The following is a 64,209-nucleotide window of genomic DNA, read 5'->3' as shown; positions in this document are numbered from 1 at the left end:
TGTTCAAGAGAATGTTCAGGAAGAAAGAATTCAACAATACTTACAGGAAGCAAATTTGCCCAGATACCCAAAGATATTGAAACAATGTTAGAAATTAATATAACAATGATGGAATTAACAGAAGCTTTAAAAAAGCAAAACATTGGGAAAGTACCAGGTCCAGATGGTTTGCCAGTGAAATTTTATAAGACATTCCAGGAAACATTGAATCTTCACTTATTAGAAATTATGAATGAAGTTATTGCAAAGAAGAGAATACCCGAAACATGGTCAGAAGCATATATCACACTTGTACCGAAGGAGGACACAGACCCACAGCAAGTTAAAAATTACAGACCTATATCACTATTAAATTCAGATTATAAATTTTTTTTGCTTCAATTCTGGCAGAAAGACTGAAAAGATACTTAAACAATTTTATTCATCCTCAACAAAATGGATTTCTGCCGAAGAGACAGATTAAAGATAATATGAGAATAATTTTAGATACACTGGAATACTATGAGGCACATCCTGAAAAACAAATAGCTCTGCTGTTTATAGATGCACAAAAAGCCTTTGATAATGTGAATTGGCGTTTAATGCTGTTACAATTGGACCAAATGGGCTTTGGTAAAAAATTTACTCAAGCCATCGAAACGATATAATATAAACAAACTGCAAAGGTTATGATAAATGGAGAGTTAACAGACTTTATAGATATAAGAAAAGGGACCAGACAAGACTGTCCACTGTCACCTCTGTTGTTTGTATTAACACTGGAAGTGCTGAAGAGGAACATCAGAGAAGAAAAAGAAATAAAAGGAATGAAAATTAAAAAAGAAGAGTATAAATTACAAGCTTTTGCAGATGACCTGGTATTTATATTAGAGGATTCATTGGAGTCTGCACCCAAACTGATAGAAAAGATAGAAGAGTATGGGAAAGTAGCAGGTTTGAATATAAATAAAGATAAAACAAAGATTTTAGCAAAGAACATGTTAATAAGACGAAAGAAAGAATTGGAGGAAGTTTTGGGGATTCAGGTCACAAACAAGATTAAGTATTTAGGGATACATATAACACCAAGATGTAGCACACTTAAGGAGGACAATTATCTTAAACTTAAACAACAGATTGCGACAGATTTGATAAAATGGGAAAATTTACAATTATCACTGATTAGGAGAATACCTACAATTAAGATGAATGTATTGCCTAGAATTTTATACTCATTCCAGACAATTCCAATCAGATTAGGGAAAGAATTTTTTGAAGATTTAAACTAAATAGTGCTAAAATACATTTGGCAGGGGAAGAAAGCGAGAATAAAACTTAAATTGTAACAAGATGCAAGAATAAGAGGAGATTTGCTTTGCCCAATTGGGAATTATACTACCAAGCGATGAGTCTGATGTGGGTAAAGGAGTGGATAACATTAAGGAATACTAGACTTTTGAATTTAGAAGGACATGACCTGCTGTTAGGGTGGCATGCCTTCCTCTGGTATAAGGAACTTAAAACACAGGAGTATTTTAGAAGACATTATATTCGAAAGCATTGTTTCTAAACTGGGAGAAGTTAAAAAAGCAATATTATTTAAAAATTCCACTATGGTTATCTACTATTGAAGCTTTTTCCTATCCAATAATATATAAAAGGAACAAACAGATATGGTGAGATACTGAATGAAAAGGATGAACTTAAATCTATGCAAGAGTTGGAAGAACAAGGTGTAAAAATGAATTGGTTTTCATATTTGCAAATACAATCTAGATTTGATAAAGATGCTAAAACAGAAGGTATCTATGATAAGTTGACTTATTTAGATAAAATTTTGACAGGTACTGATGAAAAAGTAATAAAAAAAACTTTATGGACATTTGCTAGAGTTTAAATTAGAGGAAGAACAAGTAAAAGAAACAATGATTGCGTGGGGGGAAAATTCAGATAAGGGATTGATTTAGATAAATGGCAAAAATTGTGGTCTCAAAATTATAAAATGACAATGTCAACTGCATATAAAGAAAATTTGTATAAGATGTTTTACAGGTGGCACTTACCCCGACAAGAATTGCGAGGATGATCAAGAATAAATTGGATAAATGTTGGAAATGTCATCAGATACCTGGTTCTTATTACCACATGTAGTGGACATGCTTGGATGCAAAAAGATATTGGACTATAATCCACACATGGTTGGAAAAAATGAAAACAACACAGACTTTAAACCTGAGATATTTTTATTGGGAATTATACCAGAAATGTATTGTAAAGAATTGAAATATTTGATTGTAAATATTTTAACAGAGGCTAGAATTGTATTTGCTAAGAATTGGAAAAATGAAAAAATACCTATGCAGGAGGAAATTATTTAAAAAAATCATGGACTGTGCCAAAATGAGTAAATTGACATTTGAAATTAGAGAACAAGAGGATAAGCAATTTTATATGATATGGGATTTATTTTATCAATGGTTAGATAAAAAGACATGGTAAAGAAATAGATTAGCAAGCCTTACAATAAAAGTTAATAGGCTGATAAAGAATACAATATAAAATATATAACCATTGGATCAATGTATAAGATTAAATCATAATGAAAATAAGAATATCTCATATAAAATGATGGAAAAATAGTCAAATGAATGTTTAATAACTGATATTATATAAGCACAAGCTAGACCGATAACGTGAGAATTTATATAACTTGTGAGTAATGGTAAAAAAAGGATAGCATGAAAGATTGTAACCAACTGACACACTGTATGTATATAATTGAAAGAGGGCTTTATGGTTTTATGTTTTGTTTGTTTCTTTGTTGTAAAAAATAAAAACTTTGTAAAAAAGAAAAAGAAAATTACAGACCAATCTCTTTATGCTGCATCACCTGTAAAGTCATGGGATCAATTATTAACCAATCCATCATCCTCCACTTAGAAACAAACAACCTACTCTCTAATAATTTCTAATTATTATTATTATTAATTATTATGTAATTTCTATTAATTTCTCTCTAACAATTTGGTTTCAAGAAAAAACTATCATGTAATCTGCAACTCTTACACTGCAAAAACATATGGACTACACAACTTGATCAGGGCCAAGCAATAGATGCAATCTACATAGACTTCTGTAAAGCCTTTGATTCAGTAGTACACGACAAACTACTCTATAAACCTACAACTACGCCACCTTCAGTCCAATCTAAGTATAGTATATAAAATCATACATTGCAGTGTCCTACCTATCAATGAATACTTCAGCTTCAGCCATAACAACAAGAGCACACAATAGATACAAATTCAAGGTTAATCGCACCAAACTTGATTGCAGGAAATACGACTTCAGCAACAGATTGGTCAATGTCTGGAATACTCTACCTGACTCTGTGGTTTCTTCCCCAAACCCCAAAAACTTTAACCTTAGACTGTCTACTATTGACCTCACCCCTTTCCTAAGAGGCCTGTAGGGGGCGTGCATAAGCGCACCAACATGCCTACCATCCCTGTCCTATTGTTTCTTTTATTTCTTTTATTTTTCTTATATGTATTCATGTATCCATAACTATGTTTTTACTTATACCTATTATCTTGTAAACAATTGACAAAAATAAATAAATAAATCTTACCTAGCAGCCTCGTGAAATAGATAGATCAGAGGTGATGAGAGATGATGAGAAGAGTGAGGGGTGGAGATTGTCTGTTCCTTTTAAACTTTTGAGCAATTTCAGATTTCAGTCCTAATTGCTTTCCTATAATGCCTTTCCTATTTTCTGTCCTGCTATTGGTTAGATCTGCAGTGTAGACAAGAAAGGAAAAATAACTCCACAGAATCATCCTTTATTGAGATAGTTTATAGTAACAGATCGTCACTTTTAGCAACTGTTTGCAGTTACAATTATGATGAAAAAAAAATAACTAAAAGAAAATATTGAAAATAAGACCATGTTAATAATAGCACTTTATAATAGTACTTACTTATATACCTCTTCACAGTACTTTACAGCCTTCTCTAAGCAGTTTACAGAGTCAGCATATTGCCCCCAACAATCTGGGTCCTCATTTTACCTACCTCGGAAGGATGGAAGGCTGAGTCAACCTTGAGCTGGTGAGATTTGAACTGCCAAATTGCAGTCAGACAGCAGACAGCAGAAGTAGCCTGCGGTACTGCATTCTAACCAGTGCGCCACCAAAGCTCTTAAACTAAGTTGTGATTTCAGGATGTCAGCCAGCCAATACTTTAGTTTACTTTTGGTCTAACATGCTTTTCCATCTAATGGTTTCTGGAAGTCTTCTCCGTGATGATTTTTCACAAGATTTTAGCTTCCTGGCTTTCTCACAAGCCTTCTGATAGGATTTTATCTTTTTGTATTATGGCCCAGTGTTACAGTCACTCGTTTTCTTTCTTTGAGATATGTTGTTTCTTTTAAATTCTTTTCTCATTCTAAACTGGCCACAATTGTGGATTTGGATGGCTTCAGAATTAAAACAATACATTAAGTTAAACAATCTCAATCTCTGCAGCACTTTTCCATCACAGAGCAATGTGTGCCAAATGTGTTTTCCTGGGACTTTTTAATTAACAGTAAAATAAAATCCCCCCCTCGGATCTTTGTACTTTAAATGTGTTCCTGAAATATGCTGAAATGGATTAATTTTGTAATTAATTAACAAGACTTAGTTTGTACTAGTGGTTATGCTGCTGGCATAGAAACCAGGAGACTGAATTCTAGTCTCATCTTAGGTATAGAAGCCTAGTCTCATCTTAGGTATAGAAGCTGGCTGGTGACTTGGCAAATTACTCTCTCTCAGCCCACCCCTCCCCATTATTATTGTAGGAAAAATAGGAGACAAATAATTATTATATATAATTATTTCACCCTGTCCTGTCCTGTCTCATTTTTTCTATGTTGTCTGTCTGTCTATCTCTCAGCTCCCTATCCCTCCCCTGAGGTATAAGAGGCAGTGAAGTGAAAACATAGGCAGATTTGCAAGATTCTGTTATGGATAATCCTTTTTGAATACTGGCAACTTGGTTATTAAGAGAAATACTCACTAACTTTATTAGAAACATTGCTTTATTATAATCAAACTATATTTTTATGATTACTTGTACTTTTCAAGCTTATTTATTATTTTAAAAGCACACCCCCTCACAAACACTGAAACCTATACCTGAAAGATTTAACTGCCTTTATACAAAATTACAAACCTTTTTGAATTTTCCATTTAATATACTGAATAGGAAGGTTATTAAATAAATTCAGCAATAAGGAGCCAGTCGGGGATTGGGGGGTGGGGGAGATTAATGGAAAACAGGGAGTTCATCCTATTCTACCACTTTTCTTAACCTTCCTCCTGAAGCAGGGATTCTGTAGGAAGAAAATCTAAGGATATCAAAGTAATGGGGAGGAAGATAGTGACAGAAGCAGGATACAAGCGGTGTAGAATCCTAAAAGAAAACAACAAACCACCTTTGCACTGCTGTGGAAACAAATAGGAGACCAATACATTTGTCCAAATCAAAGATGCATGAGAATATTACTCCAAGTTTGTCAATAAATGGACTATCACAGTATTAATTATTGTATTTAATGTATACCAGTATGTCCTTTTTGAGGTGCAGAAGGGAAAATACATTTCCTCTTCACCGGTAATAACAGCAATGGTCATACTGTGTTCTTGTGTGTTCGAATATTGAAGCTTTGATTTGCATTCTAACCTACCTATGGATTAAAATGAATAAATTGTGGCCTGGATGCAATTAACAGCTGCCTAAATATCCTTTGCTTGTTAGTTTCTGTTTCTGGTTTGTTTGTTTTTGCTAAAATAAGGGCTTAACTCCAGGGTAAATATACTCATTTAGTTTTTAAATTTCCATCATTACCCCAAAAGGACCAGTATTTCAGCCCTACCTACTGAAGTTATAAAGCTTGAAACTATCCGTGAACTCTCCCTTAATAGAAAGACCAAAATGCTGTCTATCCCATTTTAAAATAAGAATTAATTCAATATACAGCTTGTAAGATGAAATTCTAAACTAAATGTACAAAGTTCTTTCTGTTGTATATTCCAATTGGTATTGATGTCTCAGGAAATATTGTGATCTTTCTCTAGTTGACGAAATAGGGTATCTGGATCCTGTTTATCTAATTGGTAAAGAACAATAAGGTCCCACTAAAATGGCAAATAACTAAAATTGACTTAGGTAAGAACAACTTATTTAGCTAACACTCAAAGTTAAAAGAAAATTGAAAACTGAATTACTTAGTAATTTTCAGGAGACATGCACTTTTTGACATTTTAATGGAAACTAATGTTATATTCAGCTATTTTAATCACTGTCACTTCTATTGTAACCTTGCAACAAAGTTATTTCTACACCAAATCATTTTTAAACTAGGAATTCAAAGTGAAAATATTGTTTTGAGAAAGGTCAAAATAATATACAGTATATCGGGAAGATTGGAAATAGGTGATTACTTTTTTTAAAGCTGAGGAAAAATCTTCTTTTCATTTACAGCAGTTGAGAGGTTTTTAATAGATGTTTGGATGATAAAGGACTCAGACCAGGCAAATAAGTTTTCATTTCTTTTTTTCCATGATCTCTATATATCTTGGGCAAAAAACTCCCACATCAATTGAATGTCAAGACAGGTCCCAAGACATGAAACACATGGGAAAATATTGCTACCATTCTCCAAGATACCATCCACCAAACAGTGAGTACTTACAAATCAACAACCTCCTGAAATTTGTGACCAGATCATGCTTCTGGGTGTGGCATTAGATGCAAGATGGTGACACTAAATGCTCTAATTATTTATTGCACCCATAAACCTGGGTTATATAAATCAGAATCATACTGGTGTCTAAAAGTGAAAATATGCATTATGTTTGTCATGTACCCTGTTTCTCCAACAATACGGCCTCCCCCAATAGAAAGTCCCAGCATGTTTTATAGGCATAAAATTAAGCCCCTACCCCCAAATTAAGGCCTATATTAAAACATGCGAAATGGTGGGGAATGGTGGGGGGGCTTGCTGTTAGGAAGTACTTTTGTTACACATCCAGATATGGTGCTGCCTGCATTGACCCCAATACGAAGTGCCCCACCAACGCCGAGGTCAACATCCAAGCTGTCGCAGCCCGCCCGAAGATGCAAGGGGGGGAATTAAGTCACTCCCGAAAAGACGACCTAGCTATTTTTTCGGGGCTCAAAAAAAATAAGACCCGGCCTTATTATATGAGAAACACAGTAGTGAGATTTAGCTATCTTTTCTTAATTAATATCAATAATTACAAGAAGGCAGAGATTTTTATTCCAAAAACATGCACCTTCTTGATCCTCATTCACATTTTAAACAAAACCTATAACTGGTTTGCAGCTTTCTTAAAAAAAAATTTTTGGGGAACTCGTCCTAAATCTTCAGACCATGTTCAGTCAGCATGGGGAGTTTTTAATTGGAATGCAATAAAGAAATAGAGTTAAACCTTGGATAAACTATTGTCAAAGTAAAAATGGGGTTTTTTTCTGCCTGTTTTTAATTTACCATGTTCATCATGACAAGTACTTTAGTGTGACTCTTTCAGTGAGCTTTCATGGCTGAAGATGGACTTCAGAAGGTCTGGGTGCTCCAACACTCATGGCTTTTAAGAGGAAACCGGCCAGCCACTTGTCTAAAATAATATAGGGTCTCCAGCTTGAGCAGTGGGTTGGACTAGAAAACCTCCAAGTTCCCTTCCAACTCTGTTATTCTGAATCTAGATCTTCTGGGTCAAAGTCATCACTACAGTTACCCTAGTTCTTATCAAACCCTACCAGATATCCTCCATCTAAAAATTATGTGTAGCATTATTAATATAAACAGAGATCAACTTCTTTTTACTTCCAGTTACCACTTATAAAACCTGATTGTTTCATCTACACTGAATTCATATTTGATTTGTTTAAAAATGGAAGTATATTTTAAAAAATATCCAGAGCATAACTATTTTTAAACAAGGAGGGTCTTGTTGGGTTCTGGAGAACTGTGCATATTAAATAAAAGCAAGGTCCACCTATTCAGTTTAACTTCTCTTCTTAAAACTGTTGGATGCAGAATTTCTTTAGGGTTTTTTTTTTTTTAGTTAAGAAGCAGCTGGTCTGTGTATGCAGATTTTCTTCTCGCATTGAACCATCTTCTTCCCAGCAGTCTGGAGCTTGCTTGGCTTGTTATATCCCAATTAAATCTCAAGGGAAGACATAGCAAGAGAACTTTTATTAGAACACAAAGCAAGAGCAGCATGGGAGGCAGAAGAATGATACAAAGGTGCATCACAGTAAGAGTAACAATGCCATCTGCTACCTTAGTGCTTTAAAATGAAATAGAAAAAAACAAAATTTCTTTTGCAGGAAAGAAAAGAAGAAGGCAGATTTTAGTATTTAAAAGTAAGTTCAAAAGCAGAATTTGATATGATCTTCAAGACACTTGAATTAAACAATAAATTATATTAAATACATACAACTATATTCTATTTTTTAAAAAGCAAAACAACTATTAAACTTTAAACTTGCATCAATATGCAATTCAGAGTTCTTCCCTTTCTGATGTTCCGGCTATTCACAAAATACATTCTTAGTACAAAGCCATTTTAATTCATTCCCTGCATATAGTAAATTTAACATAGCTGAAATGTTCCAAAATATTGAACTATTCTACACGCTTAGTGCAGGCTATACATAATATATAAATGCCACTAGCTATTTCTGATCATTTGTTATGCATATCTTTACCATCTTCCATTATTCTTTAGAATAAAACCATTTTGGGGGAAAAATACAAAAAGAAAAAGAAAGAAACACCATAAAATGAAATTCAGAAAATGTGTTAATGTTTGCAGTCTCCATCATCTAAAATACTGAACTGTCTCTTTGGTTTGGTGGCCTCTTTCATTAGTTCATTTAGCTGTCCAATTTGCTCATCTCGAAGGGCATTAAGTTTCTCCTTTGTGAGATGTGCTCCAAAATCAGGCTGATCAGTGGTGTTTTGCACATGTTGATTAGCCTGCTGCTGAAGCATCATTGCGTAGTTCTAGGAAGAGGAGGGGAAAAAAAACAAATGAGTAAAGTTGATGACAATTTGGTGGAAGGCATACTTTTTCAAGCTAGAAACTGTAGGGATGATGGATGATCTTATCATATAGAGAAAGGGTTTTTTTTAAGTACTTCAGTATTTAAAAAAAATAGAAATGTAAAATCAATCCAAAGAAATATAGACTTCATCTTTTTTTATTTAAAATCATAAGCTAATCATACTCCCACACCTTAAAGAAGAATGGCGAGATAGTTTCTGAAGCATCCACAAACTTTTATTTAATCAACATGACATATTAGGTAGATCAAATGAATCTGACTGCCAACCAATACCAGGTAAAAAGATCTTGCTGTAGAAAAATTAGTGTTTAAGCATCTTCTTTTGTAACCTAACCCAGAAATTCAAGTCCAATTTTTTAAAGCTAATGCTAGAAATGTGAACTACTATGTCATCCTAGTTTGTAACAACAATAAGCATTTAAGAGCCCCACTGTGCTTAAGGGGTATTTTTACAAAAGCCCCTAGTCTTTAATTTTTCTGAACAAGTATACATCTGTTTCTGTCTTTGTGGACCAGGGCTTAAAGAAGCTCTGGTATTATTTTTATTCTACCCTTTTTATTTTAAGGTCAAAATCTATTACTTTAACCCTGTAATATATAACAGGAATCTCTAAAGCAATTATTTACACATTCAGAAGCTTGATTGGCAAATTTCAACCTCATTTGATTTGAAAATTAATTATATTTGGAGATCATCTTCACTCAAGAGCACTAGTAGCTTTACTGTCTCATTTCCTAGCCAATATTTTTTTCACTTCTGCATCAACTCAACCTGATAGAAACTTTCATACAATCACCAATTTCAAAGATTTTCAAAATATTAACTGAAAAGGTTAAGAAATACAGTTTTTAGAATTAAGAAAGCTAATAAAAACTAATAGTATTTTTACATTTCAGTTTGAACTCTTGATTGCTGTATTCTGCAGCAATGAATCACTGAACCACTTCAGGCTGCATTTGAAAGTAAAATACCTCTGTTAAACATCTTCTCTCTTCTCCATGCTTTTTGATACACTTTTTTCTACTAAATTTGAATTAAAAATACCTGCGTTCAAACCACTTATTTGCTATATCAAATCTAACTGGCTCAATAGCAGTAACTGAGAAGGAACTTGGAGTCCTAGTGGACAATCACTTAAATATGAGCTACCAACAAAGCTAATACAGCCTTAGGCAGCATTAATAGAGGGATAGGATCAAGATCATATGAAATGTTAATAGAAATTTCTAGAGCCTTGATAAAACCACACTTAGAATTCTGCATCCAATTTTGGTCACCACAATATTAAAAAAATGTTGAGACTCTAGAAAGAATGCAGGGAAGAACAACAATAGATGATTAGAGGATTTGGAAGCTAAAACAAATGAACAGTTGTGGGAATTGGGTATGTCTCGATTAATGAAAAAAAAAGGACTAGGGATGACAAGATAGAGTCTTCTAATACCTAAGGGATTGCCACAAAGAAGAGAGGTCAACATATTCCCAAAAGCACCTAAACACAGGACAAGAAGCAATGAATGGACATTAATCAAGGAGAGAATCGACCTAGAATTCAGGAGAAATTTTCTGACAGAACAATTCGTTTAATGGAATGGATTGCCTTCAGAAGTTGTGGGCAACCACTTGTCTGAAATGGTTTAAGATCTCCTGCTTGAGCAGGGTCTTGGATTAGAAGACCTTCAATGTCCCTTCCAACTCTGTTATTTTGTTAAATCATCACAAATAAGACTAGAAAAATCCTTTAAAATAAATAGTTTAAAAAACATTGGGGCGCCTGCAAGAACACCTCTGGGATTATTAAAATAGCAGTATATTTTTTTAAACTCCTGGAACCGTTTCAGAATCTATCAGCTGTTTCTGTGCATGAGTGAACATACAGACTGGATGTGGGGAAGTACCAAGAGAAATTAAAAATTGAAGGGGTCCTGCGTGCATCATGCATATAAAATCAACAGATGCGGTTCTGTTGCACTAACTTGAGAAAAAGAAGAAAGTCACTTACTTTCATTATTCAACAAAGTGTTTCACCTGTGCTTCCACATGTTCAAAATCATATTTCAAACAAATTGAATAGTACTTGTTATTGATCTTTGGCTTTTATCCAGGTAGAAGTAGACCATAGTGTTAAACTTGCATTTGGTAGATTGATCCCTTAAAGTGCTTTTTTTCTTTGGGTTATGAGAATGCAGCAATTCTAGGAGGTCATGAGGCAATACACTTAAAATATTGATCCAGCTAGGTATCACATCCTTAAAAATAGTGGAATCAAAAACTGGATAATTCACATAGAAGGAAATCTATTTCTTATCTTCTCTCTTTGTCTTCTCCAAAATAGTTTATTATAAAAACAATATTTGGTATGTTATTATCTGCATTTCTATAAGACCGTTAAAGGCATTCTATACAAAAAGCATTTCTGCCCTTGTAGATCTGGAGTAATTTAAAATATTACCCACACATTTTTATATTGTATTTTTTTTTCAGAAATTGTTCTTTACAGAGGTAGCACATTACTCCCTTTTTGTTGAAAATCCCAGACAATTCAGATCTGGTATTTTTGTACATTTATCAGATAAGGAAAAGATGTTATCATAATGTGGCAAATTTTATGTAATAGCTTCCAGTGTCAGAAAGGAGATAAAAACTACTGAAAATATGATTGTAGTCCATGCTAATGGGATATCACTTTTTATCAGAGTGTAAAGAGCGTAAGAAGACAGATGTAAGGAGTTTTGTTAATATAATTAATATTACAATCAAAGGCCAATCTGGTAATATGGTTGGCCTTTAGCTAGTGCAGATTTTGTTTTGTACAGATCAAGCGATCTTGAGAATCATCAATCATACATGCGAAAAATGCATATGGTAAAGTATAGTAAGTATTTTGTAAGCAAAGATTAATGTTGATGCGTAGTGAGAAGGAGCAAACTGCAATGTGACATCTCAGATTCAACTCCACTGTACTAAAAATGTATGAAAGCAATCTGAGAGCACTTATTTCCCCCATAGCAACTGTCTACTTAGACTTGAAGAAATGTAGGTCTAATAAGAACCAATGAAAATGATAAGTGAGTCTCATCAACCCAGCTGCTCAACAGAAACACTTTTAAGGCAGGGACCAGCTTTGTTAGCAAAGAAATCCCATCATATTACATGCCATCTCATGTTTTAAACCAACTCAGGAAGTGGCAAAACAAGCCCTATCAATGAAACATGATCTTCACTTTGAATATCATTATCCTAATTCATCTTGCTTTTTGAAAATGCTATGTTCAAGGTTCGAGCAGCCTAGAGATCCAAAGTTAAACTACTTTATTTCTTTTGTATAAAATTTATCCATTCCAATTCCTATTAATGTGTGTCTACAATACAGTTGTTCTAATTTTGATAGTAACAATAAACCTTGGTTCACAGCCAAACTTAAGCAGCTATGTTGTTCCAAAGAGGAAGCCTACAGAAAAGGTGACAGAATGCCATACAATCAGACCAGAAATGTATTTGCCAGAGAAATCAGAGGAGCAAAAAGAAGCTATTCTGAAAAGTTAAGGAATCAGTTCTCAACAAATGAACCAGCAAACATGCGGAAAACTCTTGCAAACATCACCGGCTACAGTAAACCTCCTTCCCAGGCAGAAGGAAATCAACAACTAGCAGATGACCTGAATGTGTTTTACTGCAGGTTTGAAAGGAAACTACAGCCATCTATCTCCACAACCCCCATTTCAAACACATCAATAACAGTCAAGCCTCCACAATTGACCCCAACCCATTGGGTTCCCAACCTTTGGTGATCACAGAAAAAGAAGTGCAAGATCTATTATACAGACAAAAGCCAGGAAAAGCACCAGGGCCAGACAAGATAACTCCTTGCTTAAAAGTCTGTGCTGAGCAATTGGCCCCCATCTTCACCCGAATCTTCAATAAATCACTACAGATGTGCTGTTCCTTCTTGTGTCAAACTCTCTACTGTCATCCCAGTGCCAAAGAAACCCTCCATCAGGAAAGTGAATGACACAGACCAGTTGCTCTAATATCTGTAGTTATGAAAATCTTTGAAAGGCTAGTGCTGTCCCACCAGAAAACCATCACAGATCTGCTGTTAGATCCCATGCTATTTGCATACCAAGCAAATGGATCAACATATGATGCTGTTAATATGGCTCAGCACTACATCCTACAACACCTTGAATCTCTACTTATGCAAGGGCCTCTTTGTAGACTTCAGTTCAGCATTCAGTACCATCATTCCAGACATTCTTCTAATTAAACTAAATCTGCTAGCGGTACCTGAACACACTTGTAAATGGATCGTAAGTTTTCTAACAGACAGGAAGCAGCAGGTGAAGTTAGGCAGAATCACATCTGATACCTGTACAATTAGCACAGCCCCCCACCCCTCCTAAGGCTGTGTGCTTTCTCCACTTCTTTTCTCCCTATGTACCAATGACTGCATCTCAAATGATCCATCTGTTAAAATACTGAAGTTTGGAAATGATATAACAGTGATTGGTCTCATTTGAGACAATGACAAATCTGCATACAGAGGGGAGGTTGTACAACTTACCTCGTGGTGCAATCAGAACAATCTTAAACTAGACACACTCAAAACCGTGGAAATAGTGGTAGACTTTAGGAGAAACCCTCCTATACTACCACCTCTTACAATACTAGACAACACAGTATCAGTAGTAGAAACCTTGATATTTCTAGGTTCTATCATATCACAAGATCTAAAATGGACACTAAACATCAAAAACGTCATCAAAAAAGCACCACAAAGAATGTTCTTTCTGCGCCAACTCAGAAAGCTCAAACTGCCCAAGGAGCTGCTGATCCAGTTCTACAGAGGAATTACTGAGTCTGTCATCTGCACCTCTGAAACTGTCTGGTTTGATTCTGCAACCCAACAAGACAGACACAGGCTTCAGAGGATAACTAGGACTGCAGAAAAAATAATTACTACCAACCTGCCTTCCATTGAGGACCTGTATACTGCACGAGTCAAAAAGAGGGCTGTGAAAATATTTAGACCCCTCACATCCTGGACATAAACTGTTTCAACTCCTACCCTTAAAATGATTCTATAGAGCACTGCACACCAGAACAACTAGATACAAGGACAGTTTTTTCCCGAACGCCATCACTCTGCTAAACAAATAATTCCCTCAACACTGTCCAACTATTTACAAATTCTGCATTACTACTACTATTAATCTTCTCATCACTCCTTATCACCCATCCCCTCCCACTTGTGACTGTGTGATTGTAACTTTGTTGCTTGTATCCTTACGATTTATATTGACTGTTTCCTAGTATGATTTGATTGCTTATTGTACCCTATGATGATTATTAAGTGTTGTACCTTATGATTCCTGACTCTTGACAAATATATCTTTTCTTTTATGTACCCTGAGAGCATACGCACCAAGATAAAATTCCTTGTGTGTCTAATCACACTTGGCCAATAAAGAATTCTATTCTATTCTATTCTATTCTATTCTACTCTATTCTATTCTATTCTATTCTATTCTATTCTATTCTATTTATACTGCTGTTTATTTTGTTAGACAAAAACATTGGATTTTATGTATGTTTTACAACTGGTAAAATCAATTTCCTTTTGGCCTGACATTAGCATGTGAATTTCATTGAAATATCTGAAGTATGGAAAGGATGCTTTTCAAAGGCTCATATGGCAGAGATTTTTCAAGCTTCACCAAATTAGCTTTGCATTACATGCATTAAAAAAGGACCACAAACTCTTTATTTTTATTTGTTTTTCTAATGTAGTTTAGAAGCAAGAACTTTTGCATATTAAGTTTAACAGATTTATATACACAAGCATTGCTTTGCGATTGTCAAAATGAAGAATAAAGCCCTTTGAAAGTGTTTGCAATTTTAAAATTGATGTTATTGTAGAACAGGGCTGAAAGAAACATTGCTAGATGGATTAGAAAATGTATGTCGGAAGGGTGAATCTAAAGGATACTTTTTATCATCTTTGATGGTTTTTTAATAAAGCAAAGAAATACTGGGCTCATTCATGTCATAATGCAGATTTTTAAAACAAGCATAAAATTGAAACCTGAAGTTTTTCTTTTAGAATTATTAGATAAGGAGTTGGGGAACAGATTTGGAGCTTTGTTATTGTATATACATGTCAACTGCAACAAGAATTCTATATGCACAGAAATGGAAAGATATATCAATTCCCACAACAGAAGAATAGATGAAAAAAATGATGGAGCTAGTAGAAATGGCAAAATTGATTGTTTTAATTAGAGAAAAGAACATATCCAGCCTTTTTTTAACTTGGAAATCGTTTCTGGATTTTGTGCTCAAGACAGAAAAAAAATGAACACTTAATATTGGGCTTTGCTGATTAATATAGTTTGTTGTTATAGAAATGGTTAATATTTGTTAAGTCAGTAAAATAAAAAGTCGAGGTAATAATTTTATTCTTTATTTTACTGCACTGAAAAATGTTGGAAATGGATGCTTTTATTCCCCTCCACCCCCAATATCTAGAGCTTTCTCTCTCTCTATCCCATCATCATCTTTATTTACATTTATATTTAATATTATAATTTTAATTACAAATTTAAAAATAGATTGTAAAGAGAATGAGTCAATCATCCAAAGTAATCAGTTATTATGAGAAATGAAATCCAACATAGTTGGACGGTTTCAGATTGGAGAGAGCTCAAATCACTACATATGGCAATGGCACTGAAGTTCCTATATCAGAACTAGGCCTAGTTATTTACATTGGTACCAAACATTGCATACAAAGGTATTTTATAACTGAGGTACTATGTTGATGGTAAAGACCCAGAATCACAAAGGTATAATGGACAGTATACAACTTTGATCATTAAATAACATTATTATATTTGAAAGCTGCCCCATGCCCAACTTCTAAAACAAGGTATCTGAAGGCCCATTTCAATTGATGCTGCTTATATACACTTAGCCCAGGTAGGAAGAACACTGAAGATTTAATTAGTAGCAAAGAAAGAGAAAGCAGTTTCAATAGTATACTGCTAGGTGCAATCACAGCTGGCACAGGCATTAGATTCAGGTAATCCTAGACTTACAACAAAGTTATGGCACTGAAAAAAATGACATGTCAATTTTTCACGCTTATGATCATCTCCATCATCACATGATCAAAATTTGGATATTTGGCAACTGGCAGGTATTTATGATGTTGTAGAGTTCCAGGTTCATATGATTACCTTTTGCAATCTTCTGACAAGCAAAGTCAATGATGGAAGCCAGATTTACTTAATGACCATACAATTCACTTACCAATTACACTGATTTGCTTAACAACTGTAGAAAGAAAGGCTGTAAAATGGGTTGCTCACTTAGCAACTGTTTTGCTTGCAATGGAAATTTTGGGCTCAACTGTGGTCATAAGTCAAAGACTGTCTGCACATGTATACCAATTCTGATATATTTATAAACATACAAAAATATTATTTCTCATCCAACATTATAACTTTCTAGCTGCACAATACAAAAAAATTACACATTACTAATTCTAGGCAACATTTTTAAATCATGCATTTATTTGATATTATTGTCAGTATCTCTAAAATCTTTATTTCCCTGAAGGATTTGATCCTGTTATGTTTTATTGTCATATTCACTGCCAGAAGGGAAAGAAACATCAAAGCATGAAAAATGATCACAGCTTCAAGGATAGCTAATTCATTGGCAATACTTATTAATACTTAATACAAATACAAGATTTTGTTTAAGACACAGTGCAAAAATAAAAATGATACTCAGCCTGCAAAAATAGAGTGCTCCATTTATTCTCAGAATATGTAAAAACAAGGAAATTTTTCAAACCAACAAGTCTAAATTGTAGTTAATACTGTTTTTGAAAAAAGTTATATACAACGCTGAAATATCATCTACAAGAATGGCAACCTCTGTTTCTGAATTCAGGTCTTTATGCTGCCAATAAGTGCAGATAGTCTTTGACTTACAACAGTTCAGTTAGTGAATGTTTGAAGTTACAATGCCACTGAAAAAAGTGACATGATCATTTTTCACACTTATGACCCTTGCAGCATCCCTGTGATCATGTGACCAAAATTCAGACACTTGTTAACCGATTCATATTTTATGGTTGCAGTATCCCAGGGTCATGTAAACAGCTTTTGTGACTTTCAGACAAGCAAAATCAATGGGGAAGTCAAATTCATTTAACAAGTGTGTTACTAACTATCAACTGAAATGATTCACTTAACAAATGAAGCAAGAAATGTCATAAAATTGGCAAAACTCACTTAACAAAAGTCTCACTTAGTAACACAATTTTTCAGCTAATTGTAAGTCAAGGGCTACCTGTATATCACAGTATATTGATGATAAAGGTGGTGAATGTATGGTATTAATCTACGCTTTATTTGGGTGTTGTCTGCTGGAGAGGATATATTATGGTCTTTTTGCTTACTTCTTAGTTTTACCGCCTTTTGGTGATGTATATATGTGGTTTATCTCTGTGTATCTATTGATGGTCAATTTGTCTGAATGCCAAGCTTCCAGTATTTCCCTAGCTTGGATTTAGCTTTTGGGTAGTCACAGTTTCCCAGTTAAAACTATGGTTGAGTCTGTCCATGTTTTGGGAGATTAAGGAGTTTTCATTGTATCTTCTGACAGCTAAGTTGGTGTTCAACTCTGCTAGTCTTCTACCTAGTAGTTGTTTTGGCCCCTTACACTGTAGATGCTCCTGGGTCCAATTGTTCCACATCACTGTTGGTCTTAGGGAGACAGTAGACTATTTTTCAATAGACTTGCATTCTCATTTTTTGCCATATCCTTTGCTGAGGATACCCAGGAAGGGTAACATATTATTATTTCCTTCTATTGTTGTGAATATTGTTCCTTTGAAGATGTTATTGATTATTCCATGTATCTTCTCAGGTTGTTCCTTTTTTATGATGATGATGGTGTCCTCTATGTATTGGATCCATACTTTCTTTGTATATGTGGAAGTACTTACAATTTCCAGATGCTACATTACAATATTTGCTATAAGCTCTGAGAGTAGAGATCAATGTTCCTCTGACTTGTTGGCGTATTTGTCCATCAAACTGAAATAGACAATTAGGCAGAGGCTGATAAGGGCTGATATTATTTTCATCTCAGTGTATTTGGTTGGGTCAACTTTATTGTGTAGTACTGCTGTCATAAATTTTTTGCTACTTCTGGATCTATGGACATAAAAATGTTTTGACACTGAATGAAACCATAATTTAATATTCTCCTATTCTTAAATATTTGATTTTTTCTGGAGGAACTTTATTGGCAGGTTGATAGAATACCCATTCCTTTCTGTGAAATATTCAAGCTTTTTGTAAGGTGTTTGGCTATGTTGTATGCTGGGGTCCCTAGCAATGATACAAAGACAAAGGAGTACATCAGGCTTGTATATTTTGAGGTATCGACTGGGGTATTGACAGGAGCTGGGTAGTGGATGTACATTTACCACTGTTGTACTTTTGTGATCTGATCTTTGTTACCTAGGCGGTTCTCTTGATTATCTAGTTTCTATATTGGCTTAGTGTTTATTTGGATGCAGTTCTCTTTGTCCTCCAGTAGATGTAGACACTCTTTGAATGTGTTGTGATTAACTATTTGTCTTCTGGAAAGACAGTGATGGTTTGGTCTTTTTTAGTTTCATTTTAGTTTTTTGAGGGATGCTTTCTCCACTGCTTTGATTCTATATTCTTCTGGTCTGCAATATGATTGCCTGACAAATATTTTCTTGGATTTCTACGGCACGTTCTGTGGTTTCAAATGCTGCTTTTAAAGCTACAAAGAATTCTAGCTGCTTAGAATTCTCTATGTTATAGCTTAGGAAGCCAAGGAAAAGCCAAGGGAAATAATCAAAACCATAAAAATGCAAAAGTTAAAATATTTTGGACATTCAAAGAAAGATTGAAGGCAAACAAAGTCCAGGCAGAAGAACATCATCATGGCTTCAAAATCTAAATCTGGTTTGAAAATTCAACAGCACTTTTTCATGCAGCTGTTGATAAAAATAGGATCGCCAACATGATCGCCAACATCAAATGACAGATGTGGCACAAGAAGAAGAAGTTATAGCTGAGGCCTTTCTGGCGAATATTGTGTTCAGTGGATAGCAGGTACCTAGTCATATTGATTTTCCACTTATATTCAGGTATCTCTTTGTTTCCCGGGATTTAGTTTAAACAATTTGCTTTGGAGTTTTGTTTTTCTTTTTTTAGCTTATCTTAGAGACATATATTAGTGAATGCTGTCATATTGGAATCCAGATACAATACAAAACTGAATTTCCCACAGGAGTCTTCATATGAACCTCCTTAGCAAATACTGATCATTGTCCTGTTTATAAGTCATGAATACATAGCCATCCCAGTTTCGTTGCTATGCTGATAACTAAAGCTTTGTCAAAAAAAGTCATAATAAATAGTACATGATTTATGAAGCTAGCAGGAGAAAAGCTACTATTATTCAAAAAGCAATGGAATATATATTCTGATATTTTTTTTATCTTTAAATGGTTTAGCCAAGCACTCTTTATCTATCCCTAGATAAATGACATGGCATTTTTCAGAATTTCCTTAGTAAAGGAACCAAATAACAATTTCCAGAGGATACCATGTTGTGGAAAGCACATTAAAAGCATGTTGTGGCATCTTAAGGAAAAATGGAATGAATAAAAATATATCTTATTTGTTTCTGAATAATGCATTAGCATCTAGGTACTCATTCAAATACTACGGAAATCCTGTACTGCTGAAATTTATGGAGGAATAAATCATCTTATTTTGGAAAGCAAGTATTCTTCTAAAGCCATTGTCCTGTGCATATTTTTCACACATGATTTTCAAGGAGTAGTAGAAACACTCACAGAGGTAATTTTAATGTAAATTGTGGTTCATTTATATTCAGAATTCCATTTACTATACCTAGATTTCAATACATATTTTAGGGTTAAACCATTTTTTCTTTTTCTTTTGATAGCAAAGGTTTAAAATCCTCTTTAAGCTCTTCACAGAAATCAAACAATGTGCCAGCCAGCCTTGCTTTCTTAAAAATCATGCTATTCTGGTAATCAGAAATAAAGGATGGCTTAAAATGAATACACTGTTTTAGAAATAAATATGGAAACTCAAGCACCCTTTTCTATTTTTGTTGCCAGGGCAACATTTCTATCCCATAATAACAATCTCTGTATCCCTGAGTTGAAAAAGTTAAGTAATGCTTAATTTTTCGATTAGGAAACAAATGCAAATCTTTTGGTTATTTGAACAACAAGCCTTGTGGTGCGATCAGAACAATCTTGAACTAAACACACTCAAAACCGTACAAATGGTGGTAGATTTTAGGAGAAACCCTCCTATACTACCATCTCTTACAATACTAGATAACATGGTATCAACAGTAGAACCTTCAAGTTTCTACAGTAGGTTCTATCATATATCTCAAGACTTAAAATCAAGACCTAACATCAAAAACGTCATCAAAAAAGCACCACAAAGAATGTTATTTCTGTGCCAACTCAGAAAGCTCAAACTGCCCAAGGAGCTGCTGATCCAGTTCTACAGAGGAATTATTGAGTCTATCATCTGCACCTCTATAACTGTCTGGTTTGGTTCTGCAACCCAACAAGACAGACACAGACTTCAAGGATAATAAGGACTGCAGAAAAAACAATTACTACCAACCCTGCCTTCAGTCGAGGACCTGTATACTGCACGAGTCAAAAGGAGGGCTGTGAAAATATCTACAGACCTCTCACATCCTGGATATAAATTGTTTTAACTTCTACCCTCAAAATGACATTATAGTGCATTGCACACCAGAACAACTAGACACAAGGACAGCTTTTCACCGTATGGCATCACTCTACTGAACAACTAATTCCCACAACAGTGTCAAACTATTTACTAAGACTGTATTACTATTATTCTTCTAATTCCTATTACCTATCTCCTTCTACTTATGACTACAACCTTGTTGCTTGTATCTTTACAATTTATATTGCTTTAATTAGTTTCCTAGTATGATTTGATTGCTTATTTAGTATCCTATGACTATGACTAAGTGTTGTATCTAATGATTCTTAATGAATGTATTTTTATGTACACTGAGAGCTTATGCATAGAAGACAAATTCCTTGTGTCCAATCACTTTTGGTCAATAAGGAATTCTATTGTGTTCTGCTCTATTCTATTCAGGAAAGAAATATAGACAAATACAACCAATGTTCTCAAATTATTATATACTATATAATATTATGTACTATATATAATTATATACTAGATATGCACAGCAAAAGACTGGATCTCTCAATCAAACATTTTGTTTATCTACAGATAAAATAGCTCTCCTTAAACCAGCAATCTCTTTTTTTGGATGATGCCAATGCTTTGTAGTTGAGCTATCTTTGCAACTAAGTGCAGTAATAGCCTAAACGCATCTTCCACACTCCTCAAAAATACTTTGCCTAGGTTCTTTTAAGAAAAATTTCCAGAGATTTTATCAACTTCATGTTAAATTTTTGTTACATACTATGTAACAAAATTTTTGTTTACATACTATGAAAAAATTTTTTAATCCATTTTGAAGGGCTACCAATGTCAGTTATGGATATAACAGATACTCTTACACATACAGCTAGTGTGTAACTGAGCTCTGGTTAACAAAAAGCAAATGGGAGCTGATATAATAATCATAGAACAAGGTGCTATGTGATCTATATTGCTTCCAAGTTGTTTCTAGGTCCAGTTCAAATTGTACCAATTCAAACTGCTGCCCAGCTGTTATTATTCATACATAAATTGTTCTGCCATTAAACTGCCATTGTCATTAATGCTGATTGAGGAAATTTGCAATGCTTTGCATTAGATTTCAATTTTCTTGAAAGTTAAAAAATGAATTATTGTTCTTTATCTTTCTTGTCATTATGGAACACTCCAAAGCAATTCATTGCATAATAAATACTAAGATTACCCTGTATGGAGGTCTTCTTTTGCTAACTTTTCAAACTACTGCCTAAATAGGGAAGAATAAGCCTGACAAAAGTAGTTTAGAAAAGCATTTAGATATGCAGGTCAGATTCCACAGAAAGCAGACTTGCATTTGGAGAAAGCTATATAAATGTGACAGCTCCTGAGAATATGACTGCATGAGGCAGGAAAGAACAGAGTACAGCATCTGATAAAACAGGATAAAAACAACTGAACAATATATAAAAATAACTGGAGGCCAGTTGCATCACTGGATACAAAAACTAATTTTAGCATGTTTGCTTTGAAGATAAAGCTCACTTTTTGTAGGTAAATGCATGTTAAAGGAACCTAGGACAAAGACAAGAGCAAAAATATTGTTCTAAATATGTGGATGGTAAATGGTAGATTTTTTTATTTGATTGTTCAGTCTTAACATAATCATCAGAATTTACCTACATGTGACATACCATATACTACGGAACAATCTTTGTCTCATTGCATCTGCCAGTCCCAGCTGGTCAGGCCAGGAAAGCATGTTGCAGACCCCAGTTAAACAACTTTGAGAGGTGGAGTCCTGGAAGAGAGCTTTCTCTGTCATTGTCCCCAACCTGTGGAATAATCTGCCCCTAGGGATGAGGAATATCTTCCATCTCCTGGCCTTCTAAAAAGGAGTCAAGCATGGCTCTGTGGCTTCATGTGAGGAGCCACACAGCCATGGATCTATCTGGTGCCCTGAAAAACCTCCCTTCACCTTTTAAATTAATTTTAATAGTGTTTTAGCATCCTTGCCTCTTTCTAACTTGTTAAATTTTTATACACTGTTTTATCTAAAGCCCAGAATCTATCTCAAAGGAAGGTGGTCAATTTAAATCTGTGAAAAATACATACCAGCAAAAATGCATACATATATACTCCTAGTTTCAAATCATAAACATACCAAATTGATTTATTGTTATAACATATATTAGCTAATAGCCAGCTATCTCCAATCTCATGCCTTCCAGATACTTTGGACTTAAAGCTCCCATATCCCATGTGCAGGATAAACTTGTTTTTTACTTGGATCATTGAGATTTCTTTTTCTTTTTCAGATTTAAATAAAGAAATACTTAAACAATATTTCTGAAATTTACTCCATTAACTAAGTGATTTGAAATATTGTAAAGATATTAAATTAAAAATGCATTTTCTTGAGCTGTATAAAATAATTAACATAGATTAATTTTAAAAACTAGACTTTCACACATTTGTTAAATAAAAATTATGATTTCATATATTATGCATATATCTAAAACTATTCATATAGGCATTCTTACGTCATTTAATTATTTTATTTAAAGAATTTTCAATTATAACATAGCAGTACATCATCTATTCTTATGTTATTCACTCATTTCAAAAATAACCACTGATTTTGATGTACGGTACATATTTTATTGTCAAACGTTTCAAAGATCCCAATTCATTAAAAGTAATATAAATAAAATATATTATAAAAAGTATTATCAATAATAATATGTAGGTATTTTAAACATTCTAACCTTATAGTTAACATACCAGAAATAGGAATATTTTTCTTAAGAAATATCATTGATATTTGAATGAAAAAAGGTGTACAGAAAAGGTTAAAATCAAAACTGTTAAAGTCTTCTCTACAGAACTGTAAGAAGAGATTCACATATGAACAGCGATTCACTTATGAACAGTTAAATTAACTATTGTACTGCTCAAGCGTATAACACAGCAATTCTCTCAGACTGATGCTTTGCAACTGGACCAGAGTAGATAAGGTTGAGAAAGATCAAACCTTGCCCTCTTATGCCTATGTAGAGATTTCCGCCTAATTCCCCACTTTACTTCTCTCCTGCTTGGCCAGTTTCTTACTGAGCCATCAACACCCATTACAATTTTCAAGATGAAGGAAATTATTTTAGAATGGTGGTCCCATTCTCTTACATTTTTATAGCTGTTTCATTCTACTTGCATATCCCAATTTAGAGATGGGGAGAAAGATTGCTTTATCTCTTGTCATTTCATATAAAATTTTGTTGGATGCATTTTGTGTGAAGTCTCAGTTGAACATACTCCAGAATCAATATTCTTAGTTATTTATATTCTAAATAACTTAAGAACATGATGCTGGTAAGAATGTAAAATTAACAAAAAGATGAATAAATGATGGATAAATAAGGATAAGACTTGCTAAATGGTTATTTAATAAAATTGAATGATGAATGATTCAAGATTGAGGAAAATAAATTCTTATTCATGCGAAAAACAGTTAAAAACAGATTCAGTACTGTACAAAACACAGTGGCTGATTCTATTTATTAATTCAAGTAATTCACATTATCTCTTAAAGCCTCCAGTATGTGAATACATACAATATGCTTATATCAAGAATGGCCTAGTTTATCTAAACCTAGTTTATCTATAATCAAAAGGCACTGCACCTTGATCATTAGAGTACCTTTCCTCAATTTGGTATCCTCTTATGTGTTTGAGCTATAATTCTCAGGAAAGTTCAGAGATTTTAAAAAATTCAACAGGTTCCCCCCAAAAGAAGCAAAATAATTAGTCCCTTATTCATTCTTATATAAAAGTATATAAGGAACTATGCAGTTAGAAAACTTGGCCTTTAAAAGAAATTCAGTTCCATTCTCTGCCATTTGCTATTTTTGAGTTGTTTCCATTAAGCAGTCTGTACAGTGAATAAACAAACAAAATTTAAAATCCCTAATGAATATGATGTGAGTAGAATGGCTAAGCCTTTATGTTTTATGTCAAGGAGCCCTGATTCAATTAGTGGACTTTCCATTTGAAAGGATAAGGTAATGGAAAAGATACACTACCTAGCATTTTATCAAGCCATTGACCTGCTAATAGGCAGTGTACTATGTTGATAATATTTAAGATACTTTTTCCAGTCAATACTCTAATATTTATTTCCTGCTTATATTCATGGGAGTCTTTAAACTATTTGGTGATGTCTGGTTTTTGTACCACTATAGCAATAAACAATTTTGTAATGAATCAGTTCACAAAGCCAGGCTAATGCATTTTACCATAAACCTTGTGACTACTTACTGCCTAAACAGAAACTAATCAAAAAAATTTTTTTCAAAAAGTCCTGAAGCAAGTATTTGGTGCCATCATGTGGGTCATTTCAGAAAATGCAACCTTATATTAAAAAGACAATAAAATTGCCATGAAATGCCAATGTTCATTCTGCAACTAGCAGATCCAACATGAACTGACAAAATGATTGGTTAGATTTTAGTGGCATGACTATTTTGACTGGAAGTAAAAATCCATTTTATTGTTCTGAAGTTGTTATGTGGAACAGTTTGCCTCCAGAAGTTGTAGATTTTCCAACACTGGAAGTTTTTAATATGAGATTGGATAACCATTTGTTTGAAATGGCAGGAGTCTGAAACCTTAAACACTCAAAGAACCATTTGGACTAGTTTCCCATAGAAAAATAACACCGGAAACCACAAAACCAGGATGGGCATGGCCAACTCGATGTCACTCACTCCCACCCATTCATTCACATGACCCCAGCCTGCCTACCCAGCCACAAAACCCTTCTCTCTCACTCTATGTCTCTCTCTCCCCTCTCTGTATCACTCTCCCCCCTCTCTGTATCTCTCTCCCTCTCTTCCCCCCCCCTCTGTATCGCTCTCTCTCTCCCTTCTCTCTCTCCCTTTCCTTATCTTATCCCCTCTCTCTTTCTCTCTTTCTGTATCTCTTTCCAAACCTTCTTCCCCCCTCTCTCTGTTCCCTCTCCCCTTTCTCAGAAAGCCATGGCTGGGAAGTCCTGGGATTGCAGTCACTGAGTGACGGAAACATTGGGGATTCTGGTTAACAACCGCTTCACTCAATGAATGATATTCTGGTCCAATTAGGTTTGTAAGCTGAGGACTATCTGCATCACTTTAGAAAAGTGAAGAATTTCACCTCAAACCACCCCAACTCTTCCTAAAATATCGATATGCAACTCCTGACCATCATAAGATTACCCCTCATTAGCTCCCTTCCCAAATTTGTTTTTACCATTATTCAACCAGGTACATTATATTTATGGTTGATATGACATATAAGCCAAGCCATTGTGGTTATTTAAAAAGCCATGATTCAGCAAAGAATTGTGTCATGAAGATAAAAAGACTCAAGCCAAATCAATGCCTGTAGGTAATATTAAGTAACAAGCATTATAGTCTTCCCAGGGTATTAAAGAAATCTTCCCCATTACCCATGAATTCTAAATCCTTATGTATTACAATGACCAAATCAATGTAGATAGTGTAGGGACAGATATATAGGGAGAATGAAATAAATTTATATAATAGCTGCATATCCATCTAAAATAGTACAATTGTACATTAAAAAAGAGATCCAACCTGTTCAGTCAGGTTGAGCCCTGGTTTCTCTCCATGATCCAGCTGTCTGCCAAGACATTTCACTATCATAACCTCTTAAAGAGAACCAAAGGGTCATTGTGAATAACAGCAACTGTTTAAATGTTTAACCATCCAGTGATTTCAACATTTCAATATTAATCAGAGTTTCAAAGAATCATCTGTAAATTCCACAAAGCATGCAAGAATCCTTTAAGATCTCTACCTCTTCAGACATCCAAAGCCAAACCCTATTTTGTAGTTACTTGTTTATGACAACTGACTTTTGTCAACCCTTGTCCTAATTAGAAAGATAAAGGTAAAGGTTCCCCTGTCCAATCTTGTCTGAGTATAGGGGGCAGTACTCATCTCCATTTCTTAGCCAAGGCAGCCATCATTGTCCAAAGATGCTTCTGTGGACATGAGGCCAGCATAACTAGATGCCAAGGCACACAGAATGCTATTACTTTCCCACCAAAATGGTACTTGTTTAACTAGTTACACTGACATGCTTTTGAACTGTTAAGTTTGTTGAACCTGGGGCAAGTAATGGAAGCTTATCCTGTCACACAGCACTCAGGTCTTGAACCCGGATGGTAGCTTTCTACTAACAAACTGAGCATCTTTAATCTTTGAGCTATTATAACTAACCTGTGTGGCCAGATCCGGAGACGCGACAAACTAGCTAGCAGGAAGCAGCAAGACGGCAGTGGACAAAGAGGTGGTGATCGCATGAGGTTGGAAGCTTTATTTGGATTACAATTTATTTGGATCACAATTGAGATAGATGATCATTTGAAAAAACAATCAAGAGGACTAAGAAAACCCAGGGTGAAAGGAGGGAGAGTGGAAATCAGCAGCAATGTTCTAACCTACCACCCCTAATGCTGGGACAATAGTGAAATTAATAGTGAAAATAAGAAAATAAAAGGAATCGCGACAGAAAATCGGAGTGCGGTGTGAGAGCCGAGAAGCTATTTTCAGAAGATTCCGTTTCTTTTTGACGGGTTGAAATGAATTTGTTAAAATTAAGTGAACTGAAAAAAAAATGATCTGACAAGAACCTAAATGGAAAGAAGAGTGACTGTGCAATTCTTAAAGATGGCCATTGAGAAATCTAAACTCTGGTAAAACGTTTCATTGTGAATGAAGAAACTTATGAACTTGTAACTGGAAAAATATTGTTTTGAACTACAAGAATGTTGGTATATATTTAATTAGCTTATTGTTATAATATAGATAGAGGGAACATTGTATCAGATAACTTATATAATCCTATTTACTGATTTACTTAATAGCTGATTACCCTAGTTTTCCTATTTTTCTTATATAGATCCTTTTCTTTGGTACCCTCATAATTCACAATTCTTATTTTAAGTATTGAAGTGCCGGTATAATTAAGAGTTATATATTGAAGATATCATATAGTAATGTGTTTGGATAACCCTAACTGATTTTGATAAAAGGAAGGTGGTAATTAATTGTCCTACTTAACCCTTTTCCCAGTGATTTATTGTGATGGAATAAAATTATTATAATATTTATTATAATACCATAGGTATTTTTTTCTCTAACATAGATTGCTAAGAGTTAAAAATTGATTAAGTGTATACTGATTGTGATGGAATTTGGTGAGTAGTTAGTCAAAGGTGATATTGTCTGATACGTGTCTGTACTGAAAAATAGTGGATGATATTGATTAGGAAAACTTCAGCATTAATAATTAAGAGACTCTGTTTATTACAAAATCATAGAATTGATGGTAATTTGGGATAGTATATACAGGATAATAGATGAACAGGCCAAAATTATAAAAAGATATGACAAGTATCACCACCACTAAGACAGGAAAAAAAATCTGTGCCAACGGTGGCACCAGCCAGTCCAGCAGTTTCAACCCAACAAACAATTGAAGGAATGTTGGCCCCCGAGAAATCGACTACCACAACCAGCGCCCAATCAGTGCAAACCTCCCTATTAGCAATCCAGAATACAATGCTAATGCTACAAGAATCTATGGCCAAAAATCACATTGAAAGTAAAGCAGACCGGGAACCAATAAAAACTGAACTGAAATCAGAAATAGGGGAAATGAAAACTGAAATCAGAAACCTGGATGAAAAAATAGGCTTGATCCAAGAAACTAAGAAAACTGAAGGAAAAAATCAAGATAATTGAACAACAATCCAAACAAAATGAAAAAAAGCTAGCACTTATGAACCATAAAATTACGATTCACAACAAGGCCTTAATCCACCTTGAGATGGTTAGAGCCACTTATTATTTGAGATTTTAGAACGTAGAGGAAACTAGAGAGGAGGACTTAACATCGGTAACAGCTAAACTTCTAGCAAATTTCCTTAAAAGAGATAAAGATGAGATGATAAATGAATTTGATGATATCTACAGAGTCTATACCAGTTATGCGAGACGGCACAGACTCCCTCAAGAGGTCCATATTAGATTTGCCAGAAGGAAAGCAAGAGATATTATTTACAAGATTTCTAGAGAAGAGACAATAAAATATAAAGATAAAGAAATAATAGTACTGAAACAATTACCAAGAAGAGTCCGGGAACAGAGGAAGAACTATTGATTCCGCGCTAATTCTTTGAACAAAAAAAAATTTTTTTTAGATGGATTACCCCGGAAGGTATTCTGACATCCTGGGACGAAAAAAGAGTGAAAACTGATAACCTAAATAATTCTTTGAACAGCTGGGTGGATCAGAGGAGGAAACAAGCAGCAGAGACGAATTGGAAATGCCAAGTCAAGAAGAAATACAACAAAGAACTAAAGAACAAGAGGAAAATCAAAACAAAAAAGATAGAGGTGAAAGATCCACCCGAGAAGAAACAGGAATCAAAACCAGAAGTCAAACAATAGCCAAAACCAACAAGAGGTAACATCTAAAATAAAAAAGAATGGGGAAAGGATTAACACTGATTTCTATAAATATTAATGGTTTAAACAATCCATCAAAAAGGAAAAAAGTACTTTTGAAACTTGAAAAGCTGAAATTGGGTATAATATGTCTTCAAGAGATTCATATCAAACCACAAGAACAGAAATATTTACAAAACAAAAAGTTAGGGAAACTATACACATCACTAGCAGAGGGAAAAAAAGAGGAGTAGCATTATATATCAAAGAAGAATTAGAATCAAAACTGATTTATAATGATAAGATTGGAAGAATATTAACTGTAGAGGTGGTTATATAACACAAAAAGATATTACTGCATAATTGGCGACTTTAATGCAATTTCTAACAATAAACAGAATTACGCCAGTGATCAAAAATATATATAAAAAAAGAAATACATTGCCTAAATGTTTTTTTTTTTATATGGCTGAGGAACTAGATTTAGTAGATGCATGGAGGAAATTAAATCCAGAAGTGTCCCAGTTTACCTTCTACTCCAATCCACATAAATTCTGGTCAAGGTTAGATATGGCATAGATGAATAATGATCTACTTAAAGATACAAAAAATATAGAAATATTAACCAATACTTGGGCAGATCATAATCCATTGCAAATAACTTGGAAAAACCAAACTTACAAAAAAGCTACATGGACACTTAACCCACAACTATTGAAAGAAAAAGGATACACTCAAAAATTAAGGAAGAATTAGAGATATTTTTTAGATTTAATAAAAAACAAGATACCTTGTTGCAAATTCTTTGGGACACAATGAAGGTGTACCTAAGGGGTATATCGATAGCCTATACAGCCAACAGAAATAAAGAAAAGTGGAAGAAACAAAACTTGTTAATAAAAAGATTAAAAGATTTAGAAGATAGATTAATGAAAGCCCCAGGGGACGAACAAATTAAAAATGACTTGATATTACTTAAACATGAATTGAATATATTAGACCAGGAAGATTTAATTAAGACAATGCTATACACAAACCAAAATTACTTTGAATATTCAAACAAACCCGGAAGATGGTTAGCGTATAAACTGAAAAAAGAAAACCAAAAAAGAATTATATACCAATAGCAAGATAATAATGGGATATTAGAGGCGGAATTGGAGAAAAGAAAACAGTTGCAAGAGACTATTTCGAGAATTTATATAACCAAGAAGAAATAGATGTAAACAAATTAGAGGAATATTTGAAAGAAAGCACATTACAGCCATTAACGGATAAAAGGGAGATATTAAATAAGGAAATAACTTTACATGAGTTAAAAGAAGCAATTAAAAGACAAAAAAGTAATAAAACTCCAGGCCCAGATAGGTTGCCAAGCGAATTATACAAAGAGATTGGAGAACTACTAGAAAATTTGTTCCTAGAGATTTGCAACGATGTATTATTAGAGGCAAGAGTCCCAGAATCATGGAAGGAGGCCCATATTACATTGATCCCTAAAGAGGGTGCAGATGCTACCCAGGTAAAAAATTACAGACCAATATCTCTTTTAAACACAGATTACAAATTTTTAATGAGTGTGATGGCAGAAAGGCTGAAGCTAATTCTTAATGAAAGAATTCATCCTGACCAGAATGGATTTCTTCCCATGAGACAGATTAGAAATAATACAAGAATGATAACTGATATATTAGAATACTATGAAACACACCCAGGAAGCCAAGTTGTTCTTGTCTTCCTGGATGTACAAAAGGCATTTGACAATCTAAACTGGGAATTTATGAAATGCCAGATAAACTTGATGAAATTCAGGGATAACTTCGCAAAGATGTTAGATTCAATTTATTTAACTCAGAAAGCAAGGCTAATGATAAATGGAGAATTTACCAATCCTTTTGAAATAAAAAGGGATGTCATGCAGGGATGCCTATTGTCGCCTATGCTTTTTATTACAATATTAGAAAAATTACTGGACAGAATTAGAATGAATGGGGAAATTAAAGGTACTAAGATTAAAAGACAAGAATATATATTACAGGCATTTGCTGATGATGTGGTCATTATTATAGAGGATCCAATAGAGTCAGGACCAATGTTATTAAAAGAAATTGATAAATTCAGTAAACTAGCTGGGTTGAAAATCAACAAGGAAAAAACCAAAATGTTAGTTAAAAATATAACAAATAATAAACAAAAAGAACTAGAAGAAATATTGGGACTACAAATTGTCAATAAGATTAAATATTTAGGTATATGGTTAAGACCCAAAACAATAACTTTGAAAGAAGACAATTATGTTAAATTATTACAACAAATAGGAAGAGATATGAAGCAAATTGCAGATTTCTTTATTAAGCAGAATTGCCACAATTAAAATGCATGTTCTACCCAAATTGCTCTATTTATTCCAAACGATCCCTATATTATTGGATAAATCATTTTTCAAAGAATTGGATAAAATTACTATGAAATTCATTTGGGCAGGCAAGAAGTCAAGAATTAAGAAAATTTATTTACAAGACAATAAAAGCAGAGGTGGCTTTGGTCTCCCTGCCTGGGAGACCTATTATAAAGCAGCAATGTTAATGTGGATAAAGGACTGGATTAAACTGGAAAACAAAAGGATTCTAACATTAGAAGGATACGGCTTACAAATAGGGTGACATGCCTTCTTGTGGAACCTGAATAGTAAAAATCACTCTTACTTTCAGAGACATACTTTATACAAATCTTTGATAAAAACCTGGTGTGATATTAGGAAAAACCATTATATGAAAGTTCCGTTATGGTAGTCAACAATGGAGGCAATGTTCCACCCTAATATAATGGACATCAGTAAAAAGCTCAAACATCACCAAATTTTAGACAAAGAAGGAAAGCTCAAATCAACCCAAGAATTAGAAAACCAAAAAATAATGACTGATCATTGGTCCTATTTCCAAATAGCAATAAGATATGAGAAAGATTTAAAAGAATTTGGAATAGAATCAAAAAGCACTAAATTTGATAAGATACTTTCGTGCCCAGATAAAAATATGATATCTAAATTATATAATTATCTATTGGAATATGAATTAGCTGAGGAAATTGTGAAAGGACCAATGATAGCGTGGGCAAGAAATTTCGGCCATAATATAGACTTAGAAGACTGGGAAGAAATCTGGCAGAGAAATCTTACAATAACTAAATCTGTGTCTTTTAAAGAGAACTTATATAAAATGATATATAGATGGCATCTTGCACCCTCCAGATTAGCAAAAATATACCCAACATCCAATCCAGCTTGTTGGAAATGCAAAGGGAATCATGGTACCTACTTCCATCTCTGGTGGACATGCCCAGTGGTCAAAATTTTTTGGATTAGAATTAAAACTTGGTTAGAAGAAATTGTCCAGGGTGGATTGGGATGGTAACCTAGATTGTATCTTCTGGGTATCATTAAGGAAGGTCATCCCTCCAAAGTAAAATATTTGATTATCCATATCCTAACAGCAGCATGTATTTCACTGTCTCAATTTTGGAAATTGCCTAATATACCACCAATACAATTTATTATTTAAAAAAATTGTGAATGTGCAGAAATGGAAAAACTCACATTAAAATTAAAAGGAAAAGAAGAGGTGGAATTTTACTCAATCTGGAATAAGTGGTATGATTGGCTAGAACGTAAAAAGAATGAAAAGGGGAATCAAGGGGGGAAAACAAATTTATGAAACAGATTATGACATATACAACAACAAACAGGAATTGTTAATGTTAGTCTTAGACTCCCTCGCTCTTTAAACAATCAATAGAAGGAATTCGTCGGTAAAAATAAATAAGTATAATCGAACAAAAATATTAATAACAGAACATTATGTTTGATAGAACACAAATAATAGAGAACCTATAGGAAGCAAGAAATAACTGCCACATAATATAAACTAGGAAATATTTAACTCACTGTCAAATGTATCATAGGAAAGCTTAATTAGTTTTAGCACAGAGATTATTGTGACATTTATCTGTATGAATCTTTGTCGTTTGAGTTTGTATATTTGTATATTTTAACTTGTTCTATTTAATAAAGTTTATTTGAAAATTTAAAAAAAACCTGAGCACCTTTAATCCTTGGGCTATTGCCCCCTTGTCCTAATTGTTAAAAAAAATGAAGCTGGTGCCCTGCAATATACATTATTTATGGAACAAGTAAAAAACATTCGACATTATTTTGATTTAGGATTACCAGAAAGACTGCACAGTAAGATAAAGTCCAAATTTTATTTGGATAAAGGGCCACATTTAAACTTAAGTAAAATATAAAAAGATGTACTAAAAGTCCAAATATCCAAAATAAATAAGGTGGTAAGCTTAGGATAAAAACTGCATCATCTGATTTCTTTTTATGTTAAATTTTCTTAAAATTATTTTAATTATTAAATACAAGTAGCATGTTTACTTGCTGAACACTTAACAATTTTCTACTGATGTCATATTAAGCATTTCAATTCAACAGCAACATTTTAAGGAGGTCAGGGGTAACTGGAAGAATTGCAGATGGCCTTTGGGGTGCAAATGATAAAGGCTCAGCATCAAAATTAAAGCAAGGTAACTCCAAGTAAAGAAGAAATCACTTGCCTCCCATTCCTGTAGGAAGTGCTGGGCCTCCTGAAGGCTGATGGATTTGTGTCGCCTGAATTCATCTTTCACATATTGATCTCCCAGTGCTTTCAGTTCCAGGGGCAATACACGATGAAGCTGAAGGATCTTTTTGTACAGTGTCCTTACTTGCGACACATGATGACATACACTGCCTGGCATAATGTTCAAGAAAGAGCACTGGATTATCTTCTACTAGCTTCAGTATTCGTTCTAGGGAAGCAAATTAAAATAAGTAAGACAGATAGATGCATTATGTAGCCACTTGGTTAAATACTATACAATGCTTGCAATGGGTGTAAAATAGATACACAAGGGGGAGAGGATATGTATGGGACTTTGAAAATGTTTTCCACACACAAAATCTCTGTAATCGATGCAAACAAAAAGAAGGGAATATTCAAAAAAACAGTATCACATTCAGCCTCCGAAACTTTTGAGTTTGGCCTCTCTATTTGCTGGAAATTTATCACTAAACTGTAATTCTTCAAGTGATGGGAAGGGAAAAAACCAGTGTGTGTGTGTGTGTGTGTGTGTGTGAATGTAATAATCAAATTATCATCTATTTTCATACAAATAAATAGGAAAATAAATTAAAACATAATAAGATAAGAAAAAGTTAAGATAATTAATATCAACACACTTTTCCTTGTTCATGCTATTTTCTCTTTCAGATCTATATGCTTCATTGCATCAAACATTTGTTGCAAATCTACCCGATACATTGTCTGCATATAAAAATATACATACATTCATGCATATAAAAATAAATATACATTCATGTAATGAATACTTCCCTAATTTCACCACAAACATTCTTCATATTTTTTAATCCATAAATGTCTTAAATAGTGAATAGAACATTACATTTTGTTGTTCTAGTCCCTACTGAACAATTCACTTAGCATTCCTTTATTCACAATGCATGCATGCTTTACTTTCATCATATACCACACTTACTATACTTAGAAACCATCCTATTGTATTTCATATTCATACAAAACATATAATCAGTCAAGTCCATGTACTTTATCATATGCATTCTCTAAATCAGTGGTCTACAACCTTTCTAGATCCATGGTCTGGCAGAAGGGCGGAGGTGATGTCAGTGGCGGAAGGTGGGGTTGGTTTTACATGCAACTTAAATCCCGTGCATGCGTTAATGAAGCTTCATGCGCTCGCCCGCAGTTTGCATGGCCCAATTCCCAATGGGCCTGAGACATACCCCTGCTTTAAATTATAAAACTTTTCTTCTCATGTTCTTATATTTCTTAGATTTCCTGCTAAGACAAAAGTCTAATCTATAAACTCCCTGTCTGGCATAAACTTGCACTACACTTCTCAAATTTTGCTTAATGTCAGCATAGAGGCAGTCTACTAAATATGACACATTGATCTAAAATGCAACATTGTTGGAAAGATACAGAAATGCTTTCCAAACTTAGGCCTTCTAGATGTATCAGAATTTTGTTGAGAATTTTCAGTCAGCATGATGGAAGATCTATATAAAGAAATGAAGATATATGTCTATTGTGCTGCAATGATACAAGGTTAAGAATTCAGTCGTGTTTGTACAGTTCTAGCAACATTCAAGATGCCCAAATTTGAATACTGGAGCTACCAGAGAAGTACAATCAGATGGCAATAGAGTGAAACATCAGCTAAGTTACTAGCTGTTGCTCAGTAAATTGGCCAATCTCATTCAGTTAGGGTGAATATGCTTTTGTATATCATGGTTAATGTTCCATTAACATTTTGAATGTTTACAGCTAGCATTTTCAAGTGAGAGAGTAGCTTGGATTGTTACAGATACTATTATATTACTGAGGTTTAAAACAACTAAGTTTTGGTGTGAAGTACGACAACATTTAAAATAGTATTTTAGTTTTACTATGTATCTACTATTAAGCTCTATTCATGAGGATCAACTCTGAGTTAGAGAATAATTAAAGGAATCCTTAGGGACCCTAAATGTCAATAAAGCATTTCTCTGCTGAATTAGGACATCAAACTGAGGGGGAGGGGGAGGAGAAGGAAGGGGAGGAGGAGGAGGAGAAATAATATATGTTGAACATATAAGATCAGATATTACCATTAACAGTATCTAGAGTAGCCATAGGATTGTATTCAATAATTTTTTGAACGATTAAAAAATTATGTTTTGCATTAGGAACACGTATACTACTTTCATGACTGTTCATATTAGAATAGCTTAGTACAACGATTCCCAAATTATAACCTGCAACACTTCTGGTATAAGATAAGACATTTTTATTTCTCTGTTTTCCATTTTTCTCCTTTCTTTTCTTTTCCTTTTTATTATTAACTTTAATGATTTATTAAATTTATTTCCCACCCATTTTGCTGTGGGGCTACTAAGGGCAGCTTACAACAATAAGGGGAATAAATGATAAAAAAAATGTAGACATCGCAATAGCAAAGGAATACAGAAATGCAAATAAACAATGGAAACATAGTTAATATGATTTTTTTCAAAAAGTTTAATTTATTTTGGTATTTTGTCTATATTTTGTATTTTTCTAAAATAAAATAATTTTTACAGTTTAACTTAAAAGTGGGCTAACGAAGAGAACTTCCAGATCAGATCTCATTGACTACACTGCACTGGATGGAATTCTTATGAGTGTTTTGATCTTATAGTTTCTTTGGTTTTCCAAATTCTTCCAACCTTTCTAATCAGTTAAAAAAAAGACAGAACTTGGGAGTACTGTTCATCTAGAAAAGGGATATCAAACTCAATTTTATTGAGGGCCGCATCATGGTTGTGTTTGATCTTGGGGGGACAGGGTAGGTGTGGCTGGGGTAAGCATGTCCAATTCGATGTCACTTGTGTTGGGGGTACCCATGGTGACCCGAGCACTCTACCAGGTAAACGGGCTCCCAAGCTCTGTTTTTGGCTGTGATGGCTTCCTGCAGTCCTCTGCCAGCAAAAATAGAGCTTGCACACGGCCATCCCAAGCTCTGTTTTCACTGGCAGAGGGTTGCAGCAGGCCATCGCAGTCAAAAAGAGAGTTCAGGAGCCTGTTTTCACCGGCAGACGCAACGTGGGCTGATCCTTCACTGTTTCCAGGGTGATCCTGCAGGCCAGATCTAAGCACCCCGCAGGCTGGATCTGGCTCCCAGGCCTTGAGTTTGACATCTCCTGATCTAGAAGCATTCCTTTATACACTGAAGTACAAACAGTCCTCCTCTTATGACCACAATTGATCCTAAAATTTCTGTTGCTAAGTAAAGCAGTTGTTGAGTTTTGCCCCACTTTATAACCTTTTCGCACTGTTATTAAGAGAATCACTGTGGTGGGTAGGTTAATTATGCAGTCATTAAGCAAATAGATCCTGGCTTTCCCTGTTGCCTTTGCTTGTCAGAAGCTAGCTGGGAAGATTACAAATGATGATCACATGATCCCAGAAGAGTGCAACTGTCATAAACACATACCAGTTGCCAAGTGTGATCACGTTATCATGAGGAGAAAGCCAGTAATGTCACTTTTTTCAGTGCTGTTATAACTTTGAATGGTCACTAAACAAATGGTTGTTAAGTCAAGGATTACCTGTAAACTATTATTTCTAGTTCTTGAATAAACTGGCTGAGAGCATACAACATCCTAATCACCATTCCCAATGGCTGGGTTTACTCCTACAGTAACCAAGGAAAGCACAGTATGACTTCATGGATAATATGACTCAGGCCAACAGTGAAGTATTTGGTATCTGCAAGTTGCATTGATCTCATTGATATTCATATCTGAACTGAAATGAGTAATCTATGTACGGTGGCCAGAGTTTCATAGCCCTTTCTCTCTCATACACACAAATACACATATACAGATACATACACATCCATCTATCCATTCATCCCATCCATTCATCTATCCATTCACACATATGCATAAATATTGATGGGGAAGATTCCTGAGAGTTCTGGACAGCCAAAAAAATAAACAAATGGATCATAGAACAAATCAATCCAGAATTCTCATCCCAGGAGCAAATGCTCAGAAACAGGTTATTTTACAAATAATAGGAAGACCCAGCTCTTTGGAAAAGACCCCAATGCTGTGAAAAGTAGAAACAGGAAAAAAACGATCAACAGCAAGGTGGATGGATTCAGTTACAATGGTGAGGGGTGCACCATTGGGAAACTTGAAAGAACATGTTAGGGACACATTGGCATGGAGAAAATCAATCTATTTGGTCACTAGGACTATAAATCTACTTGGTGGCACATAATCACATATAGACACAGAATCACACACAAATACACAGAAAGAGAGAGCGAGTATCTACCTATCTCTACCTACCTACCTACCCCTAACTGCATCTACCTATGTATCTGTGTACCTGTGTCTGTCTGTCTACCTATGTCTATATCTACCGATCTATATCTATCGATCTATGTCTTTCTATATCTATTTTCCTATCTACCTACCCACCTAACTAGATGTGTCTATCTCTTTATCTAACGATCTATGTCTGTCTATCTACCTATATACCTATGTGTGTGTGTTTATCTATCTACGTACCTACCTATGTCTCTCTCTCTCTCTCCCTCTCTCTCCCTACCTACCTATCTGTCTATCACCTCGCTATTGCGGAACGCGTGTCCCCAAGGCCTCATCGGCCCCATCAAACTCTGTCCGGCGAGGTTCACTGCTCGTTGCCCAGGCGACAGGGGGAGGGGGAGGGTTCTACAGAGAGCCGCGCTGCTCTACCTGACGTTGCGACCGAAAAAATGCCACGCTACTCCCGGAGCGTCCCCTAGTCTCCGCCCGGTTAAAGTGGGAGGGGTTGTTCAGAATGGAGGAGACGGTGGCCGCCAGGCAACAAATCGCGGAACGCTGGACATCGGCGGGTTTAGTCCGGAGCACCGGAAGACCGCACCGCGCTGCGGCCTAAGCTGGTCTCTCCTTCCTTTGGGGCTCCGTGCTTGGGAAAACAAGTAGATGGGCGAGGCTATTTCTCCGGGTTAGCGGCTCGTCCTCGCGAAAAAGCTAAGCCTGCTAAGCTGCGGAGGGGAAACGCGCGTTTCCTTATTCGCCCAAGAGGGCAAGGGTCCGCCCACCGTCTCTTGGCCCCGGGTCCACGTCCTCCGATATGCCTTCCCTTCAAGGCCTTGAGAAAACCTACACCGCGTGAGCGTGACACACGCACTCTTACACGCGGGGTTGTTAGCTCAGACCTCTGTTAAGCTCTCAGAATAGATGGTAACGCCATGGAAAAGTTAAACTCCGTGTTAAAGGCCAAAGATTGTTTGGAGGAGCATCTCTGCGCCTGCATCCCAACCCTCAAGTGATGGGGCAATATCTGTGACCAAAGAGCCAGGCCCCGCAGAGGAGATGAGCAAATACTCACCTGGAAGCTGGTGGGGGGCAAATGGGTGGGGTGTCAATAAAAGGCTGGTCAAGAAAGGCTCCCAATCCTTGTCACGATAAAAGACTTTCCTTTTAAAATCATTTTATAATCTGGGCCATATAATGTTCATGTTTTAGTTTTGACTTTAGATTATTCTTGTCTGCAACAAAATTGTGCTTATTGGCCTGTCAAAGTTATGGCTAGAAAGGCATAAGAGCCCTCCTGTCGGGTATCAAAAATTACTTGATCCCATCATTTCGTAAATGGTATTCTCTGCTTTTCCTTCGTCCTTTGAAAAAGTGTTATCTTTTACAGTCTTAAAATTCTTGGTGTTTCCTGTCACTCCAGCACCGCAGTATTCTTGGAATGGAATTGAAAGTGGAGGAGGAGGGAGGGAGAAGGAGAAAAAGGACTTTTACCAGTTTTGTCAGGTAGATGGATTGCACAAAATGAATTGGATAAAAGATAAAAATCAAAAGGTGGAGATATGTTTGGAAAAATGGAAACAGGCAAATAATTAGGATACACTGCATAGGTTTAATACTGATGAAATAAAATATTGAAAATGTATTATGTGTCACATATATGGTTTGCTTTATACCACTGACTTTAACATTTTATTTAATTATAATCTAGCTATTTAGATAATATCAGACACTAAGGGTGGTGTGTTTAATGAAAATGCAGTGTTTTGTGAGCAATCTAAGGGTAAACATTAAAGTCTAACCTAACATTGCCTTTTCAGTGGGTTAGGTTCCTCTCTTTTTTTTTTAGTATTTATCGTTTTTATTTTTATTATATAAAATACAAAAAAGAAAAGAAAAAAGTGGGAAAGTAAGAGAGGGAAACGGGAAAGGGGATGTGAGATACAAAGGGAAAGAGAAAGAAAAAAAAGGTGGCATTGACTTCCAACTCCTCGTAGCACAGTACAAGATAAACACACTCCAATCTCAACTTTTTGCTTTAGTGGGTTAGGTTCCTTTCTTGAAGCAAATACTATTAGAACTCAGACTCGATTCATACAGATATTTATCTTTTCCATTTTTGAAATATTTGATAGTGATGGTTGTTTTTTTCTTAGCTACATTTAGCGATAGCAGTTACAGAGGTGGTATTCAACAGGTTCTGACCAGTTCTGGAGAACTGATCAGTAGTTCGATGAACTGGTAGTGGAAATTTTGAGTAGTTTGGAATACCACCTCTGACTGGCCCTGCCCCCATCTATTCTCTGCCTCTCAAGTCCCAGCTAATCAGCTGGATCTTCTTTCGTTGCCCTGCACAGGAGAACAGAGCTGAAAAGCAGTGGGGTGGGGAGGGAATGTGGATTTTACAGTATCAGCTTTGTTCAGGTATTTTCCCACGTCATTATAGTTGTGCTTTTGAAGTTGTAGCAATATTTCAGCAGAATCTCATCTGCCATCATCAGGCTTCTGTTCGTCTGTGAGCCAGACTTTCACAGCCATTTCTATTTTAAATTTGGTGCTAGCCTGCTGCTGTTCCAGAATGGTTTTTTCTTCATCCTGATTGGTTGGGAGTCTTGGTCTGTGTTTATTGGTCTTGGAGTTTGCTGTATTCTGCTTGATTGGTATTTCTAATATCTTCTGTCTGTTTTGTAGCTTTTTTTTTTGTCTTGATTGGCTGGCAACATTGTGTTTCCTGTATTGGAGGCATTTAGTACGGCTTGGCTCCGAGTAAACGGACAGCTATCATTTATTAGGAAGCTAGGTTTCATCTGGGTGCCTGGTTGGGGTGTGTTTGAGCTGGAGGTATCAGGGGGAGTCTGTTTGTGCCCAGGTGTTTGCCTGGCTTGTGGTGTGGAGATTTTTTTGTTTGTGAGTGCAGGCTTCCAGATAATTGACAGTCTGGAGGAGTCATCTCTTCTATTCATGCTTTCAGGTTTTTTTTCAATCTCTATGGCTTCTCTGATAATTCTGTAGCTGGGGTTTTCTATAGTGGCTAGGGTTTTGGTGCCATTGAAGTCGATGCTATGACCTGTTGCTTTCATGTGTTCGACTAGTGAGGAACTGTGTTCCAGCTTTTTTACTGCATTTTTGTGTTCATCCAGGTGGGTACTTATTCTTCTATTGGTCTGTCCAATGTATGTGGCCAGGCATGATGCACAGGGGACTTCATATATGCCTTGGTTTTCCAGGTCTGTTTTATCTTTGGGGTTTCTTAGGATGGCTGCTATTTTTCTGTCTGTTTTGAAGGCAGTCTAGATGTGATGCCTGTGTAGTATCTTACTGATTTTGTCTGTAGTACCTCTTATGTAGGGCAGGACAGCTGTTCCATAGGTCTGTTCATCTTCTAGGTCTCCATTATGTCTCTGTGTTTTTGTGGATCAAGCCAGTGATTTTGCTTTTGTGGAAGCCATTGGCTGTCAGTACTTTAGTCAGGGTGCATAGTGCAGTCTTTATGTGTGTCTTGTCTGCCAGGCGTTTGGTTCTGGCAATTAGTGTTTTGGCCACAGTTTATCTGTGCTGGGTGGTGGTGGGATTGGGCATAGAGGTAGCGGTTGGTGTGTGTTTTCTTCTGGTATATGGTGTGTCCTAGTGTGCCATCTGTTTTTTTGTAGATTAGTACATCTAGGAACAGTAGTTTACTGTCTATTTACTCAGAGTCAAGCCGCACTAAATGCCTCCAATACAGGAAACACAATGTTGCCAGCCAATCAAGACAAAAAAAGCCACAAAAGAGACAGAAGATATTAGAAACACCAATCAAGCAGAACACAGCAAACTCCAAGACCAATAAACACAGACCAAGACTCCCAACCAATCAGGATGCAGAAAAAACCATTCTGGCACAGTGAGGCTAGCACCAAATTTAAAACAGAAACGGCTGTGAAAATCTAACTTACAGACGAACACTATACAGAAGCTTGATGATGGCAGATTAGATTCTGCCAAAACGTTGCGACAACTTTAAAAGCACAACTATAATGACGTGAAATATATATATATGTGTGTGTGTGTATGTGTATGTGTATATGTATATGCATATGTATGTGTATATGTACATATGCATATACATACATACATACATATATATATGTATGTATGTATGTATGTATATGTATATATGGTGTATATATGTAATGTTTAATCTGATCACTGTCCAGGTTAGTATTATCTTTCTATGTCCCACCAGAATTAAGCCTGAAACACATGAGAGTTTATGGCAAAAGTGAATTATACAATGTAGCCACTTGGGGGCAGGAGAATACCTTCTCCCAGCTTTGTCAAACCTAAACAAAGAACATTTTTAGAGCCATTCTACTGTTTTTAAAACGGTACTTGATTTTATGAAGCAATTATCTCACTTGTTCTCTGTTTCTTATTGTACAGCTGCTAGAAAACATATATACATACATGGTAGAAAATTTCAGAACTCACTCTTTGGGAAATTACTGTCTTCCCAGGATGAAGAATGGTGGTGCTGTTAGGATGCTAGGGAATATTACAAAATGCTGGTACTGCATTTCCATACATCTGATACTTCTGTATTTACATTTTGTTTATTTCTTTTTTGGGATAGGTGGAAAGCTGGACCTGATCTATTTTTGATCATCACATTGCTGCTATAGAGCTCTTGGTTTCTGGTCAGCTCCCATATATAGCCCTGACTTGACCTCTGTGGTTTTAAATACTTTTTGAGTCATTTCTTTACCAACTCACACATATTTTGAGAGTCAGCAAGCCTAAGTATAATGCTGAAAATCAGATGATTGAAATAAAATATATTCAGTTTTTTTCTCAGCATATGTTTTGTTATTTATTTATTTATTTCTCTTGATTTTTTTTTTTTGTGGGTTTACATTCTACCTTTCCTCCAGGAGTTCAATATGGCATACTTAATACATTTTCTGAGAAATTAATCCTAAATTTACATAGTAATTCGTCATCCTATGCCAAAAATTACGTTTCTAAGCCTTATTGGTTAGGGGACACTTCCAAAGAAGTATTCTAACTCCCTGAAATCCACAAAATTGCTGAAGCATCTGTCTTCATTAACACTTTTTTGCAGTGATCATTCCTTCCCTTAAATCAACCACCAATCCTTCCAGTTGACCAACAAAAGAATGCCAAGTTTGGCATGCAGCAGTGCCCTAGTTTCATATCAATGCTTTATTACAGAATGGGCCAACTCACCTCAACCCCCTTGGCATGGCCTGTTCAGGCAACTTGCTATAGACAACTTGTGGCAACAGAACCCGCCGTAGGACAATTCAACAATTCAATTTAAGCCATTTCTATAAAGATCTATCAGACTGATCGGTAAAATCCAAAGTCAGAGTTTCATTCTTTTCCACATCAAGCACAAAGTTCAGAAGCCATGAACTCCATATGGAAACAAAAATATTTACGTTCTTTTCTTTAATCAAAGTGGTCAATTTTGCCATTTCAGCCAACTCTATCAATTTGCTGCAGTCAACATATATAATAAAGTTCCAAATGTTTTCTCCAGTTCTTTTTCTATTATGCCCAAGAGGAAAAGTGCTTTTGTTTCATTTTTATCTCCATTTTCACATTAAAATATGAATCATACTCCTTTTTTTGCTTTATCTCATGTCCATCATAGATGATTAAAAGTCCCCTCTTTACTTTTACATTCATTTGACATAGTTTTATACATCTTAGATAACTTATCTGGTGTGAATATAGATGTAACTCTTATCCCACAGCGAGTTGTCTATGGCAAGTTGTCATAGATCCACCTTGTTGTGCTATTTTTTTAAGGAAGAAGAAACAAAGGGGTCATTTAATTTAAAAAGCAAGATTAAGAAACCATTTTTAAAAAGCATGGTAGCATATCAAAGTAGTTGCCTTCACAGCAGGGAGATGGGATGAAATGAAGAATTCTTGCTGATGAGAAGCAGCCCATATTTCAGTTCCAACATTAATATTGCAAAACTATACCCTAATGGTGGAAGTTAAGCTAACTGATTGCAGAGAATACTAATACTGTGAAAATATTCAAGCTCAGTCAGTACCAATGTTACATCGGCAAAAATATCTCATGTGGAGGAACCATGAGGGGTTTTTTGGGGTGGGTGGGGGGACTTTATATTAGCAGATTTTTTACTAATGGCAGAATTGATTATGTTACTGGGCAGTAAAGCAACTGATTCAAAGAGCAAATGCTGGAAAGTAACACTAGTTAGCGTTTCCTATCTCTTGGACACAATGATATGACACACATTCTCTTGCAATCTTCAGTTAGCTGATGCTGCCAGGATAGGATCTTACTGTTGTGTAATGTTGAAGTAAAATTCAAGAAACAGTCCAGTTGGCTTCTGTAAATATAATGGAAAGCGGTGTTATTTTGTCTTTAACCTCATACACCAAATGCCTTGGGCTGGCCTTCATTCATTTCCATTGTTGCAAGATTAGGGCACATCTTTTGCCATGTTATTCCATCATGCATTTTAGTGGATACAGCTTATTACTTTGATGGGAAAAAAGCATATCACTTCACAAGTAATGAAAAAGCAATGTGGAAGAACTTGATATTAATATTCTTAGATATCATGCAGTACTTTTTTTCTGTTGGAGATGATGGGATCCTATTTCAAGACGGATGTATCACACAAAGTTGCAACACAGAGTGCATTTCAGCATGATGCCAAACAAGTACTGCCTATAACTAGTTCTCTCCAAACTAGTTTTATGTTGATTGAAAATATGTTTTAAGTCCCTGTATTTGATCAGTTGCATAGATTTGTTTGAAAGGAAAAAGAAACTCTTTATTTCCAGAGGCTGTTGGAAATTTACCTTTTCCTCTGAAAGACCTTTATAGTTGTGTGTCTGAATCCTGTTACTGCCAAGGACACATAATGTCAAGCAAAGTTCAAAGTACAAGTAACTGGTTTGTTTCCCTGAAGCTTTTGTTTGAATCAGATACATTTCTCCCTTATTGGCAGATAATTCAAGTTATTCACAAACAGATGGTGCTTGTATACATAAACAAGCAATACTGGAACACAGGAAGCTGCCGTCTTCCAAATCAAACCATCTAGCAGAATACTGTGCCATGACCAGCAGAAGTTCCTCAAGATTTTAAGCAGGGAATTTCCCAGGTTTATTTGGCAATGCTTGGAATTAAACCTCAAATCTTCTGCATCCAAAACATACAATACATCATTGATCTAAGCTGTTTCCCTCTCCCACCTTTTTTTGAGAAAAATGTTGGTAGGGATTGCTTTTCATATTCTGATTATGCTTAGCAAAAAACAGTGGACCATCTCTTGAACTTTGGGAATTAGACCATTACTCACCTATGAGCCATGATGGTGCAGTGGTTAGAATGTAGTACTGCAGACTACTTCTGCTGACTGCCAGCTGCCTACAATTTGGCAGTTCAAATCTCACCAGGCTCAAGATTGACTCAGCCTTCCATCCTTCCAAGGTGGGTAAAATGAGGAGCCAGATTTTTTTTGGGGGGGGGGGGATATGCTGACTCTGTAAACCACTTAGAGAGGGCTGTAAAGCACGGAAGCAGTATATAAGTATATTTGTTATTGCTATAAGTGCTATTAAATGCCAGGTAGTGAGCTTTAAGAGGCATTTCACTCTCCATGGCTGACTGGATTCAGAAACTAGTTCTTAACTAAGAACTTTTTTTTCTTGCCTTCTTAACAATCCATCCAACTGATAGCGTGAAGGACAACGCTATTTCAAACCTTCAAAGAAAACAAGTCCAAACATAAATTAGACTTATTCCCATGTAGGAGACAAGCCATATTTTGAAATGGAGGGCAATAAACTCACTGGCCAATTATCTAACAGAGTAGGCATTAAAAGTATTGCCTTCATGCAGAGATGACATTTCAATTAAAGAACAATCGATTCCTGAGTAGATAAGAGACAAATCAAGTTAAAAGAGAGGCTAGTGAGGCCAACATGCAGAGTTGGTTTTCCATAGCCTGGGGATTTTCGCCCTTCACATTTGGCATCTAGAGAATAGGAAGGCACCTTGACATGTATTTGGCCCTAGAAATTCTAGACTGGACTGGTATTGTTGGCATTCTACAAGGCTGTGCTTTACTCTTTTAGCCCTTTACTCTTCAGAACTTGCTTGCCAACTTGCCTGAGAAAGAGGAAATGTAGATTAGATTACCAATCTTAGTTGAACCCATGTCACATTCAATATTCCCTGCTAACAGTAAGAACAGTAGTGGATAGTTTGGGTGCATTTTGGACATTGTGCCAGAAGCACAACCAATCCCAGTTTTATCCCAAGCACAATCATGCTATTCAGTGCAAGCTAATCCAGAAACTACCTTGCAAGCCAGTAAACTATAATCCCATTTAAAGGGTACATGAAAAGTACTGACATGCCCTTAAGGTACAAGTCTCCAATATTCTTTAGAAAATATTAAAATAAGAGACACCAGGCAAAGTGAAGTGTCTTCAATTATTCCTCAGATTCTTCCTACAAATAGTAGACAGGATCAAACTCAGTGGTGGGATTCAATTTTTTTTTTTACTACGGGTTCTGTGGGCATGGCTTGGTGGGCATGGCAGGGGAAGGACACTGTAAATCTCCAGTCAGAGCTGGTATTTGCCGGTTTGCTGAACTACTCAAAATTTCCGCTACTGATCAAATTGTCCTTATAGTACTGCTTCAGAGCTGTTGCCCTGGTAGTCTTTAACAGGAAAAAAAAATAACAAGAAACCTTGATGGCTAACTGTTTATTATTACATAAGTTTTGTCAACCATAGTGCATACAGTATTATTATATAGTTTTAGAAAGATATGTATTTCGTTCTTTTTCTTTTCAGAATAAATGCAGATGAAGAGATAAATGGATGGTCAAACAGACAGAATGTCATGCTGGCCAAACTATGTAGAAACCTCAAGTGAAGAAATATAGCCTATTAAATATTGCTATACTACCAACCGTATTAACTAAGAAAGCATGGCCAATATTCAGAATTTCTTCTCAACATGTTTCCTTATTTTAGCAACTATTTATTTCTGCTCTTCAGTTGTGTGTGTGTGTATATATGTGTGTGTGTGTGTGTGTGTGCGCGCGCGCGCGTGCACGTGTATATCACTTTCACTTTCATCCTATGGATAGAGAAAATTAAAGGACTAGCATCAGGGGTGGTATTCAGCAGATTCTAATCAGTTCTGGAGAACCGATAGTGGAAATTTGGAGTAGTTTGGAGAACCACTTCTGACTGGAGATTTTAAGTATCCTTCCCCTTCCATGCCCACCAAGCCACTCCCACAAAACCGGCAGTAAAAAAAATTGATTCCCACCACTGACTAGCATGGTTTGGTGGACTGGGTTTGCTCTGTCTACTAAATAAAAAGTAGGAATGCTGCATATTTTATACATTTGCTATTTGATCTCTAGCAGTAAGTTTCTTGGATGGCCTCTGTTATATGTTAATACTGATCTCAGTTTGAGAAATGTATTAAAAACAGTTTTGTTCATCAGAACCAGGAAGTGTTAGCTTGATGGTTTATTTAAGTCTTATTCAGGATAATGAATAAACTCCTCAGAGAGAACATTTCCACAGTGGCTTAGTTAGTATTAAGCATCTTCAACAAGTATAGAATCTTCATTGAGAATTGTGTAGTAGTAAAGAAATGGGAAAGCTGAAATTTTCAAAAGGAAGGCCTAAGCAAAATGCAGTAAGCAAATAATCTGAAAAAAGATATACTTGCCTTCATTATGTAGTTCTCCTCAAGGCCCAAGTATTTTCTTTTATCCTACTTACACTGAGAACATCTTGATTTCAAAATCCAATCCCTCTCACCTCAGTTAACCCATCTCTGTTTGCTTTAGATGGGGAAATCCCAATCTTCCTTAACCAGCAGCAGGCCAGAAGAGTAGGACTACAGTTCCCATTACTCCCAATCACTGTTATCATTTAAGGAAAGTGTAGTCCAGGACATGGGGGAACCACAAGGGAAGGGTAGGCTGCCTTATTCATGTTTATTCAGAAATGAAGCCCCTCTATATAAATCAGGATTAACTTCCAGGTGAAGCACTCATGGAATAAAAGTTTTGATTGCTTTTAGTTACAGGGTTTTAGCCTAGAAGGCTGACTTTAAATTAAATTCAGAAGTAACCTGCATTTAACAAAATTAAAAGAAAGCTCATTCCCTGGTTTCTTGTTTTAATTAAACGCACATTCAGTGAGAGATGGTTAACTGAAAGTTATGGGACTGCTTTGGCAGGATCACTGCTCCCAGTAAAGAACTGTACTATTATTTTGTTTACTTTTTTCCCCATTTCTAAATTTTTATGTTTTCCTTACCTCTCTGTGTGGCGGCTTCAGTTTTGGCAATCAGATTTATGGCAAAAAGGAACTGGAAAAGTTCAGGGTTTTTTTGCTTTCAAAGAAGTTGTCTAACATAGGTCATACTCTTTTCCTTTTTCCTTTTAATATAACAATCAGAAAAAATACATAAATGGAAATAAGATCATTAATGATGGTCAAGTTAAAGGTTGCTAATACTTCCATTATATTTTTTTAAAGCCTTTAGATTTTTACCTTGCTTTCTTTCCAGGAACTCAAGGCCAAGTATTGGGTGAGCGCGCAGGAAAATTTAAAAAAAACAAGCTTGTGGCCACAACCATCCAATCAAAGCAGTAGTGGGATTCAAATTTTTTAACTACCGGTTCTGTGAGTGTGGCTTGGTGAGTATGGCAGGGGAAGGATACTGTAAAATCTCCAGTCAGAGATGGTATTTGCCGGTTCACCAAACTTCTCAAAATTTTTGCTACAGGTTCTCCAGAACTGGTCAGAACCTGCTGAATACCACCTCTGAATCCAAGCCTCATTGTGATGCACATAATTTAGCAGCAGGCCTTCATTTGCATGGTTGTGGCCATCATCTTGAATTTTCTGACCTTTCTGCAGACACTCCTAGCTATGTACCAATACATAACCCTATAAGATAGGTTAGATGGGAAAATAGTCACTTGTCCATTAAACTTCCACAGCTATGGCTTCCATTTGAAGTTAAGTCTTCCCAATCTTATTTCATCTTTTTTTTAATGAAGCTCCCTAAATGCTCTTTAGCATTGTTTTACATTGCTTAAAAACCTCTGCCTGATCTCCTTATGCCATAATTAAGAAACTGTTGACAACCTGGTATTCTTCAGATGTGTCATAATCTATAAACCAGCATGATTGTAGATCAGATAGGTTGGGCAATGTGGGAATTGAAGCAATGCATCTGAAGGATCCTTAAAGGAAGACTGATGGTAAGATCTTTTATTAATATTATAGATTTCATTCACTTTGAGTAACTTGCTAGTTTAGCCACTTGCAGCAAAGACATGCGAGGACCCAAAATAGGCAGAGATGGAATCTAAATGAGTGAACCTATATACCAGCCTGTCACCATCTCCCAAAATGGAAAATAACCCTAATGGTAGATTGCATACACTGCTTGTAAAAGAGCCCAGTTTCATTTCCTGAAACATGTAAGTCTGTGAAAAATTCTTGAAAGGTAAAGTGAGATAAAGTCAGATGAACCAATCAACTCAATAAAAAGAAGCCATCTGTATTTCTTTATTCCACTACTACCACCACTATTTTGTGGGTTTTTAAAGGATGGGGCGAAATGGGAGCCAGAGGCCTCTAAAATGAAAATTGCTTCCATTTACACTATTGAAATTTCTTAAAATACTGAATAAACACATCCTGAAATCATGTCACTAAAATTTCTTGGGAGAGCGGGCTTAGTTTTAGCAGTGCAATTTGAAACCAGGAATGGGAGATCATTTAAGGAAGGAAATGGGAGTGACTTGTTTCCGTGGTGGTGCACTAGTTAGAATCAGTAGTGGGATTCAAATTTTTTTACTACTGGTTCTGTGGGCATGGCTTGGTAGGTGTGGCAGGGGAAGGATACTGTAAAATCTCCAGTCAGAGGTGTATTTGCCAGTTCTCCAAACTACTCAAATTTTCCACTACCAGTTCTCCATGACATACATAAGCGCACCAACGTGCCTACTGTCCCTGTCCTATTGTTTCTTTTATATATTTTTTATTTTTCTTATATGTATCCATAACTATGTTTTTACTTATACCTATTATCTTGTAAGCAATTGATAATAAATAAATAAATACCACCTCTGGTTAGAATGTAGTGTTGCAGACAAACTCTGTCCACTTCCAGGAGTTTGATCCTGACCTGCTCAAGTTTGATTCAGCCTTCTATCCTTCAGAGGTTGATAAAATGAGGACCCAGATTGTTGGCAGCAATATGCTGATTCTGTAAACCACTTAGAGAGGGCTGTAAAAATGATACGAAGCCTTATATAAGTCTAAGTGCTATTGCTATTGCCTTCTAGAATCTCTATCTGACCTTATTTGAAAGAAAGGATAGAGAAACTGCAGTCTGAAAAACACCCATTTTGAACCAATTTTTGAGTTATTGGAAAGCCATATACTAAGGTTTGAAAGGATATTTGTAATCAGTACAGTCAGGAAATGATATTTCTTTTCATCTTATCCTGCTCATGGATTTCCTCCTTCCATTTATACTCTGGTTCTTCTTCAGATCATATTAATCTTTGTATGATGTGCAGCTACAGTTCTGCAATTTTACAAGAAATAAAATACTCTTTTTTTAAAAAAAATCCTATATACATGAGGCATCTTTGGTTGCCATTCATTTCTGAATATTGTGGATGATGAGTTGTAGATAAAAATAGTCATTAGTGTAATTGCCTAGAACTGAGATTTGCCCATCATTTTTTAGTAATTAGAAAAGACTTCTGGCCCTTTAATTGAGAGTTTGCATAGGGTCTATACTGAGTCACCAAGTCTCTGTAGCAACCTTGCTGTAGCCTCTCTATTGGCACCTGCTGACATGCCACCCACCTTGAACTCCAAATGTGGATCCAAAGATTGCTGAGCTATGAACACAGTATTTGTGTAACTCTGCCAGTATTGTAACCGCCCATATAACCTCAGGAGAGTCAAAGCAAAACCATGCTGAAAAGTACAAAAATAGATTGAACATCACCACTGAAGAAGATGTTCAGGCTAGGCTTCTGAATCCAGATCTTTAGGCATATGTTTCCTAAATGTCAAGAAAGTCTTCCTCCCTTGGCTTCAGGTTCGAAGGTTTTAGTCATACTTTTGGCACATGGTAACAAAAATATGAATACTTTTGATGATTTTACCTAAGAAATCAAATTCTGCCCATCATGCTTCTCTAAATTAGAAGGTGAAGATGCAGCATTATGGCACCATGACTTTACAGCTAGAGAGAAGTACAAACATCTTGGCACAATTTTGATTCTGGAATATTTCTCCTCTATCTTTCAATCAACCATGTCACCTCCCTCAGACTAGTTTATCCCCGATATGGGGGATCCTAACTACCATCTCTTGGTCAGAAGTTCATTGGCCCATACTGCCTAGAAATCTTGGGAGCTATTCTCCTGCACATCTGGAGAATGTTGAGGTCGGCTGGTCTAAAATGATATTACAGTTCAGATTTGGTCTATTTTCCCCACCCCTCACTTCATAGTAGGTCAGGCAGAAAAAAAAAATGATTTTCCCAAGGCCACCCAGTAAGTTTCATAGTAGAAAGGAATCATATAATCCCAAAATGTACCCCATCTGCTGTGTAATAATTAACGCTGGATAACTAAAAATACATTACTATGGTACATTGAATAAAATACATGATACTATTTGCTGAGAGAGTTTCCCCCATGCTGCTTTGTTTCATGGATGACAACACATACTGGAACAGTCAATATATGGTTCAATGCTTCAATGTATAGTTTGTCCCTCTTCCTTGTGGAGAACTTGTAAAAACATGGGCCCAGGGAAACTCTATCCTCGTGATACAATTCTGTGTTCCCAGGTTCAGTGTAACAACCAGTTGTCATCTGGAATTAAAAAAATCCATCTGTATTGACAGAATACAGGATAATGTATTCTCACTGTAAGGCAATTTCTCCTTAGTTCTAGGTTGGATCTCTCTTTGAAAAGTCTCCATCCTTGTCTTACTCTTTGTCTTGCCCTCAGGGGCTCTGGAGAATAAGTTGTCTCCCTTCTCCTCTTCTTTGTGACAGACAGCCTCTCACATACTGAACACTACTATCATGTCATCTTTAGTATTGCCTGAGTTCTTCTTAATACATTTCTGAGATGTCTGAGTCCATAAGTTGTAGGAACCAAACCTTATACCAGCTGCTTTACACTAAATGCTTAACCAGATTAGGAGTAAATTTAGCAGATGCACTTGTACCATGTTCTAAGCTTAATTTTTCTTAAACTTTAGTTCATGTTGGGCTTTTGCATATATGTTACAAAATCCAACCTATTTCTGGTTCACTGAATGTGACTGCTGAATAGGGCTTTACTGAATAAAATATGTAATGCAGGGCTATAGTATCTGGCCTACAAAACTCTTAAGGTCACTTAATATTGCAACAAAAAGACACAGAATAATTATGTTGCTGCTCTCTAAAGTTTGGATTTTGGATTTTTGGGATTTTTACAACCCTAATAGAGTAGTAGTAATGTGTGAATGGGGTATGGCATGAAAGTCTTTATAGGAAGTGAATAATCACATTGATGCTTATGATTCTTGATTTTTGATACAGGCCCAGTTGTCTTGTTTGCTGAGGTAAAGTACTGTACAAAATTCTTACCAAAAACTTGTTTTCAGAGCTAAAATATTACTAATGAAATAGGATTCTGAAATTAGATCCAGAGGACCAAATGATTTCCTTGATCATTAAAAAGCTGCCAGTGTATTTAAAGTCCAAATCTATCATCAGAAGCAAAGTGTCATTATCCTCATCTAACTAGCCTAGAAGTAGATATGAAGCCCAATATTTTGAGGAATCTTCTGAATGAAGCTGGGAGAGAGTTCTATATTTCCAGATACCACTGTATAGAAGCCTCTTTATCAAATTCTGCATGTTGGGACTTTGTAAAAACATTATATTCTTGCAAAAATGACATGAAGTTCATATTCCCTCACATTTTTGCCTCAAATATAACTGCACATATCCATAAATATGACAACCAGGCTGCAAAAACTTTTTATTTATTTTTTCATTCCCCAAGTTACAATACAGCCATTCAGCACTAAAATATCAAGAGGCCATGTTCACCAGCTCAGTACATACATACATTCTGCTTTGTTCTTCAGCTTTTGGAATGCCATTGGTAAAGAAATCAGAGTGAAGCTAACTTCGAAGGGACTCTTTGCCTCACATTCCCCAGTTGCTATTACGAACAAGATCTCCAGCTAAATTGCAGCCATGAAGCATACCAGCAGAGCTATACATTTTGTATCAGAATTTTCTATAGCCATTCCAAAATGATGATCAGTTATTACCATTGTATTATTTTTATATAAATAAATCTCAAAACATGAAGAAAAACACATAAGGCACCAATCAGTGTCTCTTAATTGTTTACTTTCTAGTTTTCTCTTCTTTTAGTTTTAAGTATAATGAAAAATTACATCATTGTATTTGGTGACATAATTATAACTTCCATCCACTGTGCTGTACCTTTGACCATGAAGAGTTTTTAGTAGGATTGGCAGAAAAATCAGCAAGTTTACAAAAACACATACTGGATATATTCAACAATTAAATTACATTTTGACCATACATAGATAGTGCTACTTTATAATTTAATTGCTAGGAAAAACTCAAATGTATGGGTGGAATCTGATGTCTTTTTCTGCTAGTTCTAAACTTCCCATTCACATTTTAACCCATTCTCTAAATATATTTTCTTGCTTAAATCTTACAAATTAATAATAGCACTATAAATGACTGAAGTAATACAAAATCAAGTTCCAACCTTTTCTAAAATAAATGAAGCTGAATATTAGCTGAGTCTCCACAGATAAAAGAAAGGACTTTTTCACACAGCATTGTGGAATTAATTATTATAAGTTACAGCGATAGCTTTAAATAAGGTAAGTAAATGCATGTAGGGTCACACTATTAATACTTACCAATTATGAGAATTCAGTAGTATCTCTGGCGCCCAATCAAATAGGCCTCTCGATGTTAACTGCTGGAGAATGAAGGTAATAGAGGCCTACTATTGGTTGTGGGTATGTGTCAAAAATTAAAGGCATCTGGAACTATATAATTAAAGCCTTACTTCTTTTTTATGTGTCCTGTATATGCAATGCATATAAAAAAAGAAACAGGGCTTTTCATAACAATGTTATGGTGACCATCCTGATTTTTAAAAATCTATATTCTCATAAACATACTTGCTGTTATGCTACTTTGATCCAGCCCTGTTCTTCCACTATTCTCCCATATGTGCTGAACCATATCTTCCCATTTACAATCTGACCAATTTTCAGCAGTAAATCAATTGTATCATTTATGATCCAAGCATAGGATATGAGTCTATATTTTTGTATTTACATGATCTATGAGGCCCAATATAGATCATGTACTTTGATCTAAATGTCAATTTGATTTGGAAAATAGGTCCAATCCAGTTTAAATATTTGAATTGGTTCTGTTCTGTTTGAATTTGATTAGGAGAAAATAATATCTATGCAAACACAATATTGCCTGAATTGATTTTGAGGTATCCTGTTGGCTTCACCAATTCAAATGTTCTAATCATCTCACAGAATTAAACCCAGTACCTGACTAAATTTCATTAATTTCTGAATCAGCTATTTATATAACTCTAATGTTTGATTATTTATTTTTATATGCTTTTCTAAATGTGTATCTACGTTCCCTGTTTCACACACATACATTGGTTTGTCAATGGTGAAATGTTTAAAAGAAACACAGTATTTAGTTATGATTCTATTGGAAAGAAGATGCTGAGGGTTTATGTCATAATATGATCTTAACTAATTGATTGATAATTTATTGTTTATAAAACCCCAGATTAAAATAAACGGAGACAAAATCTTAACAGTCAAATATATTAGTGCATATCAGATAACCCGAAACTCACCAATCCAAATACTGATTGTTTACACAAAGACCTCCTACAAACTCTGAGTTTTCCTGAAAAATTGCCTTTCAGTTATGTTCAATTGCATTGCTTTTACCTAAGATTGAGGGGGAAAGGGACATCTTTCAATTTTTGAGAAAATTTGAAGAAGATTCAGCTATTGTGAGTATACTGCTGATCTCTCTAAGGAAAAAAAAAGTAACTTTTTAGTAGTGCAGTCACAGCCATTAACATAATCTAAAGTTACACTTTATGAAACATTGTAGCAGAGCTATGTTAATCTACAATAGCCAAATATTAGAAATTAGCCTGATAAGGTACTATTAGACATATTCAGAGTTTGATATTTATTTATTTGAGTTTGCCAATCAGAGCACAAAAGTACTAGCAATTAATTAAAATGAAAAATATGAAAAGTGAAAATAAAATGTGTATAACAAAATAACATGAAATAAAATAAATATGAAAATAAAAATGTACAACAAAACATAAATTAAAATTGATGAAAATATCAATTTAGCCTATGAAAGAGGTGGACTAAATCAGGGGTCGCCAACCTTTTGGATCTCAAGGACCACCAAACTCATAATTTTAAATCCTGCGTACCAGAGACCCTGGGAAAATCCCCAAAAAAGTCTGCAAGAAAATTCCCTACCCCATTTTCCTATCAATTGATCATTCTTTATTTGGGATCGCAGGATACCATCTCCAGCTCCATTCTCAGAGGGAGGGAGGGAGGGAGGGAGGGAGGGAGGAGGGAGGGAGAGAGAGAGAGAGAGAGAGAGAGAGAGAGAGAGAGAGAGAGAGAGACTGACTTTTGGCTTCATGCAAGGAAAGCAGCAGAAGCAGTAGCAGTCTTTTTTTTTTCTCCCCCAAATTCTGCCAGAAATGAGTCTTTGTGAGACTTTGTTAGGGATACACCCTAGCAGAATCTGCACAGCAGTCAGCCAGGCAGGCAAAATATGTGAGATAAACGTTTTTGTAGCTTGACTGACTGCTGTGCAGATTCTGCTAGGGTGTATCCCTAACACTGGTTATGGGCCCAGCTGCACAGTCAGACTAACCAGGATATAACAGGCTTATATAAAGTGAGAGTTAGTGTAGTTACACAATACTGTAAACAGACAGCTGTGTTTTATTAATTATAGTTTAATATCCAGAGAAAGATGGCACAAGTCAATTTACCAAGTTTGTCTCTAATATCCAAACTGGATGGAACAAACTATGTTTCATGGTCTATGAAATGCAGCCTACTTCTACGCAGAGAAGGTTTGTGGAGTATAATTCAAAACCCACCAGAGGTAGATGCTTGGGATCCAGGGGATGAAGATGATGCCCAGAAAATACAAGAATATAAACTAAAGAATGAGCAAGCTCTCTGTATAATAGGACTGACACTCTGTGACCAGCAGCTTGTCCATATTCGTGGAGAAGAAACAGCTGCTAAGTGCTGGGAGAATTTAAAGAAGATTTATGTTCGAGACAGTGTAGGAGCACATATAAATCTTACACGGAAGCTGTTCAGTACACATCTTCAAAAGAATGGAGACATGTTGACTCATATAAACACTATGAGGAGAATTTTTCAGGAGCTGCATGAAAAAGAGCTTATCTTCACTGAACTACATCAGGTTTATATAATTTTGTCTTCATTAGATGAGAGCTATGACGACTATGTAACTTCGCTGGAAGTTCTGCCAAAAGATAACCTCACATTAACTGACATTACTGGCAGATTAATTGAAGAAGCCAGGAGAAGGCTTGAAAGGGATCAACTCAGAAGGAACAACCACAAGAAGAGGAATTATCTTCGTCAGCCTACACAATTAGAAAATGTTTTAATTGTGGAAGAAAAGGACATTTGGCTAGGTTCTGCAAGAAAGAAAAACGCCACAATGCCAGCCAGAATGCTAAAAGGCATCAAAAGGATAAAAAATGCTTAGAGTTAGCCATGTATAGCAACCAAACTGTGAACAATAATAATTTTTGGGTTGTATAACTGCATAACGAAAGATAAGAAAAGATTTATTAAGATGTCCATGAGTTCACAGCAGATATCATTAGCGAATGGTTGGAAACTGAAAGCAAAAGCTGAAGGTACTGCATATTGTTCTTGCATACAAGAAAATGTAAAAATGTTATATGTACCACAACTTAAGTTTAATTTGCTTTCGGTTAGAGTTTTGATTAAACTAGGTTATGTAGTTACCTTTAGGGGAGAAAACTGCATAATAGAAAAGGAAGGTAAAAAAGTGACTGCAACTTTAAAAGGTGAATTGTATGTGTTAAATGATAATCAATTAGAGGTGGCTAACACAGTGTATAATAACGTTAAACCTCATGATGAATGCATACATTTGTTACACAGACGTTTAGGGCATATAAATTTTAAAATGCTCAAGCAAACGGTTGAACTGTCTAAAGGTATAAAACTGAAGCCTTGCAGTAGTATTTGCACTGCAATGCTTGCAGTCAAGAAAAAGCAAGGTAATACCAGCAAATAGAGTTAATGGATTTAAAACTAAGGAGCCTCTAGAGGTCGTATTTGCTGATATTATAGGTCCTAAAAAACCAAGTGTGGGAGGTGCTCGTTATATATTAAGTATAATGGATCATTATTCTAGATATGGTTTCTGTTATTTAATGAAGAGTAAAACGGAAACATGTCAGAATTTCTTTAATTGGTTGAAGTTTGCAGAAAGAAAAACTAAAAGGAAACTAGTAACTCTTGTAACTGATAATGGTACGGAATTTATAAATAATAAATTCCAAAATAGACTGAAGATGGCAGGTGTAGAACATAAAAAGTCTGCACCATATAGGCCACAACATAATTCCTTTATAGAAAGACGAGGCCAAACACTACAGGCAATGGCTCGTACCATGTTGTCAGATTCAGGATTACCTGAGAATTTGTGGGGAGAAGCAATAATGTGTGGTAATCATATATTGAATAATGTTGTTAACTCAACAACAGGTGAATTACCATTCACACGGTGGCATGGTAGAAAACCTGACCTAAGCTATATGCACACATTTGGAGCACCAGCATGGGTGCATATTCCTACACAACTGAGACATAAGGGACAGCATAGGGCTAAAAAATTATTTTTTGTAGGTTACGAATCTAACCATAAATCTTACAGGTTCTGGGAAGAGGGCACAACTAGAATTTATTGTAGTGCTAGTGCACAATTCCTGGAACATGTAGGATGGGAAAAACTGGAGCAAGATTCGAATAAAGATGTAATTATAGAAACCTACAAAAGACCAAACCACCATATCAGTAATAAGAAAAGTCCAATTAAAGAGGAAGTAAAGGAAGAGCAAATAGGACCAAAACAGGAAGAAATAGATAACCAGGAACAGGTGATAGATAAAAGTCCACCTGTAAGCCCTGTAATACCTAGACGGTCAACACGTAAAAGTAGACCACCTGATAGGTACCAAGCAAGTGTAGTTTTCCAGGTTAGTAAAATTCCAACTACTGTGGAAGAACTAAAAATGTATCCTGCGAAGGATCAAGAGAATTGGCATACAGCAATGCAAAAGGAACTGAATTCATTAAAACAGATGGGAGTCTATGAGAATGCTAAATTACCTCCAGGTGAAAAGTCCATTGGATGCAAATGGATATTTAAATTAAAAACAGGTAAAAATGGAACTGTTACCCATAAGGCTAGGTTGGTAGCTCAAGGATTTAATCAAACTGCATGTGATTATGATGAAGTGTTTGCACCGAGTCTAAAAGCAACAACCTTGAGAGCAGCTTTAGTGTGGGCAGCTAAGAAAAACTATATCATAAATCATTTAGATGTAGAAACTGCTTATCTGCATGCACCATTGCAGCACACTATATACCTAAAGAAACCTGTAGGAATTAAGGATGATAAAACTAATAATGACTGTTGGAAACTTAAAAAGAGTCTCTATGGATTAAAACAATCTGGTTACGAATGGAACCAATATATTGTTAAGGAGTTAAACAATATAGGGTATAAAACAGGTTTAGCTGATCCATGTTTATTTAAAAGAGAGACAAATGGAATAGTGTCATTATTATTGTTGTTTACAGATGATATTGCATTAATTACAAAAACTAATAATGAAGCTACTGAAATAATATCATTATTAGGTAAGAGGATAAAATTAAAGCAATTAGGAGAGATAAAACAGTATCTCGGGTTGACAATAAATAAAACCAATGGTGGCTATAAGATATCTCAAGAGGATAAGATTTATCAATTACTAAAAACATATAAGATGGAACTTTGTAAACCGGCAAAAACTCCAATGAGTCAGGAATTTTGCCGCACTGATGCTCAGAGTTCAAAATTTGATAAGACTATCTATCAGTCACTAATTGGCAGTCTATCGTACATTAGTAATTGGTCAAGGCCAGATATTGCCTATAGCATTAATCAATTGGCTCGATTCAACGCTGAACCCGCTGAACGACACTGGCAATTACTGACAATTACTGGATTGCATGAATTGATGGTTTGTTAACTGCGTGTTTCCCCTACTGCTGAGTTGCTGAAGGAAGAGAGGAGTTTTGACTTCTTCATATCTCTACTGCGAGGAGATATATTACTGGACTGATATTTGTAAGTTTACTGACCTCTCTTTTTTGACACTGGAATTTGCAACTGAATAATCCCTGGACGGACTGAACTAGTGAATGATATATGGACTGTTGGACTATGCTATAACTCTTACCGGAATAAACTATTTAATTAGCACTGTGTATCTGTTTTACTGAGTGTAAGCTACAAAAACGTTTATCTCACATATTTTGCCTGCCTGCCTGACTGCTGTGCAGATTCTGCTAGGGTGTATCCCTAACAGACTTGTTGCGCTGGTGCAGCTTCCTGGAGCAGGATACCTTGCAGAGTCCCAAAGACTCATTTCTGGCAGAGTTTGGGGGAAAGAAAGAAAGACTTTTGCTGCTTTCCTTGTGTGAAGCCAAAAGCAGAAGTAAGAAGTGGAAAGAAGCAGCCTGGTGGTCAGATAAGGCACATGGGACAAATGGGACAAGTTATCCTCTCCGCCCTTTCCCCCTCCTCTCTCTATCTCATGTTGTTTGCAATGCAAGCGATGCAAGCCTTGTGTTCCCATGCAGCCTGAATTAATTGCTTTGGGGAGTACATTGGGGTGATATTTCTCTGTGGCCCACTGATTGGCAACCACTGGACTAAATGACCTCCCAGATCCCTTCCAACTCTGTAAACCGTACAGAGTCTCCTTGTGGGAGGGGGATGGAAAATCTAAACTTTTAATAAAGAAGAAGAAGATGAATGAGTGTAGGACATGTGCATTTCCTCCAAAATGCATTCCACAGCCGAGTTCCTATAAGGTTAACATTTTCCCATTCCTGAGATTTTCAAGCTGTGCAGCTCTTCATGTGTTATTCCTAAAAAGTGCTTGGAGCATGCTGGAGTGAAAATATCCACTTGTCTCAACTTCCTATTAAGCTGCAGATGCTTGGAGTTGCAGAGATACCTTTGCATGTTCTAGAATCACTTTCTGAAAACAAATGTAGACAAACAAGTGTGGCAGAAACCTAACCTGTGTGGGACACAGACACATATTCTGATTGAACGTCAGATTAAATGCTCTACTTCATAGAATAGAATAGAATAGAATAGAATAGAATAGAATAGAATAGAATAGAATAGAATAGAATAGAATAGAATAGAATACTTTATTGGCCAAGTGTGATTGGGCACACAAGGAATTTGTCTTGGTGTAAATACTCTCAGTATAAATAAAGAAAAGATACGTTCGTTAAGAATCATTCATTCTTTCAACAGTATACATAGTCTTGATTTACAACCACAATTGAACCCAACATTTCTGTTGCTAAATGAGACAGTTGTTAAGTGAATTTTGCCTCATTTTATGACCTGTTTTGCCACAGTAGTTCAGTAAATCCTTAATAACACGATCGTTCAGTGAATCTGGCTTCCTTATTGGCTTTGTTTGTCAGAAGGTTGCAAAAAGTGATCACATGACCCCGGGACACTGCAACCGTCATAAGTATGAGTCCGTTGCCAAGCATCTGAATTTTGATCACATGATTATAGGGATGCTGCAATGGTTGTAAGTCTGAAAAACAGTCATAAGTCACTTTTTTCAGTGCAGTGCTGTTGTAATTTTGAATGGTCACTAAATGAACTATTGTAAATCATGGATTGCTTGTAGTTGTTCCTGCATTTCATGCTGCATATTCTTTATTAAGCAGTAGTTAATTTAATGAATAAGCCTCTGAAACAGTGTTTGTCTATGTTTTTATTTATTAAATGTATTTGCTGCCCATCTTGCCTATGGGCAAATCTAGGTGATTTACAACAAAGTAAAAGTGAGATAAAACATTAATAAATATTAACATTACAATCAGGGGTGGGATTCTACCAGTTCGCACCTATTTGCTAGAACCGGTTGTTAACATTCTACGCAGTTTGGAGAAACGGTTGTTAGAACAAATTACTGGCCTAATCCTGTAAGGAAGGCAGGAAGGAAACATTCTGGTGTTGCTTATAGAAACTGCCTCTCCGTTAACCCTTATTACATTCTTGGCAGGACTAGACTTCCTGTCTCAGGAACATCCCTGGAGTTTTTCCCCCTCCTTTGCTGGTACTTTGCTTGTGTGGAGTGACCATTCAAAGTTACAATGGCACTGAAAAAAGTGACTTGTGACCATTTTTCACACTAATGACTGTTGCAGCATCCCCACAGTCATGAGAGGCCAGGCAAGGAGATGCGTGCCTCGATGTGAGTGATATTGAGTTGGCCATGCCCAGCCAATAACATGACCACCAAGCCATGTCCACCCAGTCACATGACCACCAAGCCATGCCCACCACCTAAGCCATGCCCACAGAACTGGTTGTTAAACATTTGAATCCCTCCCCCGATTACAATTGACAAAGATGGCAAAGGAAAGAACAAGGTACAAACAAGGTAGAGGTACAATCTTCCCTCAGTTCATTAATCCCCTCCAATATGACACTCCTCCATTGAGGGCCCCAGCCCAATTGGCAGAAACAGTTTTCAGGCTCTTTTGGAAGGTCAAAAGGGATTGGGGCAGATCTCATCTTGAGGGGCAGATGTTCAAAGATGGGGAACCATAGCAAGAAAGGCTCTTTGCCTGGACCCCACCAGCTGGAATTCCTTGACTAAGTCTGCAGAACACCCGTTCTGTAAGCATGGAGGGGCGGGGAGGTGGCATCCCATTGGGATAAGACAGCTCGCCAGGTAACCTGAACCCTGCCATGAAGGTTTTTAAAGGTAGTAACCAATACCTGATTTGGACCCAGAAGCAATCAGTGCAGCTCCCTCCGCAGTGGTGTTACATGGGCCACTGTAAGGCTCTGAAGCAGAATGGACTAATAAGGACTTGTGGTCCTTTCCACCTCCACAGTTTTATGATTCAATGAAACCTGATGCTCTTAAATTCAAAAGTTCTGACAGGATAACAATACAGTTATGGCAGTGTTGAACAACTAGTACTTTCTGCATCAAAGTTGCAGCCATCCCAGCAAACCAGCAGGCACATGACTTATTAAAGTTTGTAGCATCTTGTAGTCATGTGCATAAGCATAAGCAGCGTCAATGGGAAAGTCAGCAGAAAAGTTTGCAAATCATTCTGGAAAATTTTTTCATGTTCCTATCACTTTGTCTCTTGAGGAGTCTCCAGGTGGCGGGACAAGTGCAGGTCACAGGTAGGCAGGTAGACATCAGTTTGATTGCACTTATGCTGCCCTCCTGGCATTACCACAGTCCCACCAGAGGTGGTACTCAGCAGGTTCTGACCAATTCTGGAGAACCAGTAGTGGAAATTTTGAATAGTTTGGAGAACCGGCAAATACCACCTCTGACTGGCCCCACCATCATCTATTCTCTGCCTTCCAAGTCCCAGCTGATTGGCTGGGTCTTCTTTGGTTGCCCTGCACAGGAGAACGGAGCTGGAAAGCAGGTTAGTGGGGTTGGGAGGGCATGGGATTTTGCAGTATCCTTCCCCTAGGAGTGGGGAGGGAATGGAGATTATATAAAATCCTTCCCCTGCCATGCCTACCATGACATGCCCACCAGGACTCAACACACCCACCAAGACACACCCATAGAACCAGTAGTAAAAAATTTTTGAATCCCACCCGCTCTCTGAAGGACTGCCCCTTAGCTGTATTCTGTGCCAACTGTAGCTTCCAAATACTCTTTAAGAGCCACCCCTGGTGGAGCACATTGTAATATCCAGGTGAAAGAAGAGCAGGACCTAAGTGACAGAGTGCAGAATTCAGGAAAGGGCACAACTAGTATATAACATGAAGTTATACAAAGACTCTCTTAGCCACAACTGCCGACTGTTCTTTAAGTAAGAATCAAGAATCCAAGAGAATCCCCAAGCTGCACACAAGGTCTGTGTGGGGTAGTGCAACCCCAACCAGAACTGAAGCTGATAAAGTCCTGGATCCCAAGGCACCACATACCCAAAGCCACCCAGTTTTACCAGGATCCAATAGAAGCCTATTGTTTTATGCTGGCTAGGGAAATCTGGGAGTTGAAGTCCATGTATCTTAAAGTTGTCAAAATTTGAGAAAAGCTGCTCTGGATGATTATATGTATTTGAAATAAAAACCATATATAGGGAGACCTCCTTTGATCTGATAGCTCACAAATGTCTATTAAACACAAATCTGCATCCTTCAGGCAGAGATAGTCCCAACTGAGTCCAACATTTATGTTGCTAAGTGAGACAATTGTTAAGGGAGTTTTTTTGTCCTATTTCTGTCCTATTTCTTGCCACAGTTGCTAAGTGAATCACTGTGG

The 64,209-nt window shown here is 35.9% G+C and overlaps 1 protein-coding gene across 5 annotated transcripts; it reads right to left on the bottom strand.

Annotated features, from left to right (window-relative positions):
* Positions 1-8,223: 8,223 nt before the first annotated feature.
* On the bottom strand, positions 8,224-38,967 carry SDHAF3 (succinate dehydrogenase complex assembly factor 3). 5 transcript variants are annotated; one of them, XM_087918376.1, is made up of 5 exons: positions 38,646-38,798; positions 37,630-37,715; positions 35,124-35,338; positions 34,038-34,271; positions 8,224-9,055 (listed from the first exon to the last, which is right to left on the bottom strand). In XM_087918376.1, the coding sequence occupies exons 4-5, from the start codon at positions 34,218-34,220 to the stop codon at positions 8,852-8,854; spliced, it is 387 nt and encodes a 128-aa protein (XP_087774502.1). In that variant the 5' UTR covers positions 34,221-34,271; positions 35,124-35,338; positions 37,630-37,715; positions 38,646-38,798; the 3' UTR covers positions 8,224-8,851. The 5 variants fall into 5 exon arrangements, with proteins under 5 accessions (XP_087774502.1, XP_087774500.1, XP_087774501.1 ...); XM_087918374.1 differs by lacking the exon at positions 35,124-35,338 and having other exon boundaries at positions 38,646-38,967; XM_087918375.1 differs by lacking the exon at positions 35,124-35,338 and having other exon boundaries at positions 38,791-38,967.
* Between the last annotated feature and the right edge of the window lie 25,242 nt (positions 38,968-64,209).

This window comes from Pseudonaja textilis, chromosome Z (assembly GCF_049901715.1).
Source record: "Pseudonaja textilis isolate UNSWEBS1 chromosome Z, rPseTex1.2, whole genome shotgun sequence".
In the NCBI taxonomy this organism is placed as follows: domain Eukaryota; kingdom Metazoa; phylum Chordata; class Lepidosauria; order Squamata; family Elapidae; genus Pseudonaja; species Pseudonaja textilis.
Note: the sequence above shows the minus strand (reverse complement) of the source record. Positions and strands in the feature narration are given on the sequence as shown.

Bases quoted from the DNA above. Each gene is read 5' to 3' on its own strand.
- SDHAF3 (XM_087918374.1), bottom strand. From the start codon at position 34,220: ATGCCAGGCAGTGTATGTCATCATGTGTCGCAAGTAAGGACACTGTAC. The intron at 9,056-34,037 runs GCAAGTGATTTC...TCCTCTTCCTAG, and splicing joins ACTTCCTACAGGAATGGGAG to AACTACGCAATGATGCTTCA.